Genomic DNA, 60,390 nt, shown 5'->3' on the forward strand with positions numbered 1-60,390 from the left:
AATGCATTTCCAAGTATTCGCGTGGCAATTCAATTTTACTAATTCATATACTTTTTTTTTGGATAAGTGCCAGATGTCATTCCAGTAAATCATTACATTTATCCAATTAATGTAATAAGTCTACCCTTAATTACTACATTATTACTAAGTGCCTTTCATTCTTACATGTTACTTTCTAAGTGATTAACGTCCCCCCCCCCCCAGTTCTGTTCTTTTCTTGCATAGAATATTGTTAACGATGAAACTATTGCCTATCTGCTGTCTTGATAGAAAGCAGTGGGACTTTGTTTGGATTTATATGTTTTGAGTAGGCCTTTCAGTCGTTGTTTGTTTTCTAGTGTTATCTGCCCCCTTGCTCCGATCTCGATGGCAAGAAAGGAAGGCTTATAGCCCTTGCAGTTTAGTTTAATTAACAATACACTTGTAATTTGTATTTCTCTGTATACTTTTCTTTCGTGAGCGGCCTCAGTGTAAGTTTCGAATGGTACTGTCATTGTTATCATTATTATTATTGTTATTATTGTTATTATTATTTTTTTTTTAAATTATTATTATTATTATCAATATTATTACCATTATCATTCCATACATACATATACATACCTATAGGAACAAGGGGCACGCCAGAGTTCTCCTATCTACTAGTATATGATCCGGATATATCGACAGGGCATAATGTGTAGTACACGACGTTGCCCAGAGGCAACACCCCGCATCGCAATGAGAGAGACCGTCCTGATTGCCAAATGGTAGGGCCTACAAGTGGGCTCGGTGCAGGGGTTGGGAATGATGTCTTGGAGAGAGCTCGCAAGACTGCGGGGAGGCTTTAGGCTGGAACAAGCGAAAGGGGAGGTCCCTCCCAAAAAGGAGGAGCCATTCTGAAAAGCTTCATGAATGGAAACAATAGCCGAGCGATAAGCTTGAATAGTTTGTTTGTTTTTGTTTTTTTGTCCTCCTTGGTAATTCATTATAGTGTTTCGTTATTACAATGTGTATTATAATGTTTATGTTTTGTTGTATACACTCTGTCTCTTTCACACAGGTCTTATTACCGTTTACATTATTCTTTCGTGACAAAGGAGAGGGAAGCGTATGTTATGTTCTGTGAGAAAAAAAAAATGAAAATAAACATGAATTGAACTGAATTCTATTCGAAAGCGAAAAAAAAATGCTATTCGAGCCCCATCACTTTTTCATACCAAAGATACTGAAATAAATCTGGAGGAGATATCATAAAATGTAAGACTTATTCATGTAAGCCTGTTCAAATCTAATAGGTGTGATAATTGAAGATGAAAACCTCTAAGACATTTCGTTCCTGAATTTGGGGAAAAGGGCAAGGAAGTCTGCCCTAAATCCTCGGCTCACAGTTGAATTCTTATGATATCAGGGGGGCGTTTCATCAACGAGTTCGTCGGAGGTTTTCACCGACAAATTTGCGCTATCAGCCAATCAGACGCAAGGATTTCAGTAGCTTTTAACAGGTGTCGGTGTAAATCACTGATAAAAACTTTCATGAAACACCCCCAGGGCTTTGGGTATCTATCTACATTCACTTTTCAGTCATGTACGGAAACAGAGACAGAGGTATGTCAGAGATGAAATTAATGATTAGTGGTGATAACATAGCGAACGGTCACAAGTGATACGATTGTACACAATCTTTCAAGGAATGCAAAATCTTGTCCATTGCACGAAAAAAGACCATGTATTCGCTGTTTGTGTCATACAAACCTCGGACACTAACGAGTGTTAGGGACAGTGGTCCAAGCAGATACAGTAATAACAACCATTTTACTTGTTATTGATTGACAGTGCACTGCAAAAGTATTCAAATTGTGACGCCAGAAGAGTATGATGGTGCAAAACTGCGGGCCCATGTCGGAAGTATATGTACCGCGTGATACGCATTTTTAAGGAGATCAGTGTGCACTATCCAAACTGCTCGACAAAAATGCACGCTCAAAACAGGGAAGACTTGCATATGGCACACTGTTAAGCTAATATCTCGTGATTAACAGTCGACTATTCGGATAAAAATGTTTAAGGTGTTGCATTACTTGGATTAATAAGTTCTTTCAACCGTTCGTTCATTCAGTCATTAATTTTATTAGTCCGTTCACACGAATATTTATTCTTTTTTTATTCATTTTTCATTCACTCGCTCACTCAGTCATTTGATATATTCGCTCACTCTCACGATGATTTGTTCTTTCGTTCGATTAATAAATTGTTCCATCGTTAACATGATCATTTATAGATATGTTTATTATCGCATCCAAGCATAAACGACAATCGAAACACTCTGCATAGATCTTCACAAAATGCATGATATTTAGGACGGATTGCAGCTGTAACTTTCCTGCAGAACAGGAGGTTCATACTGCGTCTTTCCCGATCTTCTTGACAAACAACATCACAGTGACAAAGCAAAGTATTAGACGGTTTAAAAACTGTTTCGTGAAACATTGTATCACATCATTTTCAACTATACATCCCCCTTCCACAAAGATTGCAGAACACATTTGCAAGATATACCATGTATTTCTGTAATAAAAATAATGTTGGCATTGATAATCCTCAAATTTCTATCTTTTTGAGAAATTGAAGTGCTTAAGTATCTTAATTCAATTGAATGACATCACATCATGACATAAACCAGCAATCTTGCTTCGAGCAGTCATAACAAGGTAAACTTAATCACACAATGGAGTTTCATTCCAATTGTTCAAACATAACCTGTTCTGACCAGCTGCAGCAAAAATTAGAGCTACTTCTTGCAAGCGCTGAGGAAATAAATGGTGACATCGATAGTGCACACAAGCCTGTTTATGATACAGCAAACTTAATCCATCTAAACAGCAAATTCGAGCTCTGATTAGTAAAGTAACATGCGCCTCTGACAACATGTGACGCCTAAGCAGTAAAATGTTTTGATTTGTAATGTGCTTCCTTTATGCGAAATATATCGTCTTATACTGTTAGTCAGTTGCAAACACGTGCGTTGCCTTCCTCGCAGCAGAAAGAAACATGGATTATAGATGACTATTCATGAAAAAGAAAACCAAACACACTCTACGGACAGAATTATTCCTCCGTAGTGATGGGAATAGAAATTTCTGAATCAAAAAGAAAAAGAAAAAGAAAAAAGAGATAATAAAATCAATAATTGAACAGTTAATTAAGCATGTTAAGGGTCAAAAGTCAAAAGACAGGATACTCTAAAGCATCGCAAATCATTCGACGTCTGCACTATACAGCTAAACGCATGATTCGAATACGATAATTGACTATTGTGAATTAATTTTGTTTACAGTGTGAGACATGAAGCCACACTATTCGAGGTCTATGTCAATGTGGGCTTAACCCATGAAGAAACGAGCAACCTTGCTGTGCTTTACAAAGGCGATTTTAAAAGAGATGTGTTTTGACATTCATCCCTTTTATCTTAAAAAACACGTTACTCTTCCCCTTGATTTCAATTAGGCCATGATTTTGTTACGAGTTCGACTTAGAATTCATAGAGCAGTTACCATATCTTCTCTCATATGCTGAGACTTTCCACTTCTTCTCACACTCAGTGACTGGCGCCTTGACAGTAGCGCGCCTCGATCAAAGATGGTGCTGTCGAATAAAGATGCTTTCCGATTTAGCGAACGGTTATCGTCAAATCCATTGCCCATCTGATAGATCTCTTGCAATGACATGGACTTTGGCCTCGATGGCGGAAAGAGGATGACATCAATGATGTCATTTTCGTCTTGTGTTGTAAAGTCCTTGAGTCGTTCTGCTTCGGAGCTTAGAGGGAAGAACTGCCTGTAGAAAGCAACCTCGTCGAGTGACTTTCTGCTCCCATCGCCGACCTCATTAAAGAAGTTACACATGGTATCATCGTCGTTGTCAGACCATGGTGGCTCTAACAACGCTATGGAACTACTTCGTGAGTGACTGTCAACATCGGAAGGAAACATTGGACTTTCATCACTCAGAGAAGGTAAAGCATGAAAACCGCTGGCTCGTCTCGACTTGTGGTGAACTGTAGGCTGTCCAGCAAACTGTCTTAGGATAGCAAATGAAGCCTGGATTTCAGTCAGTTCTTTTTTGATTCGTTGATGCTCAGACTTGATATCATCCTTTGAAAAAAGAGGCAGAGTTGAAAAAGTCTGTAAAGTACAACATACAAATCATAATGAAGAGGTGGTTGTTTTGGCAAGTCTAATCAAGCTATTGTCTTGTCGACGGTTAAAAACATAATGTCTTTTGATAACGAAATATAGATAAATAGAATGAAGTGATATCTTTTGCTTGTTACTTTATCATTCAACATTCTCTGGGCAGTAAACGCATTATGACACCATGGTGGATTTCGGATTACTATCACTTTAATGACATGAATGCAATATCTAATTACGTACTACTTACGTGTTTTTTCGTTAACTGAGAGTATGATACAAAGATGTGCTAATTTGCATTCACTGATGAAAGAGAAAGATTGAAAAAACATCACCCCAGTATTTTCATTTCCTTTGATCCAAGATGTTCAAAATCTCTTAAAATCCTCGAACTCACTTTGAACTTCAATTTCATGTGAGTATTAAATTGACAGAGATTTTGTATTGACATAAATTATACTCAAGATACTGACTGCCCTTATGTTCCTTTAGATATGAATTGGGGGGGGGGGGGGGTTGTTATTATTTTGCAAGAGAAAACACACCGGACATGATTTAGCACAGGAGTACGTCCCATTGAGTGCGATGGTGCATTTTATATAGTTTTCGCTTTCTCTCTAGTCCGTATTTGCAAATACGGGAGTTAACTGGACATTGTTCAGTGCATTAACGTCCCTACCTAAGTGTGTCATCTGAAAAACAGACAAAGGCTGCAAACACCCACCCACAAAAACAGACATTAGACATGACAGACACACACACATTTTGAATGAACACCAGTCAACTATGCATCTGCATCACACAGGCCCATTGCGGATTTTGTTTTCATATCCAGATGTTAGCGCAAGTGCTCTGTATTGAGACAATATCATGTTCGTTAGTTACGATAAAACCCATTATTTATCAATGTGCTAGTATGTAATGTATAATGCAAAAGGATTTTCCATCCTTGAGCAAATTTTATCCAAGCATGACTTAAATCGAATTTCTTATACTTCAGCGAAATGAGGCATAAGAGGGCTTGGATATGCATAGTGACATCAAAACAAGATTATTTTTAATCTCACCAAGTTGTTTCGCATTCCCTTGACAACATTTTGGAGTGATGTCAAGCTTGATGTTCCGTCATTCTCGCCCATTGTACAAAGGCTGCTGTACATGTTGGAAAAAGCAAAGCAGTCTTAGCATTCTGTGACGTTGATTTGTGATGTAATCAATGTCATAAATATCCCGAACCTTTATCTTTACGTCATGTTTACTAAACGTATTCATGCATTCATATCAGGCAAAAATAAAGCCACCTGAAATATCGCCTCAAAAATGATGAATTTCATTCAAACCTTGCACAAAAGAGGAGAATCTTCACAACTACATAACCAAAATAGTAATTAAAAGTCGTGTTTGAAAACATTGCGAAGATTCAGTGATCACAACCTTTCATTTTTTTTTTCTTAATTTCCTGGATGTCATGTATGCTTGATTTTGATTTGAATTGATTTGTTTTACGTGACCGGAAGCAATGAATGCTTATAAATCAAGTAGCCACAAGGCCGACGGTATTCAGTCTCCTCCGAAGGACTATATGGGCAATGAGTTATAAAAAGTGCCTAGAGTAGAGACATAACCGCAGCAAAAGGGGAGTCGGACCAGGGACCTCAGAATTGATAGTTCGTGCATGGTCTTATCCACTGTGACACAGAGTCTTCTCACAGATCAGCATTTCTCAAAATTTCCTTCTTTTTTTACCGTTCTCCGGGATGCTCTTTTTTGTGCGTATTCGTAAATTATGTATTGTATATTACGTATCAGACCAAATTTATATTTTTTTTTTAATATAAGAACATATTTCGCATTCTGAATGTCATTCACTTTACACAGAATTCAGTATAGCTAATATCATGATCTCATGGTATCAGTCCTACGAGATAATATGAGGAATGAAATTTGATTATAAATCAGATCTGAATAATTAGTGTCAAAAGCGACGAAGACTACTATTACTTTATCAGTATCTTACAAGCTCTTGACTCATGGAAAGACGAATACTTAGTGAAATATGAAGCTAATATACATTTTGATCGAGTCCTTTTATCATCCGTTATAACACTTTTATTAACACTGTAAAACATTGTGATGCGATGCTCCATGCAGCCATGAATTGTACTTCGGGAATTGTGCTTTTCTTTGGTCTGACACTCCACATTACATTTAGGCTCACACTTAATATTTTTACAGATAAATTCGAAAAGATAAGACTTTCTAACTGAAAGCATTAAAGTGAGCTCAAACGTATTAGTTGAATGTAGTGGAAGCGTACTGCGCATGATATCTCATGAGCTGCTTTTTTTTTTTTTACTTATATGAAATTATTTGAAATAAAAATAAAATCTCGACAATTCGTTACTTACCCGACTTCCCAATGCTTAGTTTTCCTGCCTGTAGATTATTTCTGACGTGCGGTGTATATTAGAGCCTCTCCTGCTTCTATGACATTTTCAAGCAGCAAGACATATCGCTAGATGAGAAATGAATGGTTCAGTAGAGGAGTATCACCCTGGAGTCCTGGCGTCGCAGAACAAAATACAGCAATAGAAAGGGCGCTGGACGACACCGATGTCAATAAGGACAATCAATACCACTTATCTTGTTTTCCTATAGAGACGTCATCATCACTGTACAACTATGGTATGTCCAAGATTATAAAGAAATGTATATTATTCCAGTGACCACTTAAAATATTTACGACAAAAGGGTGAGAAGATGCTGACGTTATCAAGTTTTTTGCTTTTTGAGGGATCTTTTCATATGCGGTTTCTTTTTGTTGCCAATGACGCAATTTTACTATAATGGTCGGGTTTTGATCTCTTCGTGTTTCCCATCGCCGAGGACAGGGGAGGGAAGACTATAAAGGTGAAAGGATACTGGAACAACAAACATTATAAATAGGCGGCATCTTTGAATGAGATTACCTTTGAGCAACCGAACCTCCCCGTAATTGACAAAATTGGTTTTACCTTACTTATAACGCAACAATTTATTGATTTCCTGTTCTTACGTAATACTCTTTTTTATTGTTGTCGAAGTGAAGGAAATAGAGAAATCAAGTCGATCAATGCGAGACAATGTTGGCGCGACGAACCTCGAGAATAATGCAATCGGCTGAGGTCTGTTTAGGTCTGGCTAAACCTCCAATTCAGTATGTCATGCCGCAGAGGACTTCCCACCCGATGTAAAATCTGAATGAATCCAGGTATTAGTATTATGAGATACTAAAAGTTTCAGTGAGATCCGACAAAATGAAATAATAACGTTCATGAATTTTTTAATGTTAGATTTTCACACGCTGTCACGAAGATTATGATACATTGCATCAGTTAAAATTACATTTGGCAAGACGAATGTGTGAGAGTAACCACTTCACAATTTTCCCATTGCACATGCATACATATATCTTCATCAAATTGCCTTTCTGGGTAAAATTCAAATAAGGTACAGCACCAAATATAGTAAAGTGCAAACCTTACTCAAGTTGAAAAAGACCATCGCTGCATTGTCATAGCCTACTTCTAAAAAGTATCATTTCACACATGTCAGAAATCAAAAGGGTGTTTTTCTCTGTCATATTTCATGGTATTTATGACTCAATAATTGTTTGCTTGACAACAACAAAAACATGTAATATTGTAAGATCTCTATAAAGTTTGTTTCAAATGCTTCTATATTATTTTTTAAGGATCATTATTTCTTCGTGAAGTCTTTTTTGATATCTTGACTTTTTGCTTAAGTTATATCAGTCTAGGCGCCAGAGGCTTAACCTTGTTTTATTGTCAGCGCATTTCTTTTTTTATGATTTTACTCTGATTCGAGGGCGCTGAATGAGAATCCGGATTGTGCAACTCTTGTGATGTTTAAAATGGCCGCCAGAATGGCCGCCAGAATGACCGCCAAAATCTGAAATTGCTATATGATATTATTTCCTTTTAAATGTTGCAAAAAAAATGAAAAACATAATGAGGGTTTTTATCTTATTCCGAGAGGGGGCTCAGTCTTGATCTGGATGATGCAATTTTTACTTCCTTGAGGATTTTGAGATATTCAAGACGGCCGCCATTATTAAATTAAAATGTACCTATATTTCCTTATAAATTGTGAAAAAATGAAATAACTGAATGACTTTTACCTATATAGAGGGTGCTGAATCCAAATCTGGGTATCACATCCCATTGAGATATCCAAAATGGCCGCCAAAAAAATGAAATTTTAATTTAAGTATTCCCTTATAAATTGTGAATAAATCGAAAATAAATTGCTGGTTTTAAACTATATTTCGAGAGTACAAAATCTGAATCTGGTTGATGCAACTCTTGCATTCTTGAAGATTTTGAGATATTCAAGATGGCCGTCGCAATGGCCATCAAAAATCCTAACTATTTCAAAACCCTTTCTGCTCTAGGATATGCTAGTGTTGCAGCCAAATTCGGATTCAGCACACTCGAACTAGGGCAAAACCATTAATTATTTTCAATTATTTCAACATTTTAAGGAAATACCTAGAATTAGTGGTGGCTATCTCGGATATCTCAAAACCCTCAACTATGCGGCAGTTGCTTCAATCAGATTCGAATTCAGTATCCTCGAAATAGGGTAATCATCAATTTCTTTTTAGTCCTTTATGATTTATAAGGAATACTTACAAGAAAATGTCAATTTGGTGGTGGCCATTTTGGATATCGTAAAACTCTCGGAAGTGAAAGACTTCCATCACCCAGAGTCGGATTCAGCACCGTTGAAAGAGCGTAAAACCATCAAACCTTTTCATTTTGTCGTCATTTATGAGTAAATTTCTGGAAACTTCAATTTTTGGCGGCCATCCTGAATATCTTACAAAAACTCAAGGGTGCATGCTCTGCTGTTTATCCTTCACATTAAATTTTGTTTTCGCCATACTTCCCTCCCGCAAAGAACACACTGTGAATTACATTGAAATCACACTATATTTTGTCAGTTCTCTTTCAATCATTCCTCTGGGTTTCGTCAGGATTTCTGTCTCGACAGGTTTAAAAGGCAAATTCGATCAGCAAATCTTAACTCAGAACTTGATGTGACATGACGACATGTATAGTTCATAAGAATTTGGCTTACGAAGAAAAGATTCGCAGGTGAGCTACGTGATAGGGACCGCGTCATGAACGCTCCTTCAGTGACCAACCCATTTATCCTGGTTCTAGAAGTTTCTCTATGCTGACGACCCCTGCAATGCTTCTCAGAAGTGCTCGTTTGAAGAAGTGGAAGAGTCTATCATGCCCTGGATAACCTCGTCCACTAACATGCCTTGAACCACCTTTTAAGGACTTGTAGTCTAAAGGCATGCACAACTGTGACTGTGTGCTTTCCATCTAAAGAGCAAACAAGCAGACCATCAGCTACGTGTCAGTTGGTATGAGAAGAAGCCCCCCCCCCCCCCCCCCCCCCCCCCTCCATACCTCAAAGCCCGGCTGTCAACCTAGATAGGTCCCTCATTTACAAGGACCATAATATGATTAAAATCAAAGCAAAGATGGAATCTAGGAGCATGCAGCATCCTCCGAAAACTATCGAACACAAAGTGGGGAGCAGATGCCAGAACTGTCCTTTCTGTGACTCTCGACCAGGCCCCTGGGAGCAACTTTTTTCACAAGGGTGCTGAACCCCTGACCCACCGGTTCGGTTGCCGGACCAGCGTTTCAGTATATGGGGGGGGGGGGGGGGGGGGGGGGGGCAGGGGGAGGTGAAGGGAGGGGGCATCAGAACGAGGGTGAGAAAGCCCTCTATCAAACAAGGAAACTTTTGCATGTTAAATGAAATTAAACACACTATGTGGTAAATGGTGAAATTTTTCAATCAAAAAAAAAAAATGAATACTCATGGACTATGTGTTCATGAATGAAATGTTGTTGAACGAGATATCTGTTATCTCTTGATCCTTGTGTGGGTCTTAACTTTGTATAAGTCCATGGAAGGGGACCTAAAGGGGGAGGGCGTGGGAGGGGGTATCCCTCTCCCACACTGGAGAGATTTTGAATTTTCATACCTGAAATTCAGCGATCTGGTACACACTTTTGGTGAAAATTCTTAAAAACTATTAAAAAAATATTCACAGAAATGTGAATGGCGTCAAATCGGGTTACAATCAACTCTTGTTCCGTGTGTGCGTCATCACCGTGAGGGGATATCCCCTCCCACACTGGAGAGATTTTGAATTTTCATACCTGAAATTCAGCAATCTTGTGCACACTTTTGGTGTTTTTTTTTAAAGTATGAAAATAAAATATGCACAGAAATGTGAATGCCCGATAAATCAGGTTGCAATCAACTCTTGTTCCGTGTGTGCATCAAATCACTGTGAAATAATTGTATGGAAGTTGATGAGGTGGGGATGGGAGGTGCGATGGCTACCATGCGACAGAGCTTTTGCATTTGTAGAAGTTAATTACAATGATTAAATGATGCACACTCTTGGTGGACTATGCCAATATTTGTATCAGAGAATTGTGTGTTGGTCTTTACTTTGTATAAATAAGTCCGTGGAAGGGGACCTAAGGGGGAGGGTGTGGGAGGGGGTATCCCCCTCCCACACAAGGGAGATTTTTGATTTTCAGACCTGAAATTCAGCGATCTGGTGCACAATTTTGGTGACATTTTAAAAAAAAAATGAAAGATAAATATTCACAGAAATGTGAATGTCTATTAAATCAGGTTATGATCAGCTCCTGTTCTGCGTGTGCGTCATCACCGTGTAATAATTGTATGGAAGTTGATTCCACACGATTGAGCTTTTGCATTTTTAAGAATTTAAATACAATGATCTGATGCACACTCTTGGTGAAATGTCTCGAAAGTTGTATCAGAGTTTGTGTGTGTGAATCTTCACTTTGTGTAAGTTCATGGAAGGGGACATAAAGGGGAGGGTGTGTGGTATCCCCCTCCCACATGAGAGAGATTTTGAAATTTCAGACCTGAAATTCAGTGATCGGTGCACACTTTTGGTCAAATTTCTAAAAAAGTATGAAAAAGTAAATATTCACAGAAATGTGAATGACCATTAAATCGGGGTATAATCAGCTCTTGTTCTGCGTGTGCATCATCACCATGTAACAAATGTATGGAAGTTGAGGAGGCGGGATGGGAGGGGTAGCCCCCTCCCACATGATGGAGCTTTTGCATTTTTAGAACTGAAATACAATGTGCAATGATCTGATGCAAAATCTAGGTGGAATATCTTGGAATTTGTATCAGACAAGTGTAGTAAGTCATCTATGGAGGGAGACCAAGCGGGGGAAGGATGTGGGAGGATGTATCCCCCTCCTTCTATACTTGAGAGAGCTTTTGCATCTTTATGATTGTGATTCAAAGATGTGGAATTTCTGGCGCACACTTTTGATTTATATGTAATGTAATGTAGCCATAATCAATGCAAGGGGTGGAGGCTATCTAGCAAGGGGGAGGGTTTTGGAAGGGGGTGTCCCCTAACCCCTCCCATTCGAGAGAGCCTTTGTATTCTAAGGATTGATATGAAAATATATTGTCCCTACACAATTATAGTAATTCATGATGGAGTATTTGAAAGACTGTAGTGTCAAACAAAGAAGTATAAGCCTACTAAGTGTAGTAGGGGAATAAAGGTAAACTGAAAGAGAATATCCCCTTCCCACATTATGGAATTTTTATATTTGTTAAAATTGAAGTGAGAGATCTGGTGCGCACTTTTTGATGAAATATTCAGAAAGTGTCAAGCTCAAAAGTCTACTAAGTGTATGGAAGTTGGCCTAATGGGGGAGGATGTGAGAGGAGCTATCCCTCCCACACTAGGGCATACTCCATTTTCAGAATTGAAATTAAATGATCTTTTGCACTTTTGGTGAAATATCTGGACAGTCTCTATTTTTTTTTTTTTAAGCAAGAAATTGTGGGGATTATTATTATTTTTTTTTGGGGGGGGGATGGGGAAGGTGGGGGCCATGTGTTAGCATAGCTCCCATCCAATATTTTTATTCCAGGATTAATGCTATTTAATTGAAGGAAACTGTGGCATTTTTAGAATCCAACTGACGTTATCTCGCAAACACATTTTGGTGGAATTTGTGAAATTATCAATCCACAAAGTGTAGTACATTACTACATGTACGTCTATGGAGGGGGAACTATACAAAGCGGGGAAATGGTTAGGGCCTAAACAAAAGGAGCTAGGAGGATATTATATTCCCACACGAGGGTACTTTTGCATTTTTTGAACTGAATTGACAGACCTTTTGATGAAGGAATCATTCGGAGATAATATGTCAATCTTACGGGAAAGGACCAAAGGGGGAGGATGTGGAAGGGGGTATAAACCCATTATAATATTCAGAATTGAACGGCAAAAATACCTTGCACAGTTTCAGTAAAATATTTGGACAGTTTTCCATCAAAAACAAAACAAAACTAAACTAAACACACACACACAAGAAAATCTCCGACATCCCGAAAATCATCGGGAAGGGGGGGGGGGGGGGTGTGGATGAATTATCATGACAACTGCCCAGCACCCCTGCATACGAGGAAGCTTTTACATTACTCTAGAATACAAAGGAAAATATCGTGAGAGGGGGTATAATTTCCCTCCATTACGAGGGAAATTTTGCATTTCAGAATTGACTGGTGCACACTCTGTGAAAGATTGGGACAGTGTCGAATAAAAAAATCCACATCTTGGAAATTACGGGGGGGGGGGGCAAAATGATATGCTGCCCCCTCCATCGACGCTCCTCTGAAGGGGGAAAAGTCCCCATTAATGAGGAAACTTCTGCGTTTTTAGAATTGAAATTCAGCAATCTAGTAAGCTCTTCAGGTAGCATATCTAAAAAAGATCAATAGAAAAGTAGGAAAAGTAAAATATCCAGGGACAATGGAGATGTTTTATTATAGTGCTGTCTGCACTTATAAGCTTGTTCTGTGTGGGAGGGGGATACCCCTCCCACGCTATGGAGATTTCGCATTTTCAGAAGTGAAATTCAGCAATCTGATGCACACTTTGGTTGGGATATTTGGACAATTTTCTATCAAAAAACAAGCAATTTTCCCTGTAAAAAAGATAAACAATGGGAGTGCAGAAGCACCCCCAACTTTTATTTTTCACAGGGGTGCTACGCCCCCCTGCTCAAAAAGTCAGGGGTGCTGCAGCACCCCCAGCACCCCCGGCTCCCAGGGGCTTGCTCTCGACTTGTACTTCTCAACTGCTGAGTGTGCTTCTCCTGTCTAGTGTAGATCATGTCATGCCGCCAAAATCGACCCAGCCCTGAATGCTGCCTACCGAGCCATTACTGGTTACTTTAAACCCACCACTTTTAATTGCTGTGTGGCACTGCACCCTCTAAACATCAGAAGAAAGGTGACATCCCAAGGAGGGAAAGTAAAGCAGGAGCCGACCCTCGGCACCCCTGTTTGATCACATGCCGACCAGCAAAGGTTGAAGTCCAGTCAAAATGTGGGAACAAAGAAATCCTGACGACCTTTCCAGCTTTTACCATCTTGAACTTTTGTTTTTGTCACAAAGCTATCGAGAACAAGAGTGAAAACATGTTAAATACCACGTTTTTATTACTAGAATATTCTCTCTCGGGAACTCGATCGTAAATTTCAATTGTTAATACTATCATATCTCAATTATTTCAGGAAAGTGTTACTTCTTCGAAAGAAAAGGAGTCTCATGAAAGATTCGTCACAAACTTTACCAAATATTTTGATGAAGATGACGCTTTGAGTTTGTCCACCTGTTCACCGTTTGTCAGTGGAAATGTACAAACACCGAGCCGGAGTAAACATGCTGATAATCGATTCAATTGATCTGCTACGGGAAGAAAAGTTCAAATACACCGGGCGAACAAAATAAACATTGCACATCATAATGTTTGTTAATGCTGTGTCCTGCAGTAGTTCTCCGCCATGTTGATGAGGTCTAGTAATTATGCAGTGACTGTTTTCATTGGTCACAAACGCCACCCTCGACGCGAACGTGGTGCATCATATTTCGTTGGATATCTTGGTGGTTTGAGCAACATAACAATCATGTTAGGAATGCCCATATATTTGATACTTCTTCTGCAGGCCATTGCTTCTAGGGGTAAGTATGAAGCAGACTTTGGTGACAAACTGTACTTCACAGGGGGGAAATTATTTGAAAAAATCATGAGATTTAGAACTATCAAGTAAGTGGAAACTTCGGTCATATTGGGGCTGGTATTCCTAAAAGCTATCGAAATTTTCTCTCGTTGCATTGCATGCTGTCCAGAGTCTACGGCATTCGTTTATGGTATTTATACAGGATAATGACATTCAGGAGTGTCGAAACTGATATCCATTCAAAAATTTCAATACTTGCATAGGAGGAAAGACATAGTGTTCGTTATCGAAGCTATATATTTAAAGTAAATACACTGAGACATTGATGAAAGATAGACTTACCATGGCTATCACATGGTGCAGATTTGGTAAATTTATGACCTACAGGTTAATTTTAATAATACTTGTTTTGGATATAAACTCCAAATTTTATTGTCCAAGAATGGAAATTCTTTTTGCCCAATTGATCGTGGGCCCGGCAGCCACTGAGCAGTGCCAGATCGACGTTGCTCTAACCTTTTCAACTGCTGAACGGCAAACAAGGTAGCAGCAACTCCCATCTTTTAACGTCTTTTTTTATGACGCGGCCGGGGTTTGAACCCACGACCTCCCGATTGTGAGGGCAGCCGCTCTACTCACTGAGCCAACACATCGGTTAATTTTGACCTTTCTAGCATCAACCTGTTTTATTTAAAGTTACTTGCTTGTTTGCGTTTTAGCTTGTCAGATAAATTTTCCGCATTAAGCGCAAATTTCGTTGGTCAATAGCACAATGTTTTTGCTGGCTTAAATTACACTCTGAGTCCATGCGTGCTGCACGCGATCGCGAGTTCTTGCGAAATCATCGCGCACTGTTGCCCCTCCGTTCGCTATTTCTATTCGGCACTTCTTCATCAGTTTATTCTCTTTGAACATTTATATCATTCGTTGTTAACATCTGTGTCAAGTGCCATTACTACGTTATTTGAAAGAAGGCGTTGGGTCACGTATTCCATGACTTCAGATCACGTGTTTCACGGACGTTACCCAAAACGTGATAACGTGTTTACGTAAGTGAACGTTACAATTATATGTATAAATTGTGTATAACGTATCTATAATATAGACATACATGTATCATAATATATGCATAGACCCTAGTTATTATAACGCAATGTAGTAATTATATAATTTACAAATTCCTAACATGCATCAAAGACAACACTGACAACATAAAATGCAAGTAATTCTACCTACATGTAACACTGCCTTCATGCGCTCTACAGACTATAGTTATCGGCTTACGAGGAGGGCTAATGCTGATCAAAAAATACTTGTGATAAGTCTTTACATGATCATGCGAAAAGTTGTTAGTTGGCAGATGTTGGTTTGTTTTGTTTTGTTTTGTCTTTTTTTTTGGGGGGGGGGAGGGTTAGTGGGGACAAAGTGGGAAATGTATTCGCTGTACGTGAACACACACAATTAAGTGTGTGCGTATGATTTGTTTGTTATGCTCCCTCTGTTTCCCAAGCAAAATGTCTTATCGTTTCGTTTGATTATTACTACAATAATATTTACTACTCACGAGGGGACTGCATTCTACAAGCTAGGCGTTTTAGCAGTCCCCTCCATTTCCGACTAAGTTTCTTTGTTACTATTCAGTTACAGTTTGCCCATGCATTCCTTTATCAAAAATATTTTGTTTTGTTTCATTGTAAAGAATAGCGTGCATTTAAATCTCATTTGAATATGCAAAAGTCACATTGTACTTTACTTTGTTTATATGCAAATGTCATATCTTATACTTTCATCGGAAATGAAATAAAATGAAATGAAATTAAATGAAGTGGGGCGCCTGAAGCTCTATTTATGCATTAAGTGCCCCTTTGCTCAATAGTTGTCAAACACTTTGTGTACCATACGCGTGCCATCATGGCAAAGAATACATTGTATAGGAAAATCATTTCAAGGGACTAAAAATGCATATAAAATGTCACAGAATGTCACAACTTCATCAAATAAATGATACGCTTAATCTTATCACACAGGTTATACCATACTAAAAACAGATTTTCATTCCTCAACTGAGAGAAAAAGATTGTCGAAAAGTCGGAAGCAAACGTCAATATTTTTTTCTTTGATGTAACGTTTCATCTCTCCCCCTCTCTTCGTTGTTCAAAATCTTTCTTTCTTTTTATCACTCCTGGTAGTTATTCGGACCAAATTTGTGTTCACTCTGCAATAACTTGCTGCGAGGATGATCGTATGCTATGAATTCATTTCCATTATGACAATAATCTATGATGCTCGGATGAGTTTTTATACCTACTCAAAATTCACTTTCATCAGTCAGAAAGATTATAATACATGATTGAATCATTTCTTTGTAGGCTTGGCCATCAGCCCCATGGAAAGCATCGACAACTGTCAATCCTTTGAAACTGGTACTGATCTCAGCTACAACTGGGTGCTTCCCCGCTTGTCGAGTGAGGCCAAATTCGTCAAGTTTGAAGTGAGAGCGGAGTATAGCGCCCTCATCGCTCTGTCTCGAGAGAGCACTGTTCTGGACGCAATGTACGAAATAGGTGAGAAATAATGCCTTGTAACTCGATTTTTTTTTTTTCTTCAGAAATATGCCTGGAATTAACAAGAGACTACTCCCTCTGTTCAATTATTCCTGCTAATAATCAGTGAAAATAGATTCCTACAAAAAGATGAAAACAGGTTTATTGTCCCTCTACGCGATGCTCAAAGCATAATTTGATATTCATATTATATATTTTGATTAAGAAAAGTTCCTTACCGAGAAAAAACTACGAACAATAATTTGATTTTTACATCAGATATCCAAAAAAGCTGTTATGATTTTTCAGTCTGTCAGTTGGGTATTCCAAAAAAGAAAAATTTAAAGTCTGATTTTGATATCCGTAGGCAGCATGCAGGACGTGTAACAGTCTCATTGACGAAGCAAGTTTAAGTGATTGTCAGTGATGTAAAATAGCTTTATTAGTAACATTATATATATATATATATATATATATATATATATATATATATTCTTTTTATATGGGAAGAACAATAGAAATAAAAACGAACATAATTATGATTTCACAGGTAAGGGTACAAACGCTGACATGTTTATGCAACGTGAAATTTATGACCTTGTATACCGACAAGAAATATACCCCCTCCCCCCCTCACCCACAACAATAGAATACACGGTTATGGACGGGAAGAGGGTTTAAAAACTTAAAGCATTCAAGCTGAGACAGGTGTGTCTCTATATTTATTAATCTCTCGTATCTTGTCTCACGACAATAGGTGCTTTTTTTCCTTAAGTCCAAAATTCTTTCAAAACATCTTTGATGTGTTTAATACTGTTAAATCAGGTTGCACCTGACCATATTTCATATATAATGCTCGTTAATCAGAAGACATGCATAATTTGTTTACCCCAGGGGTTCCAGAATGAAATAGGATTCATTTATCTGATTTTTTTTTGTATTGAAACGAAGGTTTATTTTTCTTTATTATTGGTTTGTTATTCCAAAGGTTCGTTTTTTTCCCCAAAAGGTGAATAGAGTTCGATATAACGGAACGTATATCATTTTTGCATTAACGAACCCAAATTCATTTTTAGATTAACTTACTCCTATTTTCTGATGAGCGAACCTCATTTCATTTTCGAACAAACTACCCCTATTTCACCTGCGAATTAACGAACCTTGTTGTGTTTTCGGATAGGCGATCCTCTTCCCAGTTTAGCACAGTCGAACCTAGGGAATAACGAACCTTTGGAATGTCTGGTTGTACCCCTTCAGAACTGTCACCTAACTTTACATTCTCGCTTTCTTTGCACTCCTGTAGAAATTAAATGTCAAACATCATTTGATTTTTATAATTAAATGATTATCAATTCTAATGTTGTCAAAGAAAAGTACAGAGCCGGGCAATTGGATTATGCCTATATGACCATCTTTTACAAACGTGCAGCATATCGATTCTATACAAAACAGATAAGATTAAAACATGAGGTGTGTGTCTCTATGTAAATTTAATCACAACTGTTTCATTAACCTCTCAGACAGTATTGTAAGAACAACCCGCCTTGTTTGAATTCCACCATAGCTGTACACTAAATCAGGTCACTGGTAGGGGATCTCTATCACGGAACGTGATTATTTATACTGCATCAACCATGTACTGCATCCGATTATCATTATTGATCGTCGTCAGCTGGACATGGGATGACATATGGGACTCTATTTGTCTGTCAAACTTACAGACGTGACAGGTGTCAACTTCAGAAAAAAGAACGGTAGTGGAAAGAGCCCGACCCTTTCATCTACACTGTAAAAAATGCGACATGCGACATGTTTATGAACTAAACACAGTGTTAAAAATCTAAACACTTTGTTTAACATCTAAACACCCGGTGTGTATAGCACGTGTAAAGTATTGAGAGTTAAAGTGTTTAGCTTGGAGTGTTTAGTTGGAGTGTTTATTCTGGCTATGTCCATATATATGAAGAAGTGTTGGAAATGGTGTTTAAATTGCAATTTCCAGTTTCCTTTTATCACGAGAAAGTGGAAACAGTTACGACATCAAGATGCACTATGAAATAATTCATGTTTTAGGCCTTTCATGGAAATGCCTAATCAATAAGGAAAAAGGATAACCTAAAGATATGTAATTCAACTGTAATAAATTTATATTTTGGTTTCGCATGTACAGTTCTATATTTTAACTGCTAGAAAAAAAAATGGGAGTTGCCTTTGTTAATAATTTCGTTCATGGTTTAGGGCATTACCCAAATGTTTGTTGGTTAGGCCTAAACACTTCTACTGTTAGGGTAAACAGACGCGTTTACATTTAGAACGCCTCGTAAACACGCTCTAAACACCGCACATGTTTAACATAAACACTGTGCTACTCGTACTCTACAAGTCAGCAGCGCATGCGACATGACGGCCGCGGCCACAACGCACGCATGGTGCCCTGTGCGTGCGCTTCTAGCGCACACTCGTGCTATGCATAATTATGACCATAATCAATGCACAATTGGCGGGAAAGGAGATGTGCGCGTACGTCCTGTACGGATGGTTCTGTCTGATTGGCTGGCTGGCGCTGCCCTAGCAGCGTGATGTGCGTAGGCCTACAGTGTGCGCATTCGTTAGAGGCTTGGTATCGTCCACTACACTGTCCTTACGACTCGATCGACTGCACTGACTGTACTGTCGTACGGTACTGCATAAAGCTGAAGGAGCGGATCTAGCTAAGATGGCGTCGAAGCGATAAAGTTCTAGCCTGGCCGGCCTGCATGAAAGCGGTAAGTCTGCTAAGTCTGCTAAGTCGGTGAATAACAAGATTTATTGCAAAATTGCCCTCGTTTAATGTAAAACTGTAGTAGGCGTAGAAATAGGCTACGCCCTGAGAGATTTTGCTCGTTTGTTTTAGTTTTCTATTTCTAAATCTAACGTTACTGGAACGGGGAACGCTCTAACTGTAACGTGTACGTGTTAGTGTTGTTAACGTTACAATATTCCTACGCTCTACAGATTACCGGTACCGTAGTTATGGGTAAACTCGGCCTAGCGGGTTTGTTTGTTTGTTTGTTTTTATTTCATATACATTGCATATACGTACAGAAGAAACCTGGGATTGCCTGTTCAGTTATCAAAATATGTCTGTTCTTCCACAGGGTTCCTAAACTCACGGGTATTACAACTCACTGTATCTTTAATTTTACGAAGTTATGAAGTATCTTTCATGTGAATGACGATGGGTTACTGACTATATTTTGAGTGAAATTCAGTTTTATTCCCTGTAAATTCTTCATAACTCAACAGGTGGTGAAACTTGAATGTAAAGCCCATTAGGATGTCTTGGAAAGGGATGCCGATGGCACCAAAGTGGGTGACGATGATGTCCTGACAACTGTTTAAATTCTGCAAGACATTACCTCTGCTAGCAGAGAACGAGGAATGGTGCAGTCAGCAGAGTAAATCAACTGGGGATAGTAGGACCTACATCACTGTATACTACCCATGTGGAAAGTGGAAATCAAGTAAGTACATTTACTCAAAATTGCAGAGCCAAATCAATGAATATTATGAACTTAAAGGGCATGTACATGAGTTTCTATAAAATGCAGATTTTAGATGCTTTAAGTTCTTTTGTTTGTTTGTTTGTTTGTTTGTTGGGGGGGGGGGGATTACGTACTCCCGACTGCCGAATCCAATCCATTAGCTAAAATAAATATGAAAAATTGATTTATTGCAAATATTGCTGAAAGTGTAAATTACAGATGTGAAAATCTTCACCCAAGAGACAAAGGATACAGTAATGGTCGTAACTCTGCTTGATAATGATGATGAATAAGAAAGAAGCAACAACAACAAAAAAGACTTGAATTATTTCCAGAAAATTCATCAAAGTAAGTAAAAACTGACGCAAGACACCTTAGTGCTAATGTGATGAAGGGATTCTGTCATTCCTTTTAATTTGAACTTGCTTATGGATTCAGTCAACTTCTTTGCTATCCATTCATTTTCAGAATCTATGGGAGCAGTTAAGTCCATTGTATTGGAAAGCCAACTGATTTGTTTTCCTTGTGTAATCATTTCTTTTTACCAGCACCAGTACGTCATGGAAGAATTGATCAGGGATCACGCCAAACCTGTCTGGATTAGAATGAAAGGAGATGCATGCGCTTACTTCTATACAACCCGTCTAAAAGTGCAAACATCTGAGGATTACAAGGACATTGCAAGATATACTGATATACAGTATATCTATAGGCCTACATGCCATATGAAGGAAATGAACCATGGATAATAATTTTGAATGTTACTAATCTTTTTCCCGCTAGCCATGTGATGTCTCAAATCGTCATGATGCACTACAGACCTATTAGGAGGCATCCCACCTGTTAGAGCAACCTTTCTATTGTTTTTTTTTTGTCTTCACTGACAGTGTGCATCTAACCCTGTATACTAGAATAAAGTAAATCATATGGGGAATGATAGGGTTTTGTATGCGATGGGGCTTCAGTTCTCAGTGTGTGTGTATGCGTGTGTGTATTACATAATGACGAACCTCTAAAGAAATATGAAGGTAGGGGGCCTGGATATAATTCTAAGAGGAATTCAATGCTTATTTGATGAAAATTGGTTTTGAAATGGCAGGGATATCCAAAACAAAGCGATTCTATTGTCCTCTGTGCTTACGATAATGGTCACCTGCATTCTTATCGCTCATAGTTATGTGTAATTGTCTTTTTTAACAGCTGGTACGTAAAATTGTAATTTTATCTAACATGTAAAGACACTTGCTCGAAATCGTTTTGCACTATTAAGAAAAACAATTTTATTAACTTCATTTTATTCATCAACCAATGTCCTTGTAATTCACTGTTAAGGTATTACTCAAGAACTTTGCTCGATTGGCTTTCTGTTATATCCTTGTGCAAAAAGGAATATAGAAATCAAAACAAATCAAATCAAAATATCAGCCATTTCATTTTTTTTCCCTCAGGTGCTTCCAATACAATCAGCAGATATTGGACGCAAATAAGAGGCCAGTAGTTGCATTTTTTTTTGAATTCTTTGCAATTTTCTTGTAGACCTGATAGAAAATGCAGTATTCGGTAGTTAATATTTTCTTTCTGAGATATTCTTGAAATCGGTCACATGGAGAGATGTATTAGAAATGTAGTACAACATGCATGGAGAATAGGGAGGAGTCTTGCAACTGACTGACAAATTGACAAGGGAGGAGTCTTGCTTATCACATCGCGTGTTCATGACAGCCTTGCATACCCTCCCGCCTCCAGTTGCAATGCATTATTTAAAAAAAAAACTCTGCTGTGTCGAGATTGAAAGTAGCCCTCCATACCATGATTATGTGGAGTATGATGAGACTGATTAGACTCTAATAGACTATTCATGTATACCCATTGAGTTTGACTTCTTTCTCCAAGGTTCTAGCAAGGTGGAAGTTTTTTCTCACTCACTCCTTGAAATCCACTAACATTCTAATATTTCTCTCAAAATAGCAAAAGTGAAAATCCATACAGTACTGTTAGCCTACATGTATACTTTCAGTGATCGTCGCAGTGAAAAGAACAATAATCATGTATGTATTTAAGTTCCATTATTGGTACTGATCAGGGAGTGCAGATGTTCACCACAGGCTAAATACAATGAAAACATTTTTTTTTTGGTCTCCTTATGATGGAGTGCATCATCTACACTCCCTGATCAGTACCAATACGACCATTGTGCATGGTATAATTTGCCGTGAGCTAATCTGGTTCGGGTACACCCCAAAGCACTTTGCCAATAATTGATGCAATCGTCAAGGTCGGCATGGATTTGTTCATATATAGACTGCAGTTATGTTCCTGGAGGTGTTACATACATGTCAAGCTTCCGAAGCGTTGAGTTGCAATTCACAATCAACAAGTTTATTAGTTTGTTTTACAATACTAAGAATTAGTTCTGAATAATATAGTAGAAAGACGGCAATTCTTGAAAGTAGGCCAAGAATTACATGTGACTGAAAAGTAATTGTTAAATGCAATATTTTTTTTCTCCAAAATGAGTTGTATGCCATTTCCTGCATATACAAACTTTACTGTGTGTATAGGAGAGAATTTCATTTACGTCTTCGTGTACAGGCCAGTGACTCCCAGGTATCTTGCATTTAACTCAGTATTGTGTCGTATAGCAAAACATGGCAATATTTAAAGGGGAAATCCAGTCCAATACAAGTTAGTCTGATAAGAAAGAGTAAAATATTAAGAGTTCATTGGTAAAATTTTGATCGAAATCGGATGTAAAATCAGGAAGTTATGACATTTTGAAGTTTCGCTAATTTTTGAGGAAACAATTCTTGAATGGTTGATGTGAATATGCAAATGGCAACGTGGGCATGTCATTCCCTCACAACTTACTTAATTTCAAGTTTTTCATTCAAACGCAATTATTCCCGAAGCTCAAGTCCTGATATATCTAACTGATCACTTTTCTGAAGTTATTCAACCAGCAATACCATAATGTTTCACATTTCATTAACATAAACATTGAATTTCATCATTTTTTTTTTTTTTTTTGTACACGATCAACGAAAAATTGTGAGGTTATGGCATGGTCAACTCACTCATTTGCATATTCATATCCACTTTTAACTGCTTTGCAGAAATTAGCAAAACTTCAACATTTTATAACTTCCTTATTTTTCATCCGATTTTCATTAAAATTTTTACTGTTAAACTTGTAAGATTTTACTCTATTTTATCAGACTATCTTATTTATTGGACTCGATTTCCCCTTTAAAGGATTTTAACTTATTATTCATCAGATATTTCCCAAGCTTTGACTGATGTTTTGATAACTTGCATTCAGAGAATTGCCTTTGACTCTTGTAGCCAAAATGTTTGTGAAAGCTAACCCAGGTCTTCCCTGGTATTTTGCGATGTAAGTGTGCTGATGATTTGGTACATACTGGGTAAATTTAATTCTATATAATGTTATGCGTTTATCTCATTCCATGCAAAAAAAAAAAGTGGAAACAATCCACTTTACATTAATAAATACATGGGAATTAACATGCATGATGATATGTCTCATTTAAACACGTAGAAATTAGCATGTATGAATGTATGATGTGTAAACATGTCTCATATAAACACGTGGAAATTACCATGTATGATGTGTAAACATGTCTCATATAAACACTCAGCATGTATAAGATGTAAACATGTCTCATATAAACACTGAGAAATTGCGATGTTTAATATGTAAACATGTCACATGTTTAGTGTATGCAATTTTGTGATCGATCTAAAAATCAGGCATGTGTTCTGAGAATAAACACTAAAATGGCAAATAAACATGTCGCAGTGTTTTTAATCTGTCACAGCGAATAAACATGTCGCAGTGTTTACATTGTAAACAGTGCGTCATGTTTATTTTTTGGTTTAGTGTTTAGATCTTAAACATTGTGGGTGATTTTGTGACTGTGCGGTGTTTAGTATTTAAACACTGTGAGTGATTAAGGTGTAAACGTTTGGTGTTTAGGCTATAAACAGAGCAGGTGTTTAGTTTTTAAACATCAGAACCGTTTAAAACATAAACATGTGTGTGTGATAAACACCTCGGGTGTGCTGAAAATAAACACAGCATGTGTTTAGTTCGTAAACATGTTTAATAAATAAACGCGTCGCAGTGTTTTTAAACTGTCACAGAAAAGTGTTTAGTTAGGTGTTTAGAAACTAAACAAATTTTTTACAGTGTAATGTTTACACTAACTCTATATTTATCATGGCGCGATGGCGTTATAAAACTTTAATGATTTCTTAACATTTCAGAATAATTCTTATGTATTATGCGGCCAAAAGGATTTTTTTTTCTTAATCTTTTTTCCATACCGTTTTTAATCTTCGGTTATTTTCGTAGTCACAGTCATGATATGATAACAAAAATGCCAAAGGAATACGCTGAAATCTTATTACTTCTTCCGCACAGCTTAGTCATCTAATCTATGCTTCATTTGGATTTTGAACTATTGATACGTTTTACACTCATGTCTTAATCTGACATGACTTTCATGTTTTCTAACGGACGGATTTTAGGAGCACAAGCGATGTTTTTAGGCAGAAATTCATAGAAAAGCTGATATTATTGTTATTATTATTATTATTATTATTATTATCTATTCATTTATTTATTCATTTATCTATTCAGCCAAAAGAAAATGACGATAACATTAACATTACATACATTCACATGGAAATGGCACAGTTGACGTATAACACAAAGTATGAACAGGGAAGCAATACATGGGCTATAGGGCTCACAATATGGTAGAATACATAATATAACATAGAAAATATAATTGTAGAATAATGCGTACAACATGTTCTTGTGATGTAAACATCTCTTTAATATCTACATTACCGGTATATCTACTGTCCGTTGATATCACGCCTGTTAAATCACTGATCCCAATAACCTATACCTCTCTCATCATCGTTCACTGTTTTCCAAAAAGGACTGAAGAGGGGAACCTATTTATTGCGCAAAGTTTCAGTTTCATAAAGTGATTATCCCAAACAACGCTGACAAGGAACTTGAGACAAGTACACTCAAGGGCCCTGTTGCATAAAACCCTTACCGCTGGACTTACCGCTCCTTTCTAGCGGTAAGTCTTCAAATTAGCGGTAAATCTTATAATCCTTGATGCTGATTGGCTGTGATGCCTAATTTTGACGGTAGTTAGTATGCAACGGGCCCAAGGTTTACAAATATATACAAGGCAATACTTGCAGCAGAACCCCCAACACAAGCAAACAAACAAACAGGTGCGATATGATGCAGTCATCGATAGTACAGCATGATTTGTGCTGGCCTTTAGGTCGAGGGAGCTATGCCAAATTGTGACGAGTCGTCATGATTAAGATATAAAAAGAATCAATGAAATAGATTTTCACAAAATACTGTACAATTTTCTTCATAATACATATGCGATACAGGGATTCTAACTGATAATGTTACTACAATGAAGATAAAAGCGATGTTGGGAATACTATTCCTCCATATACATTAAAAACAATTAAATCGAATAATGAGTTTCCGTCAGGAAAAGCGTAATTAATGAGTGAAGAATTGGAGGATTAATGCTATTGTTTATCGATATCTTGACTTTACAATAGACAAGCATTAAATTTTCGCTTCTAATCGAAACAGAGCTTGGCAGCGACCTGAATTCGAGAGCAGTTATCCGGCGATGCCACAAATGCGATCCTCTCGTCACTGAAAACACCCTCGGAAGAATAAGCGGCGAGAGGGGTAGTGTCTTTTGGATCCTGTTTTATCAAGGCATTCTTGCCATCGGTTTGGGTGATTCACTAGATCCTTTTCTCGTCTGGGTCGACCCACAACCACTCGAAGTCAACCACGTGGGGTTCACAACAGATGGTGTCGCGGGCTATTGGACCTTCGCACGCTATCCAGGTACGTTATTCGTAAAAACCAACGACAAATCGCAGACCTGTAGTAACCCAGTGGTTGCAGTGTAATCATAAGAGACCTTAGATACGTCTGAGACAATAATTAATAAGTGGCTTTCATTGAGAAGCTTTCGAAAGGATTTGGTGGACTGATAGTTGACTAAGCTAACTTCCAGCGCTACACCGAAATCATATCGCTAACCAAGTCCATTGATCCAGGAAATGTCTCTCTTTGATTTTATTGGTCACCTGCTTTTAATTAGTTTTAATGTTTTGAAACAGTTTGTTGTTGAACACATAGAGCAACAATAATTATGTAGACCTACAGTATGTACCTGACACTAAACGTTCCCTTCTTAGCTTTTTAGAAAAGGTTGTAGGTATCTACGCGATTCTGTGTTTCCTGCTCAATTGAACCAGCAACCGATTTATTTTCTTTTTCACATTAAGTTGAATAATCTCGCAGTTTTAAGACTATTACGAATTTCAAATCCTTTCGTTGATCGCATTTCATAAACAGAGCAATAGCGCGTTCATTCCTATACATGTACGTTAAATGATATACTATGCAAGTACTATACTAGGTGTGGATTTGTCTTCAAGAGTGTTAATCGTGATTACATAGATTCGTTGTTTTATGCGGAAGCGTGTGTGTGTGTGTGTGTGTGTCTTTTGGAGCTCAGCGATAGAGGTTTGTCGTTTTAGGTTGTTGCTGTCAAATATGTTGACTGTTTGGGTCAATTACAGAAATACGCATTAGTTCTTTACCTCCCTATCCTTCAGTAATCTGTAAAATCCAGGTCACATCATTTCAAGCATGTTCGAAAACCTACAGTTTATGATTTTACAATAAAAATCAATGCGTTTCAATAAACGCCAGTCCTAGACGTAGTCCATGTGCATGTTTGATGTTCACTGTTAGGCGTGTTTACCTCGCACACAACTGGAGATGCGTGCATTCTCTACCCCTTTGAGAAGTTGCCAAAGGGGGACTTTGAAATAAACTTCGCCCTAAAGTGGTCAGGGACGACGGCACTACAACTGGCTGAAGAACAGAAATCTGATAACTGCTACTACATCGGTGAGTTTTGCACAAGCTATCGCTAACTCCTTCACAATATCTATATGTGTGCGTGTATGTGTTGAATTCCATAAATACAATTTGAAAAGAAAAGAATATAATCAATATGGGCATAATGCTGCTTCATCATCAGACGAATTTTCTCCTCTTATAATACTGATTCATTATCAGACGAATTTTCTCCTCTTATGATACTGATTCAGACGCGGAATGTTTGAATCAAATCATGACACTTTTTTTTTTCAAGTGGTGAAGGCTGACAAGCATGGGAGACAAAGACTGTCTAGAAAGCGATGCATTGATATCCTCCAAAGTCTAGTCTAATTTTTAGATAAGTTAGATAGATGGATTTAATTTCAAGGATCAAAAAGTCACAGTAATCTTTACGCGGTGTGCTTCACATTTAAACGAGGGCTATTTAGCGCAACAAAAATAAATAGTACTTTCAACATCTATCCTGGTTAATTTTTATCGTCGACACTAATTCATTAGTATCATCACTTATTCGTACTTCTATCATCACCATTATCATTATCATTTTCATTATTATCATTGTCATAATTGTTATAATCCCTATCATGCTTGTCTACTGTCATAAGAGAATAGACGTTAGTAGTTACTGTTACATATCGCAAACATTTCCATTATCATTATTCACTCTGAAAAGTCTTGGAACGAGTGGAAGGTGGAACCGAACTGGCTGTCGAAATTCGCCTAAACGAGCAGTCCCTCATCTCGGTCACCTACAAGCCAGTTCAGTCGCTCGATGATGATACTCCGGCACACTTCTATCTGAAATTCGAGGACCAAACACTGAAAGTGGGTGAAAAAAATTCGGATTCGATTGCGGAGCTGACAGGCGTGAACTCCTTGTTCCTGAGGTACCTGGGGTATTTGTCTTTCATCTCAGACGCTGCTGACTGGTATTTCTTCAACATGATCCCAAACGTTGTCGGTAAGCCCGGTTTTTCATCATCATAACACTGGTAATTGTAAACTTCATATATTCCTAACTCGAACCCTGTATACGAACGATATCTAGGTAAGAAGCTTGATGAATCAATCGATAGCTTTACACATCCTCGGCTGTTCAGGCCCACTTCAGGGGGTGTTTCATCAACGTTTGTCAGCGCTGACAACTGTCAGCGCTGACAATTTCAGCAAAATCCTTGGTTTTGATTGGCTGAGATGCTCTGGTCACTGACTGTTCATGGTGATTCAAGTTGTCAGCGCTGACAAACGTTGATGAAACACTCCCCTGTAGTTGGGTCAGAATTTGCTTAGTGAACAAACGTAACGCGCGCTTAACGCTTTCACACTTTAAGATAAACAATCTTAATGAAACATTTCTTGTGGTGCCCATGTATTCGACTAAACTCTTTAATAGCCCTATAAAGAATCATACTGTATCGAAACTTATCAATTGGTTAAGTATGTATACAAATAGTACACACAATACAATACACACGTAACAATGATTAAAGAGATGGTGATATACATTGTATTCATAGGCCAGTATGTGGCCACCAACGGATCTCCCATGAACAAAGGTTATCTATTCCATGAAAGATATCTTCACCTACTCTAACGACAGTGTTTTGTTTTGGGCCAAGCTTCTCGAGCCCATTGTGGGAGACTTGTAAAATGTAGAGAACCCCAACCAGGATGATCCCTTCTAAGCATCAATCACGCAGGTCTTTGGAAGACTAGAGGGAAAATGGACTATTAATTTTCCATTTCTAAATGTCACCCCTCAGAGGTCATGAGGCCACCGCTGTTACTATCAACATAAACATGTTCGTAACAGTATCGATCGAACTATGTACAACACAACTTGGATGTTTTACTATTATTGAAGAAGATTACGGCTTCAACGCACACAGATTTGGCCGCTAGGCGTGCCGAACGCTTGTTGTATACTTTGAACAAGTTTTGTGTCATGCTGTAACCCTTTGAAGCTTCACGTACATCACGAAACTAGTTACACTTGATCAGTTGGCCCAACCAAAACTTGTTGTTCCCTTCATAGTTATTACCACTGCCACTGTCATGGAGAGCGTTAACAAATATATTTCTTAACCCCAAAGAGTATCTAACTGGCAATATACAACTTTGTTTCCCTACATATGGGTGTGAAGAAGATCTTTGAATTGTTGAATTAAAGGAGTTGTGGCCTTTTTTGTCCTCGTCCTGGCCCCACTGCTGGGGACATGCTGTAACATTTCGTCAACTTTGAATTACCTATCCCTAAGACTGAATCCTGTTAAGTTTAGTTAAATTGGACATAAGGGTTCAGCAAAGGAAGACGATGAAATATGATCACATTTCTATGGACACTGGACGACAGAAGACGGAGAAAAAATAGATTAGATAATCACAAAAGCTAACTTGAACCCATGGTCCAGATGAGCTATGTAAAACGTTATGTTTTGACAGGGAAGGTTGAAAGCGTGGAAACATAATGTGTGTACAAACATTTTCAACACTGCCTTTCAGGGTTCACTGACGTCATAGAAGAGATACCAGATTGTCTTCAAGGAGGAGGTAAGACCGAATCACTTGTTAGTCAAAACACCAGAAAATGAATTTGACGATAAAAAGAAGAAAACTGACAGTAATAATGACGTACGACTCATTTGTCACGATTCTTTCTTTTTATTTGCAGGCCGTAACGCAGCTCTTGTCCATATAACACCACATGTTGTGAAAATTGAAAGTGAAATGAAACAGATAAAACGCACTGCCAAATTCTCATTCTGTCGATAAAACTATCAACATTATCTGGGTATTCCGTTTTTCTGTATGCTGTCTCATCACATGACAATGCCTCTTATTGTAGCCTTACAGGTATTCTACACTGACGGGAATACACCATCTACGTTTGCAGTACACAGTCATACAACGGGCGAGTACGAGCTTAGGTTCAGTCTGCAAGCTAAAGGCCAAGCACGTATCATGTTTGCCAGCTCGCCCACCGGAAATACTGACGGCTACAATATTGGTAAAAACATTACTATCCACAATGACTGATTCTTACAGACGAGAGTGCGAAGATGTTTCAGTGTGGGACTTTATGTGGGATTAAGTGCAAAGAGCACGTTCAGAGTTTTGATATACCAAAAAAGCAAACAGGATCAATGTAGGATTATCCTAGTTTCCAAATAGACAAGACGTATTTGAGACAGAAGGTTTGGATAAGTTAATCCAATTCACATAGCGACGCGTTTGCTCAAAGTACACGCAGGTATAACGTTGAATATAGGTTTGGCGCTGCGCATGAATTAATACTATCAAAGTCAGTACTACCAAGGAGGTACTAGGCTTTGCCTAGTACCTCCTTGGTACTACTTCCTTTCGAACATTTCCCCAATTAACACCCGTTGATGTCTCACCCGCCAAGATCTCAATGCAGCTCTGCCATATCACTCTCATCTCTGGCTAGATAATGTTATTACAATTCATTTACGTCACAGGGCCGCGTCGACGCTTGATTATGTTCCAAAGCTAATGCGTTTAGAATTTACAATCAGAACTAAAACTTTTATATAATACTCTGTCCAAGCACCCTCGTACCTACATGGGCTGAAAGTAATCTGGAGTTTGGTACGATGTCCGTTGCACCAAACGTGTCAGCTGGCAGCAACTTATGTTTTCTTCATACAGTGCCAAAAGAACTTTGTGGCGTCTGGGGAGTGCGTATGGGACAAGTGCGTGCCAAACCGGAACATATTTTGTAGCTTTTCATGGTGCCGAATGGCCAATGCTTTCCACATACTAGTACGTATCAGTCATCTCCATCTTTAATGAATAATGTACATTACAGTAACTGAGATATATTGGGGCAGGTATTATCATTTCTGCGCTTTCTGGAGCAATTAGGCCAAATGCTTTGGCGATGTCTTAGAAAATGAATATTTGGTGATATTCCTTATCTTTTTACCAGACTACCAAATGCATGTCCTTTGAACAAGTTTTCCGAGTTTCTCTTAAACTTTTTACTGAGTGTTTCACTAATCTGTGGGTAATCGCTGAAACCACAGCAAAGTTAAGTTCATTGTTTGAGACTGATTAGTGTCCACAAATCGATCTTACAAGCTGGTGAGACACTAGATGATATACGTGCCGATTTCGCAAGGGGGCTATTTCACTTTCTTTGTATGTCAGTTGTTCACAAATAAACCTTTTATTCTAATGGAAATAAGAATCACAGTTGAAGGCCATAATCAACTAATTCAGGTGGTAGTTTGGATATCTTTCTTGCTGCTGTAGTTTTCGACGATGGCACTGATGACTCAGAGCGCCCAGTTTCGTACATCTCACTTCGTGGGGACATTCTTGTATCCCTAGACGAAGATATCCTCAGTGGCTCTACCAACGAACCATTCTATATTAGGTAAGATGTCTTACGCTTTTACCTCAACTTTCGATACAATACAAGAGATTGTGAAGTCTCTATTCCCCTACCGACATTCTAACAGTGAAATGTGGATTTTTTAGAAAGATAATGCGTATAGAAACTAGAGGCCGCTTTCAGACAATGTAATTTCTGATATTACCTTGATCATAGGTGACACTGTGCCGTACATCTTTGTGGTCCAAGACACGAAAGGGAGGGGTAGAAAATACAATTTTCCAATTGCCACCTGGTCCAGCCATGATTCACTAAATTGCATGCGTTAGACATACAATGCATAATTTTCAGAACTTGCTCATTCTGCTCATTCGCAGATCTTACATTAAGTTTTGCTCTCTTCAAAATCTCGACAACACAACAAGTAACCAATTTTGGTATGTAAATTTTTATGAACGTACGCAATATAGATTATTAAACTTTTGATATCGTAGTGCTGCAGGTCCCTTTATATATATATATATATATATATATATATATATATATATTTACTGGGCTTTTCTATTATTCCATATTGAAAAAAAAATGGGCCTTTCAGAGGGAGTAAAGCGACAGAACGAGGTAGGGGTTCGGAGGGGTGCGGTTTGGGGCGCGGAAATTCGGTGGAAAGCAACGGAGGGTTACAGTTCGTTATTCCGAAAGTTCGTTATTTTGAAGGTCCGTAATTCCGAGAATGAAATAAGGTGTGTAATTCCGAAATGAAATAAAACCTCATTTAGTGAAAAAATACGGCCTTATTACAAAAATGGAAGGATGTCTTCTAATGAAGACATACACACACACACATAATAAATATCTATATAATATACACATGCACGCACAGACATGTAGAAAACACGCACAAGCACACATGATACACACACTTTGTGACGTACTGGAATACAGTCATAATCTGTAATTGTTATTGATAATATATAAAAAGTAAAGTATATTCCTTCTCCTGAGTCCTCCTTATAAGCACCCTTCCCCTCTCCCACAGATCATCAGGATGAGCCATACATGACATATAAACAATATCATTAGAGGTCATTAAAAGGAAATTTATTCAATTTCCCGACCAACGAACCTTCGGAATAACGACCTTTATTTGATATTCGGATGTATAAACCTTCGAAATAACGAACCCTATTTCATTTTCGGATTAACGAACCTTTGGACTAACGAACCCTATTTCATTTTCGGATTTACAAATCTTCGGAAAAATGAACCTTCTAGATAACGCCACAATTAAATGTTATTCACGTGTGATTATAATCATTATTATGTTTGTATATATTTTCGTGTGTAACTGGACCACACTGCCACCACCCAAAGAAAAAAAAATCACCCTTCAACATCATGTAAAGCATTAGTTTAGTAAAGAAAGTAATTGAATGAGGTAATTGAATCATCCTATATGCAGGTATCACCTAGAACAGCTGTCTATAGGTCGAGAGGAGGAGTCGCCCTTACTCTCCATTGATGAAGTGCAGTACAAACCTGTTCAGTACATTCGTTTTCAGACCGAACAGGGAGAGCCAGGCCGCTGGACATTTTATAACGTGCTGGTAGAGAGTGCAGGTAGGACCCCATTTCCTTCCTTCACCATTTAGGCCCCCTACCATTTTCCAACCCATGCATTCACTTTCATCGACAAACTATTAGACAAGTTAAAACGGGCTGCAGTATACAAGTAAACTCAACCTCCAAACTCTTACTACATTGAGAATAAATGGATAGCTGGACGCTGGATAGGCTTGTATGATTGTTGTCTGCCTCTGGCCGGAAAGACTTTTGGTGTAATAATCTCTTAAAGGTATTATTTTCCATTGGGAGTAGTGATTTAAGAAATGTTCGAGTTATCACATTTGAATCATGATGTATAGGTCAGTTGTATCACAAAACATCATGTTGTATAAAACTTTCGCAATAAAGCCTTAAAAAGAAGAAATTATCACTGTCTTTCTCAATAAACCCATAACTTTATTCTAGAAACAATTTTATTATAGCTATTGTTCACATTTTGTATATTTAACAATATTTGACATTGATTACACTAATTGACATTTCTACATTGGTTGTCTCTATTCCTAGCTCACATTAGAACTATTTTGAAGCACATAAACTGGATTTTTGTTTTATCCGCAAATGGTGAATAATGCCTTTAAAACTTGTAATCAAACGATTAGATAGAAATGGCAGGCCGACACTTGGAATGTACACTCTGCTCTTAGGGAATTTAAAAGTGTACGTGATTGTCAAATTTGTCATCGCATGAAACATCTTACAAATGTAATGTCTTTTTTTTATTTGTGAAGATGAACTGCATCCGTTTCACGAGAAAGCTCACTTTTACTCATACCACACCTCCGGGGATACGCAGAGGATATACCCCTTCTCACCACTATCGTCTGAAGATTTCGAACTTCGTTTTGACGTGCTTACATCAGGAAATGCTTTTCTCGTCCTATCACCACTTCCCGTGGATCAAGAAAGCTACACGTTTAGTATGAAAATATTATCTGTGCTGCTTGAGATTAAACGTTCATAATAGTAATAATCAAGTAATTAATTATAAAATCATACATACATACATACATCTTTTAAGAACTCTACCAGGCATCGCTGATTACAGTTTACACCAACGTATAGTTCAAGTCATGAACAATGGATCATCATCACGCAGAATATTATCATGATATATAGTCGTTAGTACAAATGTAAGTTTACGAACAGCAACATGATATGTGATTTTATCGATAATGTCATTTCAGTCATTGAATAAATAAAGAGAGAGTAAAAAGTCTACATGTTTACTGCGATTAGTTTTCGACCAGGTGGTCGAGGCGGAAAGATATTCATCTGTGCTTTTCGACGAGAAAGCCATCGATCAACATGAATCCAACTTCCTGTCAACTGAGGACTACGCCAGTTTATACATCAAAAAACAAGAAAAGAGTCTGATTGTGGGAAGGGTTGGCGAAGACCCTATTTTAGAGGTACCTTTTTTTATTTTGCAGTAACTGCTGCCTCGTTATTGATAAATAAGTCATTTTCTATTTTTCGTTAAAGATTCTCTTAATCAATTCAAATCTTATCATTTTGTGCTTTACGACGGATGGAAACACAAAAGATTGGTTTCCATCATTAAAGGTAGATGCAAAATTCTTTGGATAAAATCGGACATGGAATGGCTGTTCTTCCAGGGAGAATAAAAGCTAATGCCAATTTCATTTTGCCCTCTTACATGGAATGTAACAGGAATAAAAACAAATTGTTTGAACAGCGTTGGCATTAATTTAAAAGTGGCTATTTAGTTTACATATCATGTCAAAGCATTGGTGTGATTGCCTATTATTTGTCTCAGCCTGAAATTCCCCATCAACACTGTCTTTTTTTCTTTACAAATCAATCCTTGATAATTATGATGGGTTTTACAAAAAGCATTGTCAAAATAATTTTTGTTTGTTTTTCCTCAGATAACATCAATTTTCGCTGTCATGAACTATTGTACAACACGATATAAAAATTATAAAAAACAAAGTAATATATAATCAAATAAAAACAAGAGATGAATTTGAATTAGGAAACAAAGAGAAACAAAAGAAATTCTACTATCTGGGTGGTAATGAATGTATATAATCTCTTATACGCTTGAGCAAGCATTTTCCAACTTTAAATTACGTATTGTCCAAACATACATTTTACATCACCTTTCTACAATATACAAGTAGAAAAAAAAATCTTCGCCGGTTTATAACCAAAATGCCAAAACAAAAAACAAAACAGAATTTCGGAAAATTAGCATATATGCATAATAATTAATGGGATGACTTGAGAATATCATAAATTTGACTGCGAATTATTGTGAAATACATGTTGGGACACCACACCGGTACGTCGAGTTTTGTCCGATTGGTCTGTAAATGGTGGAGATGGGAGGGGGGGGGGGGGGGGGACAAATTAGCCCCCACCAGGAGATGCAGTTTCAAAATAATCCGGGCTATAATATATGGTTGAACGAGATTTCTCTTGTGAAGGATATTACTAGAATAAAAGAAGGGATGATTTACCATTCTATCATTATTGATCGGGTAAGAATCTTTCGAAACCCTTGTTACCATTGATGACCCTGATTTCAATTTATATGACGAAATTCAAATCACTGGTTGTAATGTTACCGAATGTTTGATTTGTTATGTTATAACACAAGAAGTACATGTATATTCAAAACATTGAGATAATCTTGTACGAAGATACTTGACGGACAATTGACGGACGAATAGGAAGTAAAAGATGATGGGACTTACTTGTAAGCCAGCAAACGTGTTTTCTCTTTAGGTTCAGGGTATAGAGAAGCCACTGCCACGATACATCAACTTCGGAAACCTGAAAGGGGAAACGTCAAAGTGGATATTCTACAATGTTTCTCCAGCTGCAGAAGGTTGGAACGCTTGTGTTTAATTGATATGATTGTACATGTTTTGTATGACCAGCATGCCAAGGGTAATATGCGAATTTCAAAGTTCGACAAAGCAAAGGAAAAATAGAGAATACATTTGAACCAACACATTCAGACAATTATTGTGTATCGATAAATGTATATATCCTTTTACGCTTCATTCGGTAGTTCATTAATATCACATATTTAAAGCGCCGTATAGAATCTGAATCATTCAGTTGACAACAATGCCAAACCTGATTTGGTAAGAATTTGACATAATATTATATGTGATTTTATATACTAAAATACTTAAAGTTACATCAGATAAAGCAGGAATTGTACACTGATGAACATACCCGACAAGGTATTAACTACACATGGGATTACACTAAAAGGATCAATCCACCATTCCCTCTAGAAGTCCTAATTTGCTCATGAAATCAACCTTTCAGGTGAAGTGCAGATATATTTGCAAGCCTCCGAAACGCCCGTCTATGACATCCGTATCCCGCCCGGCGACATCAAACTACATTTCACCGCACTCGTCCATGGTCGTACCTCCCTCCTGTTTTCCCCTGAACGAAAATTCGAAGCAACATCTGGCTACAGATTTGGTATGCTTATTATAACCGTTGACTTAATCATTGAATATTTGACTACATTGTTTTTGACATTTAATTGTATGATGCTATGAAGTCTGTACTCCCATCTTGTTCCCCTGACTGGAGAGATAAGGGTGAATACTAGAATTTTCTTCCAAACCAGCTGACAGAGAGTTTGCATAATTTTTTTTTTCGAAGGGATGTAATCATAGACTCGTAACAGGGAGACTTTAGTATTTTTTTTATGTATTTCAATTATTTAGCACATTTCGTTTCAAGCACATCGAGAAGTTTCATCCTCTATGAAGAGAAAATTCATTTTATGTTTTTCACCTATTTCTGTGTTTGTTCTTTCTTTGTTGAAAGCCATTGTTATTTATTTATTATTCACAAAGTTTTGAATCTGTCAAGAAAGAACCATGGTTATAAGTTTATGACTTTCATGTGATTTGTCATTTTGAATGTTCTGATAGCTTTCACAAACAGTGATATTCTCGGCACCAATCGTGTAGACGTGATACAAGACGGAGTGGCTATCGCCTCGTACTCAGGAGAGCGCCTTAGCCTCAGCGACTGTACCAATTTCTTTCTAAAAATCGTCGGAAGTGATCTCGATTTCGGCGTTGATGGCGAGGAAACGCCACTGTTTCATCTTTCTGACATTGACCGGGACAGCTTTGTCTTCGTCGGTCTGCAGCAATCAGGGGACGGTATCGATATTTGGACCTTCTTTGGCCTGATCTACATCGGTCATGAAGGTTAGCACTACAATTCATTTCATTTGTATTCTATTCAAAAATGTACTGATGGTATAGTCCAATATTTCCATAGGTTGGGACTTCTACAGCTTTCGCGCTACCATTCACCTGTCAGTAAATGCCACATATATATTGTATGCTCATGTAAATGCATGGGGATTAAACATTAGCAATGTGAAAATGTTGATAGAACGCGTCTGCCTTTTGTCTGTCTGTAGCTGCGTGGAATCTTCGCAAGTCCAGATCGCTTGTTTTTAGAAGTATTCCTTAAGATTAGATAAAGTAGCTATCACGTTATCATGTAGAACTTTTTTTAACATGTTATCTAATGATACCTAAAGTGTCACTCTCACCATGTGGTAACTGTCGATTGTAGGATACTAGGAAAAGTCATAAACTTGTAGCAAAGCACGTAGAAACGTCGGCATCATCTAATGGTTGTTTCCAGGTTTGATTTTTTTTTCCTACGGCAAACCACGGTCGTTAGTCAACGCTGAGTTCAAAGTCTTAAAATCTTAAGCAGCTCTCATAGGATCTCACCGCGAATATCATGAATAGGTTCGTCGAGAAGGCGTGACGAAATAGTCATTCAAAACAGTGGAGCAGACTTCATCGTGCCACGATCAATAAAGTATGGCTGATGGCTAAAATCTCCAAACAAGTTAGAAGTAAAATCACAATATCATTCAACTTTCAATATGTCGATAAAAAGTGTCATGGCAGATGAAAGGATAGTGAACCCAAATTTAGCCAAATATACATTGAAAAAGCACCGCTGATAGTGTCGGGGGAAAAAAAGTTCGAATCTTTGCTATTACTCCGAGGTTCGCTAAAGCTCCAATGCCTACCTCTTGTTCGGTTATTGGTTTTTTTTTTCTTTGCTTTTTACCCTCCTCCTTTATAAAATTCTCTCCTCTCTGTCCCGGTGCATGTTTACCTATAATTATATACGCTAACCACGTATACCATACCGACACCTCCAAGTAGCTAATACTCAGCGGCCGTCGCAAGGAAGCCTCATAACACTCCATACTCTATCTGTACAGGCAGCTCTGGCATTCAAACAGTTTGTTAATCTGGTTTTGGACGCTTATCAGTAACTCTTACTATTTTGGCAAACTTTTCCGTGATTTCATGCACAAATATCATCCTTTATTTAGTGGGTTGCGTATTGCAATGGACATTCTTATCAAAGTACACATAATCAGCAACGGTCACTATTAGTATCATACGAATCATGTTTTGAGTGAATAATTTAGGAACTGCAAACCTTTCCCTGTCACTAGTATTACAACACTATGATAATTTTATACAAACGACACAATATTTTGGATTTCACTAAAAAAGATATGAAAGTGTGTGGGTCAATGGGAGACTTGTGAGACCATGGCAAAATCAGCTCATCTAATTTGCATTTGGGGGGGGGGGGGTGGTTGCCACCGACAACGCTGTTTCGTGGAGACATATAAAAGTGGGGGGAAAATACGGCAGTTTTCGTGCGTTCGTCAAAATGTACTTAGAAACTCATCACCCAGTCTAGTGGATCTTATTTTACTCTTCTTATCAACGTTAATCTGGATATAGTGTCACTTAGTCATCTCACTCATGGCTGACGGCTGATGAGTCGTCTCGGTTGGTGTCACAGAACAAAATACCTTTCATTGCTCTTAACAAGTGAGAAACATATGAAGCGGAGCGCAGGTTGCCACCCGAATGTCGACTATTATAGGATAAAACTTGACGGTACGCCTGACAGCGCCTCCGTGATGACTTGACTGAAGTCAGGCGGTCACGATTTCTTTGATATTTGTCTTACCTTATTCAAATTCTCCTTACAATAGTATATGTTTCGGTTTTACCGCCTTCTTTTCGTCGGCATACTATATTCCTCTTTTCTTTTTCCTCGGACAATTCTTGAGCAGCTTTTGGATGTAAATTTTATGTGAATATACTTGTTTGCTTTCAAATCCAGAATACCCCGAAGAAACGACTTCTTTACCACCTCAGATATTGAACCCAGCGTCCACGTTATCTCCTACCGAAGGACGGGTTTACACGAGATCCCCGCTTTCCGGACGACCCGCCGAAAGAGCATCGACCCAACGCGGGGACACTGGTGATCATACTCCATCACCGCCTGCAGAGTCGGACATCAATCCAATAGTTGACGTATCAGGTAGGTACATAACGTGATGACAATAAATCCTGCAAACATATAATCTAACATTACATATCACTGAAAGAAAAGTGGCATGTGATTGACAAATATTGACGACAATTTCATCTTCAAATTGTGTCTATTTTTAGAGTATTGTGCTCACTACATAGACCTAAGCACATATAGGGAGATGCCTGAATTTATCTCCTTTAATGTCAAAGAAAATATAAAGACTATCCTATCCAAATTAAAGGGTGTGTACAGTTCTGGTTGAGGTGAGGATTTAGCTTTTAACGTTTTGCGAGATATTCAGAAACCACTAATGAGATGTCAAAGAGCATGCAATTCTAAGGGGTATCAAAAGTTTATTTGATAAAAATCGGTTTTGAAATGGTTGAGATATCCAAAAACAAGGTGAAACAAAGGGATCCTAATAAAAGGCGTGGCCTGTCGCCTTTTGTTGTTATCACTTTTTGGGATATCTCAGCCATTTGAAAACCAATTTTCATCAAATAAACGTTGAATCCTTCTTAAAATTACATGCTCCCTCATATCTCATAAGAGTTTTCTCATTATCTCACTTATGAATGTCATACACCTGAATCCCCACCTCAACCATTACTGTACAGTCCCTTTAATGGAAAGTGAAAGTGATTCAAAAAAATGTATATCTTCGTATATCACAGCAATAGAGAGCATATCTGTCTGACACTGATAACTTTGGTCTTGAAATTTTATCCTGACCAATTTCAGTAATTTGATATCTCTTTAATAGAGAATAACATGATATCAACATTAAATAATTACACGTCGTGGAATTTACTGTGAACATATTCAAAGAAGAAAAACAAAGTCTGAAGTCCTAAGATATTAAACCTCTTATTTTTTTTTAAACACAGATACATGTATTTCTTGAAAAAACATTGTCCTAACCGTCAATTTATACTGCGTTATTTTGCAGAATAGTACAACAAATGATTGTAAAAAATAAATATCTCATGGAATCTAATCCCTCTCAGTAATAAACAATCATATCAATATACACGTACTTCTCAAAGAACCTTTAAAGACACTGAGCCAAGAGACAGAAATTTAAGCTTGGAATCTAAGTCGTTTGTGTACGTAATAGACACCTGTTTATGTAGGCCTATGTAAGTATGTATGTATGGATGCACGCACAGGATATGTATACACTGTATATTACATATACATACATACGTACATACATACATGTACATACACACAAAACATTAGGCGGTTTGTCACATGTCTTAAGCCATTTCTCTATTCACGTTGTCATTCACCAGTGTCCACCGTCAATGTGACGACAAACGGCCATGAGGGCTACCGTTATAAAGTGGGTCCTTTCGACCTACGGACTGGTAGCAGAGGCCAGTTTGCTGTCCAGGCTGAAAAGAATGCTGCTGTGGCGCTTCTCTCTAAGAACATTTCGGAAACAAGTTACTATGAAATCTGTAAGTGAACATCAATTACTGCCTTTGTCCGAAAAAAAAAACAAAACAAATCCCTTTCATGAGAGCACAACCGAATGATTAACTTTTCCCTTTTTCTTCGGGTGTCAAGGGAAACACACACAATCATTGAAACGAACATACATTATGATAATGTTCTCTTTTACATAGTATATTGGGATTGATTTATTATCAAGAATTGTGATTCATCAAAAATAGAAAATGTGCAGCTGAAATGTAGTTAACGATATTGCATAGGGAGTTTTCGTGTAGTCATATTATCTTGGTCATTTCTGAGATACTTTGTCGCTTCATTTACGACAGTGATCGGGGCAGAAGGCAACGTCAAGACTGAGCTTAAAAAGTGCCTGGACTCTAAATGTTACACCGTCGTAAGCGAGGACACTCCGTACATCCTCAAATCCATCAAGAAAATCTTGTTCTTCATCGAAGTCATTCCATCGCTCGACGGCACTATTCAGGTACTGATTAAACTTGTTACTATAAAACAAATTTCATTTGATTTGATTTGTTTTGATTTGATTTCTGCGTTTTTCACAAAGTTTATACAACGTAGCAAACAATGTTCCAACACTAATCGTGTCATATCCAACACAAAATGAATATGAATATAATCACTTATAAAGTACCAACAACAAAACATTGTATAAGTGAGTTATAATCACACAAGAACATTTGGAACATCATTGATTATACAATCGAATTAATACAAACAAAATGCAGGAGACCGTCATTTTAAATTGAAGCTTGAATTTGATGACGGCCTCTGGAAAAGCATATGGCTTATACTTCATTACAAATCGTTTACTAGTAATACATATTAAATTGCATAACAGTTCAACAGTGTCCAATTTTGAAGATGCTTCTGTAGAATTTCGATTTCTTATGATTGCTGTAGTTGTTCACAGGATTGTAAAAGGGGATATGAAATAATGATACAGGCCCAGGGTGCCTAAGCAGAAAAAAAATCGACCTCTTTCTTTCATTTATCATTTTTCTGCAACGAGGTAAAAGAACATAATGATAATCTACAATTATGCACTGCAGGAAGACAGGTTTTTGGAGGAGTGAAAGAAACATAATACACAATGTTAGTGCAATTATGACAGGCATCACCACAGGTCCACATGTTTTGCTCCGTATTTATGTCACTTCTTTCTTCTCTTCCAATCCGTTTGGAATACATTATTCATTATTGTCTTTTTGTAGTTTTTTCACTAACATTCACGTCAATAATTTGTAACGGCAGAAGTAAGATTATATATTTCTCATAAAGATTCGGGTTGGCACTGGAGGCTTCCTGGACACGTCGAATAGCAGACTGCTAGTCTCGTACGAGGATAAAAATCCGATTCACATCGAGTACGTTGCAGTCAGAACTTACGAAACATGGGGCAGATGGACCCTTTATCAGAAACTACTATTGCCAGGTAAGACTGCATAACCCCCCCCCCCCCCCCCCCCCCCCCACAAACGCGATTCATTTTACATGCTGGTCTACAATATATCATAACAACAAAGATTTCTTGTGCCGGTAATACATGACTCATAAAACATAATATTATCATTTAATGGCGGACACATTACTTTAACTGGTTTGACGTTTTGTTCTTCTTTGAAAGGGCCCAGGCTTATTACAAGTGATTTTAACATAAAAGAAAATCATATTCTCATATTGCCCATAAATGAGCCGTAGTATAAAGTTTTAAAAATAGGACGCTTCAATACACTTTATGAAATACATTTGAGAATGTGTGTAGGGTCTAATATCTCCGATATAAAAAGACAATATCCTTTCAGCAACGTCAAACACACCAATGAGCGCTCCTCCTGAAGCCGAGGAGGTAACCGCCGCATGTAGTTATGATAAATCAAGGTGAAACATTGCAGGAAAATCAATTACAGTAATCTTTTTCCTTGTCTCATTGTGAAAGTACTTTTGTTGAACCATCACTTACTGGCTACTCTAGAGGACGTGGAGACATTCACTACTAAAGCGGGAGGGGGATATCACCTGATTTCTCCTTCACGCTATGGAGAGGCAGCAGAAGATACTGGATTAAGAGGAGTCGCACGTTTTGAATTCTCGGTGAAGTCCGTGAAGCATGCAGTCATCTCTCTGTCTGGAAAGGCGGTTTCTGGCGAAGAACCCGACCGATATGAAATAGGTAACACAATGAGTCACAGGGTGATTTTCGTAAAACGTACTGGTTGATATACCCATATAGAAACCACGATATCTCCCATAAGCATTCGGCAGTTTACGTCCATAACGAAGCTGTATGCTGTCTGTTGCTGTTATTCAACCTCGCCAAATAAGAAACTTATTTTTCAAGATATGCATAATGAAGATTATATGTATCAACAAAATTACTGCATTTCTTGCCTTTTTGTTGCTTGCTTTTTTTCTAGTAATTGGAGCGAACAGCAACAGGGAGGTGATCATTCGTCGCTGCGAGGCAAGAAACTGTACACTGTTAGAAGTGAGAGAGGCTAACGGTGTGCTGGTGCCGCGGAAAGCCACAAACTTCTTCCTGGAAGTGAGCTTCGGTGGGAAAGGGGCGCCATTCGTCCGACTCGGCAAGGCTGGCGGGCTTGACTCCAGCGATGAAAATATTCTTGTTTACACTGATTCCAATCCGCCTCTTGTTGTTACCATGGGTTTCGGGACGCCATACTCAGTGGGGAGGTGGGCCATCAATCGCTTCATTCGATTCGAGGGTATGTAAGCCCATTTGAATTTTAGAAAAGTCATTGCCAAATTGTCATTAATGATAGTACATCATGTAATGACTTTCCTTCGTCCGGCTACAGACCTAGTTATAAAGTTGAATGAAGATAGAATGCAGGCAATATAAAGTTCTTCCACTTGATACATACCACTGAACACGGCACACATGATATCACTATCCGACCACGATCCTATTTTTCTTTTCTTTTTCCCGAACAGCATGACAATGCCGGTTTCCCCCTTGCAATTTCTTTGCATAAATGATGCTGCGATCAATTTGTCCTAAGGCGATTGATAATGGACACTGTCATAATAGTGTAGATATATTTAAGTGTAATATCAAAGTTCAAGCTTTGAAGATGTATAAAGTAAAGCATGACATCATTTTTTGCTTACTGATTTCTTCAAAACAGCCGATATCATAGACTTTGTAACTCCAGCGTCGGAGGATTTCGTATTCGGACTGGGTCCTTTCCCGTCCGCCGAGCAATCGCGAATCGAGTTCTCTGTCCAAGCCGACTGTACCGCTGAAGTCGTGTTCACATCGCACTCCTCACTCACTGCAGACAACTACACATTATGTGAGTTTGAATTATACTCATCCTTTCACATAAGTCTTACAAGCACGATTAAAACACGTTGCCTAGCTTGGCTAGCTATCAGGCCAAAGCATTTTTTCTTGGGGAACCAACTAGCCCAAGTACCAACTAAAGCCAGTGGTAAACTATTTGACACTATGTTATAGAATTCACAGCGATAATTGAAAATAAAACGGACTATAATAAGTAAACATTAATACCTGGTCAATCTGATAACGTGTTAGATGAATTTAGTTCACTATTTGCACCGTACAAAAGCAGCTAAGTGCATGGCATTCAGCTTATTTCTGTATGAAAATTGGACTAAAACACGGAGGTACAGCTGTATCTCTTGTTTTTTCTTTGAAATCAGTAATTATCTGGGAAAATAATTCCATTAAAAAGTGGGAAAACGTAATGTGGTAACTGAAAATATGTTTGTTTATACCCAATGGATTCCAGCTATTGGTAAGGAGCGCAATCAAAAGACTGTGCTCGACAAATGTAAATCGAAGGTGTGCAGGTCGCTACACGTGGTCAATACGCCAGGCATCCTAAGCTCTGTAGTCTCAGCCAACTTCTTCCTAGAACTCTCTCGTAGAGATGGGATGTTGTCAGCCCGGCTTGGTCGGGTAAACCTGGTCGGCAGCCTCCATTCCGACAGCTCTACCCTCCTCGTGTTCGAAGACCACGACACGATCCATGTGACCTACGTCGGTTTCCGGACTGTCAAATGCTCGGGGTTGTGGTCGGCATCGAGAGAAGCGACAACAAATGCTGGTAGCTCAAATTTTAGTCTCACCCCTGTAGGCTGTAAAGTGTTTTGTTTCATTTAACTCTTTGTAATAATAAAATGTATATTTTACATCATTTATTAGATTTTTATTCTGCAGCAATTTCTTGTGTTCCTATCTGTGGAATTTCATCACATATATCATTCTCGTTTGATAATGAATACAATTATTTGGAATTTCATTTTCCGTGGATCTTATATTACGTCTGTATCACTATTGATTTGATTTTGATATGTTTTTTTTTCCCCCACGGAAATGACGAGCAGACGGTTTCCTGTCTTCTTATATGCTGTGCTTATGAACCCAGTTAAAAGCCTAGGATCTGCAGGTTTTTATGTGAAGTTCACATTTGCTATAGCTTTTGTTAGATGTTATAAGCCTTCCGTTGGTGTTGGTGCTGGTGCTCTGTATACACATTGACTAAACTCCTCGATAAAAATTGAATGCCATGTAGCCCCTACAGCCTCACCAGAACACCCGTTGACGACAGCTACAAGGCAAATATTCACTGATGCTTCAGTTGCGCCTTCAAGGCCGCCACCAACGCTTCAGGAAGACCCAGGTAAAAAGATCTATTTCACTTAAATTAGAAACTGATGATACGTCCTATTATGATACACTCAGCAAAAAAGAAAAGAATTTTTGGCTAAATGGTAATGTATTACATACCATATGAAAGGTAATTTAATCGGCTATCAACTGATTAAGTCAATAAATAGGGAAGCTTTACGTATGAATGAACACCTTTGTTTATCTTTTCCAAGGCACAAAAGTAAAAATTGCAAAAATAAGCAAGTTGTTATTCATGCATAAATGCTCTTCCATGTAACAATATGAACAAAAGACAAATTTAAGACAATAAAAAACATGAATTCGGTCGCAAAAACATACCTTTGATCTCTATGATATCTTTGAAGCCCAAAAGATCAATAAAAGCTAAAAATAATGGAGGCCGGAAACTGGAGAATTTTCTGTCAATCCAAATTCAAATTGAATGAATAAAGCAATAGTAACAAAAAAAGGTAGGATTTTGAATTGATTTCTCAAATTGAAAAAAATGTAAATTATATTTGGTTCTTGAATTTGTCACATGAATTCACAAATTACTAAATTGAATGAATGAAATAAAGATATCTTGTTCATTTAATCATCTTTATGCCCTTACTCCCTATGTCATTTGAAGTTTGAGTTGACAGAAAATTCTTATTTTCCCCCTTAAGTCTCCGACTTTGATATTGTTTAAGGTTATAAAGAGACAAAGAGAACGAAAACTTATTTTTGCTATTTCATTCATGTCTCTCGTGTTAAAGTGGTCTTTTGTTATCATTGTTATCTTAAAAGGCATTTGCAAATTTATTTATTTTTGCAATTTTTACTTTTGTGCCTTGAAGGACAATGAAGGACGAAAACAAATGTGTTCACTCATGCGTAAAGTTTCCCTTTATATTGACCTACTAGGTTGATAGCCAATTAAATTACCTTTAATATGGTATATAACACATTGATTTTCATCAAAATATTCTGTGAAAATTATGAACTCGAAAAAGTGTTTACTTTCTTGTTTTGCTGAGTGTATTTTCTAGCGCTTAACACCATTTCATATGACACTGAAGAAATCAGCATGAATCTACACCGACGAAAAAAACCCCACTCTACATGAGGTAAACTGGGAATGCTATAGCAGAAAGCAACAAATGAAAATATTACTACAGATTATAGACCCATCCTCCTTACGAAAAAAACTAGAAATGTCGCTATGGCGACTGATGCCTCCGCCATAATGCATGATTCTCCCAATAGGTGTATGGTACAATGTCTTCACAATGTGTTATGACAGGTTTCACATAACTGGCAAAATATTGAAATGACAGGTTTGTCAGAAATGTCTTGAATGTTCATTTTCCTTGAACTGGGTTTGCTATAATTGTCTAAGAGTGCAGGTACACATATTTGGGGAATTGAGAATTTTTACTTGAATTCTGACGGACCCTTTTATAAGTTTATGCATTGAGTAATTTCCAAGGTATGAAGAAAGAGTGTAATTACAGTACAAAATAGATTTTTTTTTTTTTTTTGGGGGGGGGGGAGGGCATTGAAACCTGGCCTTTGACCCTTAACCTTTGACCTTTGACCTTCTGGCTGGAAATTTCCGGGAGAATCTCCATTAGGTAATGCATGTATATATTAAGTTTTAAAACTAATAATGCAAGCATTGCATATACTAGTATATGAGAGAAATAGTAAAATTTTGAGGAGTTGACCTTGACCTTTGACCCTGACTATTGACCCATGACCCCTAAATTCCCTAGATAATCCCTGCCAGTCAGTTCATGTGTATGTACCAAGTTCCATAAAGATACATTGAACCTTTTGTGAGAAAAGTGATATTGCAACATTTTCACCTAACCTTTGACCTTTTGACCTTTGACCTTATGACATGAAACTCTCTGGAGAATCTTTACGCAGTAGTACATGTCTACACCAAGTTTCAAGAAAATACCTTTGGGCATTGCATAGATATGGGGGAAATAGCAACATTTTTAGCATTTGACCGTGACCTTTTGACCTTTGACCTCTTGACCTCTTGCTGAACAAATGTCTGAGTGACAACACCTTGCCAAAGCTATGGAGGAAATCCAGAGTGGTCGTCTTACTCAAACCAGGCAAAGACCCAGCCAGCCCAAAGAGTTACAGACCTATCTCCCTGCTCTGCCACACATACAAGCTCTTTGAAAGGCTCTTACTCAACCGTATCGCCCCTTTTGTAGATGAGCTCCTCATTCCCGAGCAGGCAGGCTTCAGGCCAGGAAAGTCCTGTACTGGCCAACTGTTGAATCTCACACAGTACATCGAAGATGGGTTTGAGGAAGGACTGATAACTGGAGCAGCTTTTGTTGACCTCTCTGCGGCCTACAATACAGTGAACCATAGGATTCTAACAAGGAAAGTCTTTGAGATGACCAAGGATGTCAAGCTGACACAATTGATCCAGAACCTGCTTTCAAACCGGCGGTTCTACGTGAATCTGAATGGTACCCGCAGCAGATGGCAGAGACAGAAAAACGGTCTCCCGCAAGGAAGCGTCCTTGCCCCGCTTCTTTTCAACATCTACACGAATGACCAACCAATCCATCCAAGTACAAGGAGCTACCTGTATGCTGATGATCTCTGCATTGCCTCACAGAAGCAATCCTTTGAAGAGGTGGAAAAAGCACTCAGTGATGCTCTGGCAGGTCTAGCTCCTTACTATGCCACAAATCACCTACGTGCAAATCCTGAGAAGACTCAACTTAGCGTCTTCCACCTTAAGAACAGAGATGCTAACCGACAACTGAGGGTCAGATGGTATGGAAAATGGCTTAAACACACCAATAAGCCGATCTATCTAGGCGTCACACTGGATCGTTCCCTTACTTACAAGGAGCACATTGCCAAGACCAAGGCAAAAGCTGGAGCAAGGAACAGCATATTGAAGAAGCTTGCTAATACAAGATGGGGAACAGATGCCAAAACTATCCGCACCACAGCTCTTGCTCTATGCTTCTCCACTGCCGAGTATGCAGCCCCTGTCTGGTGTAGGTCATCCCATGCTGCAAAGATCGACCCAGTCCTGAATGCAGCTTGCAGAGCTATCTCTGGATGTCTGCGACCAACAAGAGTAGATGACCTTTACTTACTGTGTGGTATTGCCCCACCACACATCAGGCGAGAGGTCTCAGCACAGATGGAGAAAACCAAGCAAGAAGTTAACCCTCGCCACCCACTCTACAATCGTGAACCTGCTAAAAAGAGACTCAAATCCAGACGCAGTTTTCTCCATTCAACCGAATCCCTCGATGGCACCGCCCACGGTCGAAGGATTACCCTATGGTCCAACCACCTCCAGTCTGTGACGCATATAAGCTCTCCTATGGACCAAGTGAATCACTCCCTCCGGGTTCAAGTGAGGCATGGCCCACCTGGTCATGCCTGAATCGCCTACGGACAGGAACAGGACGATGCAAAGTCCTCATGCAGAAATGGGGCTACAATAGGGATGGAGAAACTCCTTGCAACTGCGAGCAGGACCAGACAATGCAACATCTTTTGGTCTGCCCCCTCCTACCAGAACCATGCACTGTCAATGATCTGGAGACTTTCAACACCAAGGCCAGATCCTGCGCTCTGCACTGGACAGGACTTGTGTAGTGACTCGAGAAGAAGAAGAACCTCTTGCCAATGTCACTAAAATCTACTTAAGTAATTGTCCCATCATACATCATCCTTGGACCAAGTTTGGTGAAAGCTGCTTCATCCAGTTTTGAGTTATCACGTAAACAGATAAATTTTAGGATTTGACCTTGATCTTTGACCTTTGACCTCTGTCTGATTTCACTAAAAAACTAATCAAGTAATTGTCCTATCATACATCATCCTCAGACAAAGTTTGGTGAAATTTGCTCTATCCAGTCTTCAGTTATCACGAAAACGGATACAATGTCATGATTTGACCTTGACCTTTGACCTTTGGCCGATTTCACCCAAAAACTTATCAAATAATTGCCCCATCATACTTTATACTTGGACCAAGTTTGGTAAAATTCCAGTCAATATTACTCAAGTTATCGCGTAAACGAAAGCGGACGGACGTACATACGGACGTACGTACGGACGGACGGACAACCCGAAAACATAATGCCTCCGGCACCACTTCGTACTGGCGGAGGCATAAAAAAACAATTGCGTACAAAAAAGTGGTTATCAGTGATACAATACGTACTGGTCTGCAGACTGAATTTCTAGTTCATATAACTATGAAATTATTCGACCCTGAAATACTGAAAAGATTTTTCTTTTCTTCCTTTATGTGTCCACATTTATTTCTTACATTCATATCTAAAATATCCATCACCAATTATGATCGCTAAAATGACAGGCTTTTGTCACTATTTATTGAATACGATAACCTTCTAGTGGACAAGGTGATCTTCGAGACTTCGGCAGAGCTCATCGATCACTACCAGTATGCAGTTGGACCAATCGTTCCAGTTAGGCCGTCACGATTTGAATTCCTGCTCCAAGCACAGTCTGACGCAGTTGTCGCTCTCTCATCTAGTGACTCAGTGGACCACCCGAGTTACAAGATCCGTGAGTGTGGTTACCGAATGTTTTCATTCGAACCGACTTGAACCAGAGATTTCAAGAAGAGCATACAATCGTTTATGTGAAGATGAGATAAACTTGCAATAATGACGCAAGGCAAAGATTTAATGAATTACGCTTCAAATTTATAATTTGTGAAATTGCAAAGAAGATCGCAATTAAGTAGACTTATTCCTCATTTTAACATCTGTATGAATAAGTTTTCATGTAATCCATAAAAGTCTAAAAAGTGACGTCCAAACAGGTATCTTGATCTTCATCCACTGAGACACTTCGTTTTTTGACTCAACGTTAACAAACCCAACAGACATAGGGGCTAACAGAAACAGCGAGACCCATCTAATGCGGTGTTCCTCGAAATTCTACTGTCCTGCTCGTCTCACGGTCAAGACTCCAAACCTCTTGAAGGCAAACGGTGTCATGAAATTTTTCGTAGAATTGGTTTTGTGCAGCAGCACAAACAAACTGAAAATACGGCTCGGACTTGCCGGCGACATGGTAAACAAGGACTCCGTTATAATGGACTACGAGGACGAGGAACCGCTCAGTGCTGTGATGGCAGGCTTTGGAACCATTGGAGTGGTTGGGCATTGGGTGGTCTATCGTTTCCTGTTTTACTCTGGTAAGTACCCAATGTGAAATATCAAGATAATGGCAAAGGAAAAAAATGAGCAGGGAAAATAAGAAGAAACACAGAAAAGGAAAGCGATTTAGTATGCTATCACATCAATCAAAAGGCGTACAATGGTAACGATGACCCTTGTCCAAGGATGTGCACGCTTGGTAGGATTCCAAACTATAGGATCCGCAATTCAAGAATCTACGCTTAAACTACACCCAACATAATGCTTCCACAAGAGCGGTTATGATAATGATGATGACAGGAGAAATAACACTGTTAGAGCTAATGAAAATGTTATGTCATTGTCATTGTCATTGATGTACACTTCAGGTATAAAAGATTCGAAATGAAACTGGACCGACGAAGAAAGAATTAATTGTTGACAACGCTAACATTATGCCTATATAGTTTTTATAGAACTCCTTCAAAATGCTTGAAGGTAACATCGCAGTTGTAAATGATGGTGAAGTTTTAACCTAAAAATCTAAATTATAGAAAGTGAAACAACCATCACTTTCAACACTCAATATTTTTCGATCAATATATCTACGCCTAGTTGCATTCATTAACTTCATCTCAATTATTGTATTATTCCTTTTTTACAGGAACCACGCAAATTACATTATTCAGCACAGGAAGGTACCAAAGCACTTACATGGCTGTAAGAAATGAGGAAGAAATGAAATTTTCCTTCAGTGTAGCTGCTCAACAAAACGCCCTCATCGGCCTATCCAACAACCCTGAATATACGACCGGCAGTGACGTCATGCAAATTCGTGAGTAAATCTAATAGTCGATGTCAATACCAATGACACTGACTGCTCTGACCTATGAGAGTGTTTTCATTACTGGTAAAAGAGTATCTGACCAACAAAGTGATATCGAATCATAAACATCTGCCATTAGATCGTTATCGTATACTTGATATCACACATTTTGATTTCAAAATTAGGTAGAATCCCAACTTCGAAGCGACCGAGCGGGGGGAGGATGAGGGGAGGGTGTGGGAGGCCGGGCTGTCCTTCCTTCTACAACAGATATATTTGAAATTGAGAAATTAAATGAGTGAATTTCAGGCTACTCTATCGGTCCCATTTCAGTGATCATCAATTCATGCGACTGCGAGATAAATTCAGACATTGTCGCACAGTGAATAATTTACTTATCAGTGTCTTTTATATTCTGGTATGCAAACGCAGATAGCTTGCGTTCGTTTATGAAAGTATCATTCGCCGCGGTGTTTTGCATCTTAAACTTACACAATATTTTTGTTGGGTGGCATATTTAAAAAAAAAACCCGCACACCATAGATTCTTGATACATGATTAGTATAACCCATGTAAACGACGATGAACTTTTATGTCTCTTCAGGGCTTGATGTCGGTGATAACAGACGTTCTCTGATCTCTAGAAACGGCGAAGAGATCGTCTCGACGGACTCTCACTTTGGCCACATTTCCGTTGTCCAGAACTCCACATTCTGGGTGAAGGTGGATGGGGCTATTGTGGAAGTGGGAAGAGATGGGAGTGACCACTTTATGGTTGCTGAGCTGAAGGAACCTGTACGCGCCAAATACATATGGTTTGCCAGCGGTGACGCAAAGTCTGCCTATCACTGGATGTCATACAAATACTTTTACTACAGTTCCATCAGTGGTATGCATTATCAAAAAGATTGTAATTTCGTTTCAACTCGTTCAATCTTTTATATGTGTGTGTATTATATGTGTAAGTGTTATATGCGATTGTATAACTCGTGCCGTTTGCATCGCAAGTGACGAACTATTTCTCTGTATTTTTGTGTTATTCACTGTCTCATTTATTGCGGTGTTTGAAACACTTTCTTTGTAGAATGTTTCAATATTTTCATATTTGCCTCAATCAAAATCAAATAATATGCATCATGATAAAAAGAGAGAAAAGAAAACGCAAGAAAAGTGACGAATCCTAGGCTGGTACTATTTGATTATAAGTATTTCGCTGCAAATGAACATGTTTTGTGGCTACTTGACATAATCTCGGTTCCGCAATCTTTGTGAACACACCACTCTGTTTTTCTCAAGGTCACCTTGAGTCAACGCATGACGTAGATATCTTCAACGCGCATATCGCGGAGCAGACACAACTGATGGAGACATTCGACTATACCTTCATCCCGCTCGATCAGAATTACTTCGGCAAATACTGTCGGTTTAGCGTATCGGCAGAAGGTAGTATTTACGTTATTCTCACTTCGAGGGAAAGCCAGGAGGACGAGAAATACGAAATAGGTGAGCCATTCACATACCACATGTCACAAGTATAAGGACATTGACATCACATGCAGACAAGAAAGTAATACACTCGTAGTTTCATTAACTTTGTGCTTCTACAGTAATATCAGAAGGAAGAAATCTAGTATCTTCTTCATCATGTTCATACATGCCAACTTAACTTTGCAACTGATTACAATGAAAAGAATATAATGCTTCATGATGTCGTCGTTATGACTTATCGGCTATTCAAAGCGGAACCGACCAATCGCATTTATGAACAATTTTTACAAAGTGCAACATTATCATGCCAGTAGAAGGCCTACCAGGTTACTGGCTTTCATTGATATATCCCCTCATGCATGTGATAAATTCTACTCGAATGCAGCATTTGAAGGTACCGAGGGCAAAGATATCAAGCTGCGAAGATGCGGTGACTGCAAGGTCGTGTCCAAAGCTCACGAGCCGCGTGGATTAATCTCGGCGGAAAATCAGAAGTAATGTATTATTGAACAACTTTCCATCTGTTACCACTATGTCAGAAAGATATTACAATGTATCAACATTCTTTACGCCAATGTAAATCAAATTTCTCTTTGTATAGTACCTATTCTTGTGTACGTAATGTTTAGTATATATGCGAGGTCTACGTGTCTATAGTGAATAAGAGGCTAAATAACGTGTTGCGCTGGGTTAAAACAAACACAAAACAGGAAAACGGGGTTTTGTGACAAAGTGATTATTCGCCCGAAAATGGCGGAACGTCGCCGCAACGTCTCCGAGACGTCTTCTTAGTTGAGGAGACGTCTCGGCGATGCGGCGGACGTCTCCACATCGTCGCAGGTATAGGTTGCCATCTACTGGAGATTGGAAAAAGAATCGCAAACACACACACACACACACACACACACACACAATCGAACATGTTCGATATTCTTGCGACTCCCGTGAGACCCGGCTAGTCTCCAAAAGACGTCGTAGAGACGTCTCCACTACCAGCGAGACTCGAGGCGCTACAGGTCATGACCTGGGCCCTGTTTCATAAAAGATGTTAGGATGACAACTCTTGCTGGAATGGCAACTTTCAATAGCAACAGCCAATCAGGAAACTGGATTCTTGTCGTCACCATGACAATTGCCATTCCAGCAAGAGTTGTTATCGTATGAACCTTTTATGAAATGGGGCCCTGGTCTCCACGCCAATGAGACACTCACTGTGGTCTTCCACTCGGAGAAACTTGAACTAGACTTATGTTCTCGCAGTTCTGTTAGAAATGCGAGACGCACACTGCATAATTACGTTTGTGGTTGTAGCGATCACACCGGAAGACCGCTGTTAATTAGACAGGCCCGGTGAGAGACCGGTTTTCCAGCTTACTAGCTTACACACAAGCTTTATAAAGTTACTTGCGATGTTTCATGACGTAGAGCTACATTGCTGTTGATGGTTACTCTAGCGAGATGCAGTTGATACAATGTGCCTGTATTCATTTTGCCTAGGTGACTCAATGTTTCCCGTTTCCCATTCCTGCTAAAATCACATAGTTTTCTTTCTCTTCCAACAGGCAATTATGGGTCGCCCTCTACGATGGAACGCTGAAACTATATGAGGAACTTTCATCCAATCCTGTATTAGAATGGACGGATTCAGATCAATTGCCTGCAAGCTTTGCAGGGTTTAGCTTGAAGAGTTCTGCTACGTTCACGTTCTATCCTGGTATGTTTAGATCTCAGAGGCGATTACGAGAACTGAGTGAATAATCAGGACTTGTTAATGTCGTTTAGTACGATGTATCACTAAAATATACAGCATAAAACTCATCATTGGGTTGAAGGATGAGGACATAAAATAACTACAGAGAACTACATCACCCTTGGCATGGCTCAAATGGTTGACGTCTGTTTGATACTATTTCTGCTTTCATGCTCTTTTATTCATGCATATATTATACATAATTTAGGCATACATGATTAATCTTCAACATCCAGTCAATATTCCTGGTGATGAACCACAAATTTGATAACCACAGCTGACTGCACATCTATAACGATTTCCTGATTTCAACATAAAAAAGACTGATGCACTACAGCAGTATTTCGATTCCATCAATTGATCCTAGCCTCCACCTCGGAAAATTTCAACCAGCTCGCCCCTGCTCCGTGGTTCTACGCTGTACAGGTGGTCACGACCAAAGAATGGTGCATTAAATTGTATGCAGAAGCTGAGCGCGGAAAAGACGTATACGAGATAGGTGAGCCATTCTAAAGATCCTTGCATGTTATCCTGCCCTCCGCATTGGCAGCAACGCAATTTGCTTTCTGTACGACGAGTCATGGGACAATTTTCATTCAATACATGTACATTGTATCTGAATTTCTATATCAGTTGAAGACTTTCATGGAAACCTACGATATGTCCCACGTCATGTAATGTGTATGCACCTGTTCCCATGGAATGCACACCAGGAATTAACCAAACGCAGTCAACTACATAAGTGAAGCACATTTCCAACAAAGTTTTTTAACTTGGTAGCCCCTAAACGGCAATAAAACTGGATATCAAAACAATCTTGCTGTTCTGAAATTTGCATGTAGCTCATACTGTTTTGCCTAGCTTCATGCTGTAACTCTGCTGATCTAGTCCTGTCGGAACACAGCAGGATTACCATATTATTTCATTTTACTTTGTGTTGTCGTATAAGGAGCTGTATTCATTCATTATTATTATAGTTTGTTTTTTTTTAAGGGAGGGGGATGCAGTGTCTCTTTTTGGTGGTTCTTAAAAAAGTCGCAAAAACAAACAAAAAGCCGAACCCCCCCCCCCGAAAAACAACTCCGGTGTACGATTGGTCTTTGAAACCCCCCTCCCCCCCCCCAAAAAAAAAGAAACAAAAACAAAACAAGAAGCAAAACAAAGCAAAACCAATAAAAACTAAAACACGTTCCGTGACCTTGTCTCAATTGCACTTTTCCTGAACTCACTCGTTAAGAACAAGAAAAATGTACTTAAAAGTTTGTATTGTTTTGTTTATTAAGTCTTCAGGGCAGGTACTACCTCTCGAAGTGAAATTCGGCGCGGAATAATACCAGTGGTAACCAAAGAGGGCGCTGCATTAGAAAGTGAGGAATCACCTTACCTCTGGTTTGCGGTCGAAGATGGCGCCATTATGGTGGGAATATTTGATCTAGAAACCACCCAGCGTTGCCCAGCATTCATTGTCTTCGCCGATCCTAGCTTCATTGAAGTATCCTACTTCATCATATCAGCCAGAGATGAGAATGCAAAGTTCAACTTCAGTTACGGTGATGGACGTCTTGATCCGCTGGCCGAGGATGACGAAAAGTGCTCAGCGTAAAATCTTACTTCAGCATAATGATTATCGTCATGCGCACACTCACTGCTCGTCGCTCATTATCGCCAATTTTCATAAGATAGAAATCACTTTGCGATTTAAACAGTATTGAGCAAATAGCAAAGTCAACCCATTCTGCATAGGCAGTCATCCGATGTCAGTCAAAACAATCCATTGCAATGTGACCATACTGATCAACGAAAATGATGTGGTACCGAGAATAAGCCACCCTCACTTTCTTTTTTTTTTCATAAGAATTCATTTTGGTTTACAATTGGAATCGTAAAATCCTATAGGTTTTATGTACCTCTTTAGAACTGGTTCTTAATGACGGAAGAGGAATGCTATGCCCTTTGCTCATTATTAAAGCAGTACTTCGTCCTGCATACTTTCTTTACGTGTTGAAATTACTGAGGAATTATGTCGCTAGGATTTTTTTTTTTCATAAAGACTTGCTTTACGAATCGCTTTACGACGTGCGCATCAACTAAGTGTTGTAATGGATTATAAAGTCTGTGGTTCCTACAAACATGGTTTATGTGAATAGATGACAAGCCGTATTAATGCTGTATAAAGTCTTTTGTTTCCGACACAAACGTGCTGTGATAAGGAATGTTTACAATGAAAGGTTTACTTGATTAAAAGTAATAAAATCTGATAGGACCAGTCCTACCCCAAAAAACAAAGAAACGAACAAAAACAAACACACAACTCCAAATTTCCTTTTCCAGCATCCTCCTAAGGGGACAGGAAAGGTGGGACATCTTTCTTCTATCTTCCTCTTAAACAATTGACCAAAACTGACAACTAACCCTCCTTCCTGAATCGTACCGAATTCAATAAAAAAAAATCATTTAACGTAATATCAGAAACTGATTCGAAAAGCCTCATAGGCAGATGGCAGTTATAGCAAAAATTGTCAAGTTTGGCAACGTGTTACAATGTTAAGGTGTACATGGCGATTGGTTGGCGCTGGCAAATAAAGAACTCACACTTAGATGTTTGTAATGAACGTTTTTCTTTCTCCTCGTTCTCAGAGTTTCAGAGGACCATAGATCAAGAAGCTGGTAGAAAAATGTGACTGATTGTATGTATGTGGCTGTGATGGTTATTCTTGCCTTTAGTCGATTGTGATTACACTGCTCAATCGATCTTGCTTTTCCTGCTATTAAAGATGCAGGCGATAAAATGGATATAGTGTACGTTTATATTCATATATAGAACAGAATCCAAAATGAAATCCTGCCGGGAAATTTCTGCTGAAAGCATGTGATATGTGGATATAACGGTTGTCAAAAAAAAGAAGGTATTTCGAAGACATCCCAAAATAAACATTTGATTAGTTCCTTCAACTCATTCGCAAACACGCACGTCAGGTTATGCCCTCATTCTCCTTTAGGGCCACTGAAAGACACCATCGGGACTCTAGAAACTAACAACAATGACGGTCCTTCTTCACAGACAGGATTGTATTTTAGACACAGTATTTTTTTTTTTCAAGCAAAATGGTACCGATGAAAATGTCATCTGGGTCACGTAGAATTTCACAAGAATTCGAATTGCTTGCAAATGATAAAAAATCAAATGCTTGTTTACTGTGTCATGTTTCCTACATGTTCTAGCTTTGATGTTTGGCCCAGTGATATCACTAGCGTATCTGGTGTCAAACATTCTGAATGTTAGTTCCAAGATTACATCTAAGGAAATGTCATACACGGATACTAACTTGCCAATGATTTGCTACAAAACGGTGTTTTCATATACTACTTAGTAGGTCAATACGAAACTACAATTAACGATTCTTGAATTCGGTCTTTTTTGTTCTTTTTCGTTTATTTCTATACCACACTTCGATAATATCAATAGAAAGAAAATACAATGTATACATGTACTTTGGAAAGATCAGGTAAATGAATGAAAAAGACTTCGTATTCTCGCTTACATGATAGGCCGTAACACGATCTGGAACAGATAGTACTCCATGTCATATGATAATGACTGTTTAACGGAAGATTACACCACATCATGGTGTCCAAGAATAGGCACAATACAGACAGAAGTATAATAGCGCAAGACTATAGAAAAGAGTCTGACTATCTTTACATAAAGACAGAAAAAGTAGATGGCTACAGTACGTACAGATTAAATAGACCAGAAAGGGATCAAAAACACAATTTGCATTTTCACTTCATACATAAAAGCAAAGAGGCCACTTCAAACAACCACTCTTTATCACAGGTAGTTATCGTACTGATATCACTTTTGCTGAATTTGGTCTCTACGTTTGTGGATAAGTTCCAAGACAGCACTGCTGTTCAGCAGAACAAAGTCAGCGAAATATTTCAATACCATACATGTTACAAATCGTTTCGCGAAAATTATTTTCTCTTTTACCAAAGTGTGCACAGGTACTCAAAGTCTGTAGAACAAAGTTCCTCCTTGCACAGACTACGCAAAATGTGGCAGCCATTATGGGTCATCAACTGATATCACAAACAAACGAAGTCCGACTGTTCGTATTAATAAGCATCGGAGACTACCACTTAAACTTGTTTGTCGCGAACTGGTATATAAGAACTGACTTGTTTTCAGCCTACATTGTATATGTTATATTTACCAGGGACATCACAAAAATTAGCACTTGCCCTCTACGCATTTACATGGTAATGTCTCCATAACACAACAAATCATATTTCATCAAAATATAAATAGATCGCCTTCGCACAGGAGGAGTACATGTAATGAAACCCTGAAAAAATATATATATCATCCCTTCCTCAGATACATAAAATATCAAAACTGATGTCAAATCGATCAAACTGTCACGATTGATAAGTGTGTCATATTACAAAAAGATTATCCTTTAGCATAATCGGCTTGTTGCACGAGTATTTGAGGTGCATATTATTTGTAACTCCAACTTCAATCTGTCTGTCTTTACGTTCCAAGTTAAATCTTAAGATAACACTCGAAAACTTTCGCAGAATCTTCTGCTTTTTGGGAAGAAAACTCACCGTGGCACAAGAGCATGCACCATCAACTATCTACATATGAATATCTTGAAAAGCAAACGCCAACGTTTTAATTCACAATAATGGCCACACAAGGCCTATTACCATCCCTCTCAGAAGTAAATGAATTTTGCCACTACTGCAAAGAATGTAGCCAAGAGTGTCCATTTCATATTTGAGTACGATGGTTCAAAATTTGTCTCGCTAATTATCAAAATCTAATGTTGATCAACACGTTGTATCCTTCGGTTCGTGGAGGAAGTCGGGCCCTTTGTGTGTGTGTGTGTGTGTGTGTGTGCGTGTGCCATTTTGGTTACTTGTGATCTGATCGTTTGTGACAAGGTGGAAAGCAAAATTTTCCATATTCTGTTCTGTAATTACACATTTGTTCTCACTGGGGTTTTTTTCAGCAGTGCATGACATTTAAAAACAACGTTGTTCATCCAGTAAATTACATGCAGTTAACACGACTTGAACTATACAAATGCAATACATGTACAATAAATGCTTTAAGCTTAAGTTCGTTTCAAATTGTCTTCCAAAACCTTTTTTTAACAGTTTCGAACAACAAATTCTGGAAAAATATGCTCATACATGTATCGTTAATACTAGTACAAAGCATGCACCACGGTACAACAACTCTTGATCATGCTGACTTATTTTCTCTCGTGAAGGCTGAC

The 60,390-nt window shown here is 38.4% G+C and overlaps 2 protein-coding genes across 2 annotated transcripts; both read left to right on the plus strand.

Moving 5' to 3' along the window:
- Positions 1-16,695: 16,695 nt before the first annotated feature.
- On the plus strand, positions 16,696-28,363 carry LOC139716961 (uncharacterized). The gene is made up of 4 exons (XM_071628486.1): positions 16,696-16,873; positions 26,039-26,305; positions 27,224-27,382; positions 28,050-28,363. The coding sequence occupies exons 1-4, from the start codon at positions 16,696-16,698 to the stop codon at positions 28,361-28,363; spliced, it is 918 nt and encodes a 305-aa protein (XP_071484587.1).
- A 1,773-nt stretch (positions 28,364-30,136) lies between these two features.
- LOC139716962 (uncharacterized) lies at positions 30,137-56,702 on the plus strand. The gene is made up of 25 exons (XM_071628487.1): positions 30,137-30,383; positions 31,652-31,775; positions 33,196-33,353; positions 34,091-34,279; positions 34,599-34,747; positions 36,114-36,216; positions 36,669-36,830; positions 37,292-37,576; positions 39,549-39,752; positions 41,042-41,209; positions 41,531-41,688; positions 42,504-42,657; positions 43,640-43,948; positions 44,372-44,539; positions 44,999-45,316; positions 45,785-45,892; positions 50,284-50,457; positions 50,780-51,094; positions 51,700-51,870; positions 52,466-52,750; positions 53,158-53,364; positions 53,735-53,843; positions 54,912-55,063; positions 55,467-55,598; positions 56,383-56,702. Exons 1-25 carry the CDS (start codon positions 30,185-30,187, stop codon positions 56,700-56,702), a joined length of 4,821 nt encoding a protein of 1,606 aa, XP_071484588.1. The 5' UTR covers positions 30,137-30,184.
- Positions 56,703-60,390: the final 3,688 nt, after the last annotated feature.

This window comes from Diadema antillarum, unplaced genomic scaffold, assembly GCF_040938485.1.
Source record: "Diadema antillarum isolate AM-2024a unplaced genomic scaffold, OU_Dant_1.0 scf00000071, whole genome shotgun sequence".
Lineage (NCBI taxonomy): Eukaryota > Metazoa > Echinodermata > Echinoidea > Diadematoida > Diadematidae > Diadema > Diadema antillarum.

Coding starts and splice junctions, on each gene's coding strand:
- LOC139716961 (XM_071628486.1), top strand. CDS start 16,696: ATGGAAAGCATCGACAACTGTCAATCCTTTGAAACTGGTACTGATCTC. Junction 26,306..27,223: donor GACCTTCGCACGCTATCCAG/GTACGTTATTCG, acceptor GTTCACTGTTAG/GCGTGTTTACCTCGCACACA. Junction 27,383..28,049: donor TGATAACTGCTACTACATCG/GTGAGTTTTGCA, acceptor CACTCTGAAAAG/TCTTGGAACGAGTGGAAGGT.
- LOC139716962 (XM_071628487.1), top strand. CDS start 30,185: ATGCTGTCTCATCACATGACAATGCCTCTTATTGTAGCCTTACAGGTA. Junction 33,354..34,090: donor CGTGCTGGTAGAGAGTGCAG/GTAGGACCCCAT, acceptor TTATTTGTGAAG/ATGAACTGCATCCGTTTCAC. Junction 55,064..55,466: donor TACGTTCACGTTCTATCCTG/GTATGTTTAGAT, acceptor AATTGATCCTAG/CCTCCACCTCGGAAAATTTC.